The 72,089-nt window shown below is 42.5% G+C and overlaps 1 protein-coding gene across 3 annotated transcripts; it reads left to right on the top strand.

Annotated features, from left to right (window-relative positions):
* The first annotated feature begins 15,830 nt into the window (after positions 1-15,830).
* cops7a (COP9 constitutive photomorphogenic homolog subunit 7A) lies at positions 15,831-55,847 on the top strand. 3 transcript variants are annotated; one of them, XM_055227688.1, is made up of 9 exons: positions 15,831-15,908; positions 26,774-26,896; positions 30,912-30,987; positions 35,916-36,004; positions 39,507-39,709; positions 41,245-41,350; positions 41,460-41,629; positions 48,613-48,635; positions 54,659-55,847. In XM_055227688.1, the coding sequence occupies exons 2-8, from the start codon at positions 26,774-26,776 to the stop codon at positions 48,620-48,622; spliced, it is 777 nt and encodes a 258-aa protein (XP_055083663.1). In that variant the 5' UTR covers positions 15,831-15,908; the 3' UTR covers positions 48,623-48,635; positions 54,659-55,847. The 3 variants fall into 3 exon arrangements, with proteins under 3 accessions (XP_055083663.1, XP_033837498.1, XP_055083664.1); XM_033981607.2 differs by lacking the exon at positions 48,613-48,635 and having other exon boundaries at positions 54,659-55,824; XM_055227689.1 differs by lacking the exon at positions 48,613-48,635 and having other exon boundaries at positions 15,837-15,908; positions 41,460-41,652; positions 54,659-55,844.
* Positions 55,848-72,089: the final 16,242 nt, after the last annotated feature.

Genomic DNA, 72,089 nt, shown 5'->3' on the forward strand with positions numbered 1-72,089 from the left:
AACAACATAAGAGTTTATTTATTTATATATATTTATTTATTAAAAGACTCACACGTGTTTTGAGGCTCGAGTGACCGGACGTCACATCGACCCGGGACAGTCCCCGTCCTGAGCCCTGTGTCCCCCGTCCCAGAAGAGACAAACCAATGATGATCATCTCTCTCTCTCTCTGTCTCCCTCTTTCTCCCTCTTCTGCCCTCTCTCTCCCTCTATTTTCCTCTGTCTCCCTCTTCTTCCTCCCCCTCTGTCTCTCTCTCTCTCCCCCCCTCTCTCTCTCGCTCTTCTTCCCTCTCTCTCCCTCTTCTTCCTCCCCCTCTCTCTTTCTCTCCCTCTTCTTCCTCCCCCTCTGTCTCTCTCTCCCTCTTCTTCCCTCTCTCCCTCGTTTTCCTCCCCCTCTGTCTCTCTCTCTCTCTCCCTCTTCTTCCCTCTCTCTCCATCTTGTTCCTCCCCCTCTGTCTCTCTTTCTCTCGCTCTTCTTCCCCCCCGTCTCTCTCTCTCTTCTCCCCCCCTCTCTCTCTCTTGCTCTTCTTCCCTCTCTCTCCCTCTTCTTCCTCCCCCTCTGTCCCTCTCTCTCTTTTTCTCTCTGTTCTTCCCCCTCTCTCTGTCTCTCTCCCTCTTCTTCCCTTCTCGTCTGTTTTTCTCTCCCCACCCTCTGTCTCTCTCTCCCTCCCTCTCTCTCTTCCTCTCCCTCTTCTTCCCTTTAGTCGTGTAGTACTTTTGCGTTTTGAGGCTGTCTCACTGTATGATGTCATCCAGTGGTAAAGCGTGACGTCGCCCGCAGCGTTCGGCTCCAAATGAAGCTAATCGAGGCTAACGGTTATAGCGGCTAATTTGGAGCAGAGTTTAATGTTCGTAACTCCGACCGCGAGTATCATAGCAACCAAAGAGCCAATCAGGAGCGAGGCTGTTGAAGGTAACGCCCCTTCCCGCCCACGCCGCTGGTTTAGCAGGGAGCGGGCGCTTAGCAACACTGTCAATCAAACCTGTTGCTAACGCTAACAGGACTGACTTCGAGGAAAAGAAGTCGCCTGATTTGTCTGTTATTGTCAAGATCCTAGTCTGTCTGTCTTTTCTGTGCTGTTTTTCCCTCCTCCCTTCTGTGTCTGGAGGTGGGCGGAGACTCGGGCACCACCCACTACACACCTGCAGCCAATCAGCAACCAAACCTCCACCTCCGGACACCCGTCAGGTGGTCAGTGTGTCCTCTGTGGGACAGTCCCGCTCGCCTCAGTCTGTTTTTTGTGGTTATGGTTGTAGGACTCAGTTGGTGTTTCTCGTTTTTTCGCCAGGTCACGTTTCTTGGACCCACTTTGCACCGCCGCCTCCGACCCAACACCTACAACCGGTTCAGACACCTACGACCGGTTCAAACACCTACGACCGATTCAAACACCTACGACCGGTTCGAACACCTACGACCTGTTCAAACACAACGACCGGTTCGAGCACCTACGACCGGTTCGAGCACCTACGACCGGTTCAAGCACCTACGACCGGTTCAAGCACCTACGACCGGTTCAAGCACCTACGACCGGTTCTAGCACCTACGACCGGTTCGACCACCTACGACCGGTTCAAGCACCTACGACCGGTTCTAGCACCTACGACCGGTTCGACCACCTACGACCGGTTCGAGCACCTACGACCGGTTCGAGCACCTACGACCGGTTCGAACACCTACGACCGGTTCAAACACAACGACCGGTTCGAGCACCTACGACCGGTTCAAGCACCTACGACCGGTTCTAGCACCTACGACCGGTTCGACCACCTACGACCGGTTCAAGCACCTACGACCGGTTCGACCACCTACGACCGGTTCAAGCATCTACGACCGGTTTGAGCACCTTCGGCTCCGACCCAGCTTCCTACAACCCGCTCCTCCAACCGGAATTCACCTCCTCTTGTTTGTAATAAACTCTGTTAAACCTTTACTCCGAGTCTGTGTCTTTGATCCTCCAGACATTTACGATAATTATTAATGTTCATATCTTGATTTACAGACACAATAGTGAAACCTCAGGATCATGTAGAGGGTTAATACGAACATTTAAGACCAAAATGAGTCTGAAGCAGCAGAGACAGAGAGAGGACACAGTTAAAAAAAAAAAAAAAATTGAAAAAAACAAAAAAAAACAACTCTAAATAACTAAAAAAAATAATAATAATAAAATAAAATTTAAAAAAAAACTGAAAATAACAATAAAGAAAATAAATTAAAAAACTGAAAATAAAAAAAATTGAAATAATAATAAAAAAAAACAACCTCAAAATAACTCAAAAATAAATACAAATAAAAAAATAAACTCAAAATAATAATAAAAAATGGACATTTAAGACCAAAATGAGTCTGACAGCAGCAGGTACAGAGAGAGGACACAGTTTATCAATAGAAAGTGAATTGGAGCCAGAGTCGATGGAGCAGGAAGTGCGACATGATCACTTCCTGTTTGTAACGCGGCGGTGGCTAGCAGGTTAGCTACGTCCATTTACAGACACAGTTTACAGTATCGTCACAGCTTGCGGCTTTTGTTTTAGCCTCATTTAAACTGTTTTGTTCCTTTGATGGCAGATAAAATGTAATAAAGTCCAATAACATCATGTTTTTGGTTCAAATGTAATAAAAGTCTGTGATGTAATAAAAGTCTGTGATGTAATAACGCGAGCGAGGCAGTGATGTCATCTTTATTACATTATTTGACGGGTGTTATAAGATTAAACGGCCAAGCGAAAAATGTCATGATGTAACAACTGCAGCCAATAGTTTAATATTTCAAAGTGACGGTTAATTTTTGTGAGTAATATGAGGCTTTATGCAGCAGAATACACATATTACATGGATTGTGAAGTTGTTGAAAATAAGAACAAACTCTGGTAGATTAAAGGTTAGTATTATATATTTATTACAACAAGACGGGACTAAAGTTACATTTATTTAAACTGGATGTTACGGTGAAATTCTCAAAAAGAGGCAACGACAAGAGACAGTCAAATTATAATGAAAAATAATCAAGTTAAAAAACAAAATGTGGAAATAATTACAATAACTCCAATCAAACCCAGTCTCTAAACTTTGTCAAAACGACGAAGTGTCTCCAGTCGAGGTCATGTGACTCACTCAAGTTCACATAACTGTCTGTCATTATTTTAGTGGCAGTTCATTTTCAGGTGCTCCAGAGATTTTTATACGTCGGTATTTTCTGTAGATACAATAGTTTTTGTCCTGGTCATGAAGCATCACAAAAATATTTATCTTGGCCCAAAATGATTTTCCCTGAAACATCCAGTGTCTGATCCTCAGTGTAACAAACATCTGACCTATGACCTATGACCTGAGCAGGGATAAGACTGGACTGGGTCTGGACTGGGTCTGGACTGGGTCTGGACTGGGTCTGGACTGGGTCTGGACTGGGTCTAGACTGGGTCTGTTCTGGGTCTGGTCTTGGTCTTTTCTGGGTCTTGGTCTGGTCTGGGTCTGGTCTGGGTCTTTTCTGGGTCTGGGTCTGGTCTGGGTCTGTTCTGGGTCTGGTCTGGGTCTGGTCTTGGTCTGGTCTGGGTCTGGCTCTGGTCTTGGTCTGTTCTGGGTCTTGGTCTGGGTCTGGGTCTGGGTCTGGTCTGGGTCTGTTCTGGGTCTGGTCTGGGTCTGGTCTTGGTCTGGTCTGGGTCTGGCTCTGGTCTTGGTCTGTTCTGGGTCTTGGTCTTGGTCTGGGTCTGGTCTGGGTCTGTTCTGGGTCTGTTCTGGGTCTGGTCTTGGTCTGGGTCTGGGTCTGGGTCTGGTCTTGGTCTGTTCTGGGTCTGGTCTTGGTCTGGGTCTGGTCTGGGTCTGGTCTTGGTCTGTTCTGGATCTGGTCTTGGTCTGGGTCTGGGTCTGGGTCTGGTCTGGGTCTGTTCTGGGTCTGGTCTTGGTCTGGGTCTGGTCTGGGTCTTTTCTGGGTCTTGGTCTGGTCTGGGTCTGGGTCTTTTCTGGGTCTGGTCTTGGTCTGGTCTGGGTCTGGTCTGGGTCTGGTCTGGGTCTGGTCTGGGTCTGGTCTGGGTCTGGGTCCAGTCTGATCTGTGTGGATGCAGGTCTTTGGGGCCGGTGCCACAGATCGTCAGCCTCTCTTCAGTCCGTCTGTCCCGGGGCAGCTGGGGGAGGATGGACACAGATAAAAGTGCAGTCCACATCCTGATCATGAGTCTGTGTTTGTGAAACGCTCATTTGAAATTCATATTTGAAAAACTGGATGAAAACAAGTTCAAACCGGGACGAGTGCGGAGGCAGATTCAGAGAGATTAAGAGCAAAAAGCAGCGTCTCAGTTTGGAAAAAGTAAAAAAAAAAGTATCTGTTCTTTTTGTTTCCATCTTGTGCAGAGTCGAGTGGATTTTATCAGAGAAATGGATCATATTTAGATAAAAACACATTTGCCTTTTGAAAAACTCGTCTCTACAAAGAGCAAAGTCTCTGATGAGTCGACGCTGTTTTTGTAAATCAACTCCCGCGTCTGTTCCCGTGTCTAGACTTTGATGTGTAAACTCAGTGCAGCTCGTCTTTGTTCCTCTTTTATAAAGTGCGGCGGAGGAGGATGGAGCTTTGATTGGCTCAGATGCCCCGTCACCTCTGTGTGCTCTGGTTTATGAAGCGTCTGGGCTGAGGTGAGGCCGGACACGCCGTCTCCGTCTCTGCTCCTAATCTGAAGGCGCCGCTCTGGGGGATTCAAAGTGAGAGCTGCTGGTCCTGATCACGCACACGAGCTAACACGAGCTAACACGAGCTAACACGAGCTAACACACGCTAATCAGGCTCACAGGGACTCGCCGGGGCACGGGTTTACGGCTCCTTCACTTCTTCACGTCTGAGATAATAAGACTGTGAGGTTTGAGGCGTGTGGAAATATACTCGACTCTTTAAATCCATTTTTGAAATACTTATAGTGTTTATTTTGTACTTAGGAAATATCGTCTTTACTGTCCACCGGGGTCACACCGGGGTCACACTGGGGTCACACCGGGGTCACACCGGGGTCACACCGGGGTCACACCGGGGTCAGACCGGGGTCAGACCGGGGTCACACTGGGGTCACACCGGGGTCATGTTCAGTCTAGAGTTTCAGTAGATTTCAAACAAAAGTCGAGTGAGCGGACGTCACATCGACCCGGGACAGTCCCCGTCCTGAGCCCTGTGTCCCCCGTCCCAGAAGAGACAAACCAATGATGATCATCTCTCTCCCTCTGTTTTCCTCTGTCTCGCTCTCGTTCTTCTTCCCTCTCTCTCTCTGTCTCTCCCTCTCTCTCTCCCTCTTCTTCCTCCCCCTCTGTCTCTCTCTCTCTTTCTCTCTCTCTTCTTCCCCCTCTCTCTGTCTCTCTTTCTCTCGCTCTTCTTCCCTCTCTGTCTCTCTCCCTCTTCCCTTCTCATCTGTTTTTCTCTCCCCATCTTGTTCTACCTTTTTCCTCCTTGTTCCTCCTTGTTCCATCTTGTTCCACCTTGTTGCTCCTTGTTCTACCTTTTTCCTACTTGTTCCTCCTTGTTCCACCTTGTTCCACCTTGTGATGTCACGTAGTAAAACAGGAAGTGCTCTTTATCACCCTGGCTAACCCTGTTGTTTCCTTTGTTCGCTTTGGGTCTGGAGTTACAGATGTTGGATGGATCGAGTCTAAAGCCTCCAGTCCTGTTCAAGGATGTTTACAATTTCGTGCCTTATTCTCTCCATCTATCGTCTCTCTCTCTCTCTTTTCTTTCACTCCCCTCCCTTTCTCCTTCTCTCCACTCCCTTTTTCCCTGGTTCTAAGGTCTTATTTTTCACAACTGCCCTAAACGGTGCAGATTTCTGTCCAGTTTTAAAACAGCTGTGGTTAAAATCATCTATAATATTTTTGTATAATGTATGAAAAAAAAAAAAAATAGAAGTTACTTTCAGTTTCTATAGCACCGTATACATTATTTCTTTATTTCTTTATTTCTTTTTTGCGTCATTATATTTTCATTCATCTCTGTGGAGCCGGTTTTACGCTATTTTCTGATGTTCTAATGTCGTTTCCTCGTCACAAACAGATCCAGAGTTGTGTGTTTTTTTTGTTTCATTCTCTCATTTTTAACGCACAAACAAACCTGCATAAACTGAAAACGCTCTGTTCCACCTCGTGACGTCATCGCGTGGTAATACAGGAAGTGCTCCGCTGCGTTTTCAAACTCCACGCGCCTTCATTTGAATCAGAAACGGCCAATCTCTCCTGAACGTGCGGTAAAAAAACAGAGAAAACTACCACTTGATGACATCACAAGGTGGAACGGAGCGTTTTGAGCTTTGGAGATATCGACAAACTAATAATAAAGAGTTAGTTAAACATGTGTGAGTGAAACAAAACACAACTCCAGGTGTGTTTTTGGCGATTTTAACGCGACTTAACGCTCACGAGAGTCAGTTTTGCGTCATGTAGAACCTTCAATCGCCATGGTAACGCTGCCATTTTCTCAAATCCACATCCGTCACCTGTTCAGTCTCTTCTCTTCCTCTTCAACGTTCAACAAAAGCGCAACCGAACTGAATTATTCCGACTCCCATAAACGGCGACGTCGAAAAGAAACGACTCGGGAGGTTAAGTGGGTCTGGGAGAAAGAAAGAAAGAAAGAAAGAACGGAAGCGATTCGTCTTTGTAAATCTGCACAAAAACGGCGAGAATCTGTGCTCTCTTACCACGACCCCGAGAGCCTCCTGCGCGTCTGAGGGAGGCGCAGAACGCGGGTCATTCACGGGACGAGTTTAAGCTTCCGTCTAAATCACATCTCGGAAATTAACTGGAGATTTAAATTCGCTATTGTCGGTTTTAAAGTCGGTTTAAATCAGAGTTTTATCGACTCGAGTTTCCACTTCACAAAGATGCACTTCGTAAACAGTGTAAGTCTCGTTTATTACTTTGTTTGTAATTTAACCGCGGCGGCGACAGTAGCTCAGGTGGTAAAGCGTTTGTCCACTTATCTGGAGGTTAACGGTGCGATTCCAGCTCCCACAGATAAATGTTGTTGCTGTTGTTGTTGTGTCCTTGGGCAACACACTGAACCCACCTCAGTGTCGGATGTAAACAGCTTTGAGTGACCATTTTATCATTTGTGCTGCTCCCAGGCTTTGAAAAACAGAAGGGGCTGCTCAAGGAAGGGCATCTGGCTTTTAAATCGTCTCAGAATCATAAAGTTGGCAGTTCTATCCCTGTCCAGCCAATGCAAACTGTCAGTGTGTCCTTGGGCAAGACACTTCACCCCAGCGTGTCTCTGTATAAATGCATCGTGTGAGTGATTGGTGACTATTTCCTGTTAGCGTCACTACTTCCTGTTAGCATCACTACTTCCTGTTAGCATCACTAGTTCCTGTTAACGTCACTTCTTCCTGTTAGCATCACTACTTCCTGTTGGTATCACTACCTCCTGTTAGCATCACTACTTCCTGTTAGCATCACTACTTCCTGTTAGCATCACTACTTCTTGTTAGCATCACTTCTTCCTGTTAGCGTGATTTCTTCCTGTCCAGTTTTATCTCTATGACGTTTGCTGAGTCACACTAAAATGAATAAATATTTAAAGATGAGGCAGAGGACAGGGGGCTGCAAGTGGGTTAGGGGTCAGGGGTCAGAGGTCAGAGGATTAAGATGAGACAGTGGACAGGTGTTAAACATGTTAAACACGACACAAATAAAATGAAAACTTCACCAGACGATACAAAGAGACGTGTTTGTGTCTCAATGCTAATGCTAATGCTAACGCTAATGCTAAGTTTGAGGCATAATAAACATTAAAACAACAAACTGAAGTATTTTACATATAAAAACAATCAGGTCGTGTTTATTTGAATCTGAATTTTAATAGATCGTTTTGTTTTATATTTTAGGCTTTTAATAAAAATGAGACACAGTGAGCTAGCTAACATGCTACTGTGCACAGAGGAGGAGAAAAGGAGAGAGTTTTTGTGATAAAATGTAAATGAACGAGAGAAAAACACAGGAGCTTCTGAGTCATGGAAATGAGACTTTAAACGACGGAAAAGAAGAAAAATCAGACCAAGAATCAAAACGGTGATCTGCCCGAGACGTAGGACCAGACCTGGACCAGGCCAGATCAGACCAGACCAGACCAGACCAGACCTCGTCCAGACCTCAGGACTCTGTCAGAGCTGAGTTAAAACCCAGACTGGACTCACTGCATCAGCCCCACGACACGCACAGCATCATGGGAAAAAAACACACTGATGGATCCACTGCCCCCAGCTCAAAGACATCAATGAATCTACAAGAAGAGAAGGAGAGAGGGAAGAGGGAGAGGAGAGAAGGAGAGGAGAGAGAGAAGAGGAGAGAGGGAGAGAGGAGAGAGGGAAGAGGAGAGAGGGAGAGAGGAGAGGGGGAGAGGGAGGAAAGAGGAGAGGGAGGAAAGAGGGAGAGGAGAGAGGGAGAGAGGAGAGAGGGAGAGAGAGGAAAGAGGAGAGGGAGGAAAGAGGGAAGGAGGAAAGAGGGAAGAGGAGAGAGAGGGAGAGAGGAGAGAGGGAAGAGGAGAGAGGGAGAGAGGAGAGAGGGAGAGAGGATAGAGGTAGAGAGAGGAAAGAGGAGAGGGAGGAAAGAGGGAAGGAGGAAAGAGGGAAGAGGAGAGAGAGGGAGAGAGAGAGAGGGAAGGAGGAATAGGGAGGAAAGAGAGGGGTGAGAAGAAGAGGGAGGAAAGAGGAGGGAGAGGAAGAGAGGGGACAGGGAGGGAAAGAGGGAGGAAAGAGGTAGGGAGAGAGGGAGGGAAGGGGGAGTGATGGATGAGGGAGGGAAAGATGGAAAGGGAGAGAGGGGAGAGGGAGAGAGGAAGGGGGAGCGTAAGAGAGAGAGGGAGGGAGGGAGGCAGAGAGAGGGAAGGAGGGAGGGAGAGCGGGAAAGGAGGGAGGGAGGCAGAGACAGGAGAGAGGGAGGAGAGGGAGGGAGGGAGGAAAGGTGGGGGAGAGAGAGAAGAAGGAGTGTGATAGAAGTGTGAGATACAAAACGAAACGAGGAGAGACAGAAGAGAGAAAGAGAAGCAGTAAGAGGAAGGAGTGACAAAGAAAAGAGAGGGAAAAAAGAGAGAGAGCAAAGTCAGACTGGACGGGGCCATCACAGAGGGTTGAGGGTTCAATTCTCCAGGGGCTGAATCTGCTCTGATGAACTTCAGCCTCTACAGCTCGGAGAATATTACAGTTTATTCTACAACAGAGAGATGGAGAGATAAAAGAGAGAGAGAGCAAGGAGAGATAAAAGAGAGAGAGAGCAAGGAGAGATAAAAGAGAGAGAGAGAGAGCGAGCAAGGAGAGATAAAAGAGAGAGAGAGGGAGAGAGAGCAAGGAGAGATAAAAGAGAGAGAGCAAGGAGAGATAAAAGAGAGAGAGAGAGAGCAAGGAGAGATAGAGAGAGAGAGCAAGGAGAGATAAAAGAGAGCGAGAGAGAGCAAGGAGAGATAGAGAGAGAGCAAGGAGAGATAAAAGAGAGCGAGAGAGAGCAAGGAGAGATAGAGAGAGCAAGGAGAGAGAGAGAGAGCAAGGAGAGATAAAAGAGATAGAGAGAGCAAGGAGAGATAAAAGAGAGAGAGAGCAAGGAGAGATAAAAGAGAGAGAGAGAGCAAGGAGAGATAAAAGAGAGAGAGAGAGAGAGCAAGGAGAGATAGAGAGAGAGCAAGGAGAGATAAAAGAGAGAGAGCAAGGAGAGATAAAAGAGAAAGAGAGCAAGGAGAGATAAAAGAGGGAGAGAGCAAGGAGAGATAAAAGAGAGAGAGAGCAAGGAGAGATAAGAGAGAGAGAGAGAGAGAGAGAGCAAGGAGAGATAAAAGAGAGAGAGAGGGGAAGAACTCAGGGGAGAAGTGTGTGTGTAGCAGAGGGGTGAGAGTAAGGGGTTTAAAAAGAGGAGGATGTGGAGAGAGGAGAGATGAAATAGAGAAAAAAAGAGAGTGGAGGAGAGAGAGGAGAGAGAAGCAGCGAGTAAGAGATTTAAAAAGAGAGGGATGTGGAGAGAAGAGGAGAAAGAATGAAAGAGAGAAAAGAGGGAAGGAGAGAGAAGAGAGAGAGGAGAGACAGGAGAGATGGCATAGAAAAGAGAAGAGAGGGAAGGAGAGACAGAGAGGAGAGAGAGAGAGAGGGTGAGTAAGGGATTTAAAAAGAGGAGAATATGGAGAGGAGAAACAGGAGAGATAAAATAGAGAAGGGACAGAAGGAGAGAGACAGGAGAGAGAGACGGGTGAGTAAGGGAGTTAAAAAGAGAGGGATGTGCAGAGGAGGAGAGGAGAGTGTGACGTCGGCTCTTCATATTCTGGGTTTATAATTCCCTCATTAAAGGCAGGGGCAGGTGTCTTGCCAGATGGCACAGTGTTTTTACCTGAGAATAATCAGACTTTTATAGATGGAGTTCATGTCCTTGAAACTCGGGACGAAACAAGAGACGAGGAGACAAGGAGACAGGAGACGAGGAGACGAGGAGACGAGGAGACAAAGAGACAGGAGACAAGGAGACAGGAGACAAAGAGACAGGAGACAAGGAGACAGGAGACAAAGAGACGAGGAGACAGGAGACGAGGAGACAGGAGACGAGGAGACGAGGAGACAGGAGATGAGGAGACAGGAGACGAGGAGACAGGAGACAGGAGACAGGAGACGAGGAGACAGGAGACGAGGAGACGAGGAGACGAGGAGACGAGGAGACAGGAGACGAGGAGACAGGAGACGAGGAGACGAGGAGACGAGGAGACAGGAGACGAGGAGACAGGAGACAGGAGATGAGGAGACAGGAGACCAGGAGACCAGGAGACCAGGAGACAGGAGACGAGGAGACAGGAGACAAGGAGACAGGAGACGTGGAGACAGGAAATGAGGAGATGAGGAGACAGGAGACGAGGAGACAGGAGACGAGGAGACAAGGAAACAGGAGACGAAGAGACGAGGAGACAGGAGACAAGGAGACAGGAGACAAGGAGACGAGGAGATGAGGCGATTTATTTAAAATCAACATCAAAACATCATAAAACGTCACTTTCTTGGACTTGATGTTTTTGTTTTTTTGTTCTCGTGTTTCTTCGTCTCTTTCTGTGGACGAGGTCAAATATCTGAACTTTTTATAATGTGACAAAACCCGACGTGTTTCCACAGATTTAGTGAAGATCACACCGGTAAAAAGTCGTATTTTTATTTGAATTTAACTAATTTTGTGTCGTCTCTTTTATTCGTTTATGAAAATACAATGAACCGCCGTCGAGTTTTGTGACGTAGGACGGCAGCGGCTCAGTTTGTAGAGTGTTTGTCCGCTGATCTGAGGATTGTCGGTTTGAATCCCGCTCTCGACATAAACATCATTGGTCGAGCTTCAGATCCACTGATCCACAGGTTGTCGGTGCGATTCCACCTCCAACAGATGAAGACACTTAACCTTCCTCGCCCCCGTGTGTGAATGTGTGTGTGGTTCCCTGATGTAAAGAGCTTTGAGTGACTATTTTCTGGATGATAAATGTCACTTTTTGGAGGAGCTGGAGGACGTGTCTGGGGTGAGGGAAGTCTGGGAGTCCCCGCTTAGACTGCTGCCCCAGATAAGAGGAAGACGGATGGACGGGCTAGTGCGACTTTTACTCCAGAGCGACGGAAAATACCTACAATTTACCGTTTACGCCCATATCGTCCATGTTGTTTTTAGACTCTGGGGGGCGCCGTAATCTCCTGCATTTACGGGAAACACGGGGTTGACAAACAGAAAAGTCGTTCAAATCTACGTCAGTTTCTTATTTACGTGGATTAGACCAGATTCACGTTTTTACGGCGAGACTTTACCCATCGCACTTCGGTCGTTTTAAATCTTCTGTATAAATAAAACTTTAATTGAAACGAAGTGAGAAAGTGAGAAAACCAACAGAGAATCAGGATTTGATGAAGAGAAACAGAAAAACACAAAACACTAATTAAAAAAATGTCCGTTCCTTTTGTTATTATTCAAGTTTAATTAAGCACAATGCCAGTACCTGTTGATTAGTCGTTTTAATAACAGCTCAGAGCCACAAAACCCGTCACAACTTTGGACCTGCTGTTACTAAGCAACAAGGACCAACACTTCTGCAGATGGAAATATTCAGCTCTAACAAAGTATAAAGACGTTTGGCACAAAAAAACACGTTCACTGCGAAAGACTAGTCCCAAATTTCACCATTTTCCTGTCATAGTGGGTGGGTTTAGCGTAGCAAATACTATCAACTGTTTGAAAAAGTCGTCTATTTTCCCGTTTGTCAAATTGTAATTGAATATCGAAGGTTTTATATTACGCAAAATTGACTCTCGTGGGATTCAAACCGTGTTATAATGATGTTTCCCCGACAAAAACAGACCTGGAGTTGTGTTTTGTTTCATTCACACGTGTTTATTTATGTGCAGAAATATCACGTTTATAACCTTATTCAGAAGATTGTTTCATTTTATGTACGATTTTTACGTTGGTTTTGAGTTTTATTTGACTTTTAAAGGTTTTATATCACGCAAAAATTGATTCTTGTGAGCGTTATGTCATGTTCTAATGCTGTTTCCTCCTCAAAAAACAGAAAGGGAGTTGCATTTTTGTTTCATTCACACATGTTTATTATACGTCTGTCTACATCTCCAAACATTAAAACGCTCTGTTCCACCTTGTGATGTCATGAAGTGGTAGTTTTCAAGTTCACATCCACCATTTTACCTTTAGTTCAGTAGTAGATCGGCAATTCCGGCGCTGAAATGATCCAAATTGATTCTAGAAATGAAGGTGTGTGGAGTTTAAAAACGCAGCGGAGCACTTCCTGTATCGCCACATGATGACATCACAAGGTGGAACAGAGTGTTTTTTTTGTTTTTTTTCAGTTTGAGAGAAGAACTCAGCCTAAATCTGCAGGTTTGTTTGTGATGTCACGGGAAACAGCGGGAACTTTTGGCGTCGTCGTTCCGTTTAATCCGCTGCTTCACAAAAAGAACAAAATGCAATTAACACGTGTCACTATTTGTCGGTCCAGCCCATACTTTTTTTATTTTTTATTTATTTATTTAACCTTTATTTTACCAGGTAGGTCGGCTGAGAACCAATTCTCATTTTCAACGACGACCTGGACAAAAGGCAGAAATTTCAACATACGACAGAATAACATCCACACAGACAAAGACAAGACACAACAACAAAACAACAACAAAACAACAACAAAACAACAACAAAACAACAACACTAAGACAGCTCCTATTTTCCACTATTTACATATAAACACACGGGTGAGCAGAGTTTAAAAACAGAGTTAAAAACAAGTACATTGGTCACGTACTATAGATTTTATTGGGTTGATGAATGAAGCTATTGGTATCATAGTACTACGTTTTAGAGTTTTTTGTAGATTGTTCCGGTCGTTGGGTGCAGACCAAAGGACGTACGGACTCGTGGGGCGATCATGGTGATAATGTTACTGGAACGTAGGTCATGTGTGAAATACTGATGAGTGAGCGAAGATAATGAGGGGTTTTTACCGATTAATGTTTTATAGATGTCATGATCCGCACTGTCCGCTCCTGGTTTTCCTCTTGTCCTGCTCCTTCCCTCCCTCACCTGCCAGATCTGGGCTGGGCTCCTGGCTCCTCCTGCAGCTCCACCTGCAGCCCATCAGTGCAATCACCACCACCTGCTGCGCATAAGAGGAGCTGGGAGAAGAGACTCAGTGCGAGATCATTGTCGTGTCACTTGATTCCTGTGTTCCTGTGTTCCTGTGTCCCTGTGTTCCTGCCATGCCTGCGTTCCTGTCGGTTCCTGTGTTCCTGTGTTCCTGTGTTCCTGTGTTCCTGTGTTCCTGTGTTCCTGCTCACCTGCTCACCTCCGGATCACCTTCTGTTCGTACTTTGTCCCTTGTCTACAATAAATACTGTAATTCTGCCCCGAGTCCGCAGCCCTTGGTCCGCTACACACACCCGTTATGACAATAGATGAATTTGTACCAATTTATTAATCTGCGGGAACGAAGTGACGGCAGTGATGGGGAGTGAAAAAGGGGCAGCTGTGACAAAACGGATTGCTGAGTGATAAATGACATCAAGTTTACGGAGGAGAGTTTTTGATGCTGACGTGTAGATGATGTCACCGTAATCGCAGATAGGGAGTGTGTGTTTTGACAAATGGGTGAATGAGGATTTATTACGATATAGAAAGCTGATTCTTGATTTGACTTTGGTACTTACTACAGGAGAGATGATAATTAATGTCAACTTAAACACAAGTAAAATACACTGTCTGGCCACAAAAAAAAAAAAAAAAAAAAAAAAAGATCCCACACTCTAATATTTGGTTGTTCCGCCTTTAGCTTTGATTACGTCACACATTGTAAATAAAGCCAAAAAAAATTATAAAAGAATTGGGATTACAATAGATACTGACCTCTTCCCAAAACTGGATTTACAAAGACATGGAGCAGCGTTTCAATCCCTGAATTTATACCAGGAAGAAGAAACAAAAACACAGAAAAAGTGTCTGGAGGACCAAGACTGCACAGTAAACCAAACTGTGAGCAAAACTGTGATAAACATCCATCCATCTATCCATTTTTTTCCTCTTATCCGGGGCCGGGTCAGGGGGGGGCAGCACTCCCGGACTTCCCTCACCCCAGACACGTCCTCCACATCCTGTTTGTGACGATGAAACAACATTAGAACAGATGAGAAAACAGCGTCACATGTTCATTTTAACAGTTTGTATGTGTTGATAGAGAAATCGCACCACTGCACCAAACACAGCTCCAGCTCCAGCTCCAGCTCAGTGTTTATCGGTTTATCTGGCCCGTTTCTTTTTATAAAGCACCGTGGAAGCAGCCAGACCTCCGTGTGTTGAGTGTTTATGTCTCCAGGTCTTGTACTGATGGTAAATAAACTCAAACTCCTGCCAACTCTCGGGCGACTTACATTTTGAATCAGATGTGTGACTATATTTCCTTGTGACATACTTTGCATAAACACAACGTTGTATATTGTCAGCTTATCCGTGCCAGTAGGCCTCGTTTTCAGTGTCAGGTATATTTTATTACTGTGTTTTCATATTGTTTTGTGAGACCCTGTCATTGGAGAGTGGTTATTGCTCAGAAACTTCACAAATTTAAATGTTAATCATATTTTATATTTTGCGAATGATGTGGATAGAAATGTAACTGACACTGTGAATATTGTTTTCCTAGTGGATAAATACCATATTCACTGTTGTAAATGGAGAGACTCTACCCACCGCTTTCAACATTTTATGAATTAATTCTAACTATTCTACTCGTCCCAGAAATTGCTTAAATACGTCTGTGCCAAGAAAATGTTATATTCAACGTCTCAAGTCCTTTTGTTTTAATTTTAGTTTTATAATAAGTATAATGTGCTCCTTTTTTATGCCTTACAAAAGCTGTAATCTCCATATTAATTGTTTATATGTCATTACCTCTACAAGATTTTGTAATAATGTTTAATAAAATAAAATAAAATAAAGCCTAAGTCCACAATAATCAAATTAAATCTATCCACATATAACAAGATCATAAACACCACATATTCTTCTAGTTACAGTGATTATTTTCCACTTAATACAAATAATTATAACACAAAAGATCTGTTTTTCATATTATCTCAAAAAAGCCCACACTAGATGGCGCTGCACCACTTAATCCGCTTAACATCCGTCATATATTTTCCTCTATTCAACTGAAGCAAAACCAAAAAATAAAATAATAAAAACAAATTTAATACATTTAATTGTAGTATAAATCCTTTGAAACAAGAAAAACTAAAAAATTCTTACATAAAATAATAAAACAAAATCATTTTCATCACTTCCGGTAAACTGTCCAATCAGAAGACGCGTTGCTTTGTTGTCCTTCAGCAGCGGAACTGAGCAACACCGGCTGAAGCTAACGGCTAAATCCAGACAAAACAAGGTAATTACTTGAATATAACTCTTTATCTCAACATGTTTCGTGAGTTTGTTTAATTTTACTCCATTTCGAGTTTTGTTGCAACTTGAATTTTGTGATTTAGACGCAGTAAAATGAGAACAAGCAGCGAGGCCTGGAGCTAGTTATCAGTTATGCTAGCGGTTTGTTAGCACGGCTATGATAAAGCTTGTTATGACAGCTTTAGAAAACGAAACTATGGTCTAACAGGGAAACTTGAAATGCAAACAGCAAAGAGCCTGTTTAATTTGACTGTTTTTATGGAGGAAAGTCCGCCATTTTGTTACTTATTTTTGGAAATTATTGGATATTTTTTTAATCTTAGCTTGAAATCTCCTCATGTTTGGGACACTTGGCTTCACAGCGTTTTCTTATTTACTCACATTTGCTTTATCTGTTTGGTTTTGGTCCTGCTTCAACCAACATTAGAGAGAAAAGAGTGAAGTTGCCTGATTGTTTGACACATATATGTATAAAAAAGTGAGCATTTAACATGAATAGTGCACTTAAATATTAATTCTGTGTTACATTATCTAGTTGCTTAAGGAGGAAATCTCACAGAGCATGATGGGATGGTGCAATTGTTTTGAAACCTGAGCTGTAGTTAAGACTTTTAAATGACTTAATGATTAGTTGTGTGAACTTCCTCATTCTAATACCACTGAGCCAGTTTACATTTTAGATTTAGACAGTAGAGAACTTAAAAATCCTCTGCAAAAGAATCTGAAATGCCCATGTTTTGATCTGGTTTAATTATTAATCAATCTGTCAATCAATATAACTGTATCTACCCCCAAGACGCAATGCAGGAATAACATGCATGAATAATATCTTTCATTTATTTCAACTCATTTTTATTCCCATCACAGAGTCTCGTATCGTGATCAGTGATTGGAAGAACACGCAGTTACAGAACACTGAACGTCTGAATTAAAATGTATTCTGGACCAATCAGAGTACTGTGTTCTGAATACTTTTACATCGAGTTGCATTATATTCTAGTATAAAAAACATGAGATATAATGACAAACAGATTTGTTTTTGTTGCATTGTTTGTTACGCATTCATTTATGTCCAACGAGAGACAAAAAATCACACACAGACGCACTCCAACAGCTGTGTTTTCTTTATTCTCACTGATACTGTGCAGTTCAAAGCTAAAATTACATCAGAAAGTACCATCATGTATTCTTTTGATTTTAGAAAAGTAACTGTATTCTGAATTAGACCTCATTAGTCACAATAACACAAATTATTAGTAAAGTGAAGTAAATATAGACGATACACAACGATATTGAAACTATTTCCCCTAAGAAATGACTTTAAATGCAGAACATTGTTAAATATTGTTGAGCGTTAATAAATAAACAGCAGATTGCAACACTTAAGTTGTTAGTTTATGATTTTAGCTCATAATTCAAACTTCTTCAGCTCAAATCTGATCATATTGCAGAAAAAATAATCCAAAATTTCCCACAAGTGCAAAAAAAAAAAATTATGTTATGATTGTTCCATCTGTTATGTGTCATTGAATGAACTAGTATTTATTGTTATTTATTATTACAGAATAACGCTGAATGAAAACGTAACTATACTGGAATACAGTTACTCCAGATCAGTATTCAGACTGCGTATTTTCAGCACAGTTACATCCCAACACAGATCATAATGATATATTTCACATGGATGTAATTACTCTTAATTAATGAAGTGAAGTTGTGGAACTAGTCCAGCGATAATCAGGGTCAACGTTTATGAATTTTGGATATTTCTTTTGAACGTACGTCTTCTCCGCGATGTAAATAAATAATAATACTTTTTAATAATTCATTGTATTTACCAGTGCCTTTTTACGACACTCAAGGACACTTTACAAAAGATTAAAAGACATAATAAAGCGCTGACCTCCGCTAAGTCTCAAACACACCCGCTGTTTGTTTGATGAACTCCTCCTCCTCACGTCGCATGTCCCTGATTGTAATAAATGCCTCTCATGTCTCGTCCGTAGCTCGTCGCTGACATAAAGAGCCTAAAGGATGGATTGTGGGGTTTGTGGATTGATCGGCGGGTCTGCGGTTGACTTGAGAGTTCGTTTATCATTCCCAGTCATCTCTGAGGCCTGATGTACAGCAGCTGCTCACTTCTGTCACGTCCAATTACGCGGCTTTTTCTTCTTCTCGGGCCTTGTACCTTTTATTATTTATCGGAGTGATTTGGTTTACAATCTTTAAGTGCGTTTTTTTTTTTTTTTCAATCTGAAGCCGCGGAGGAGCCGGACGAGCGCATGTATCAGCCCGCGGCGAACAGAGAGCAACTTAGTGACACAGTATCGACAGATCCTCACACTCTGAAAACAAACAGTGAAACAGTCTCTGATGCTGCAGTGCTGTTTTAATCAGACTGACTCACATGGTTGTCTTTGTTTCATTAGTTCACATTTAATCTTTTATGAATGAATCTATTGCTGTTGTTTTCTTGGTCTCTTGGGATTTAAACTGATCTCTACTTTCCGTACAATATGAAAACGTGAAGTTATAAAGTAATATTTAGGAACTTAAAACACTAAATGAAATCGTACAACAAGAGAATCCAAAATTAAGGAAACACTGACTGGCCTGGCTGTATCATGTTTTGTACTGAACCTGCACTACGTAACTTTTCTGACGTCTGCTCGTCTCCACGGAGATGTTATTGCTTTAGCCCGGAATGTTCCTCAGCGGAGTATTAAAGTTGTTTATCGTTCATTTATTTTATTACATATGTTTTATTGCCGTCTCGCGAAACATGTTTTCAGTGAGCGTCCGCAGATCTAAGCTTTAACTTGGCCTGGTGAAGTTTAATGCCATACTTTGGAACATTTCATCTTTACAAGCAAACTGTGGACTGTGGACCACCAGAAAAGTGTAAATGTGACCAGGCCTGTCGCGATAACACATTTTGAAGTTGGAAGTAAATAAAGATGATAAATGATAATATTGAGGCTAATTTATGCCACTGACACAAAATCTAAGAGCAGATTTAAACCACTAAAACTATTATAAATCTACAATGTTATTAAAAAGTTTGAGCAGCAACAAATAAACAACAGAATGAGACACTTTAGTACTAATGTTGTAGCAATGAGTCATAGTTATTCAAAGTTATTTATTCAAACTTTTACGGCTTAAATCTTATTGTAAGTCTACAGTTTTCCAGCAGAGCAAAGAAAATATTGACCCTAAAAATAGATTGTTTTAGTTTTCATACATACAGGGTGTCCATTAAGTCTCTGTAATTACATTTTAAAATTGTAAAAAGTAAAGTGATAAGATATGTTCATTAGATTTGTTCTGTCACGTTGCATTTTTGTACTTCAGGCGTCCTGTTGATTAAAGAGGCAAACGTCTGAACGGAGCCTTAAGAAATGGCTCCTCCTCAAGAGAAGCACAGTGTGGATCAGGGTTTAATGAGACAAAATCAGATGCACAGAGTCAACGAAACGACAGAACAAAGTGTGAAACAGATTCACCGCCACCTCCGTCTGCTCGTACACGGCACGAGGAAGAAAGAAAGTGTTAGATAGAAAGAGAAGTGGGCACCAAGAACGTCTGGGGTGCTCATGTAGAGGTGCGTTAAGCGAGGGAAAAGTTTAGAAAATGCAGCGTGCAATAGAACAAGTCTGATTGATGTATCTGATCAACTGCCTTTGTAATAGAAACTTTATGGACACTCTGTAGAACGATAAGTTGATGTAGCGATTATCTTGAACTGAGCATCGAATCCCACTACGTCAGACTCTGCGTTTCTTTACTTCATGAAGCCCACATCTGAACAGAGTCGAGGTTTTTCGCCATCAGCCAGCGGTCTGACATTAAACAGGTGCGGGTTAATTGTTTGTCTGCACCAAATGCCGTCTCATCTGCTCGTGTGTAATTTGCGGAGCTCTTCGGGGAGTTCATATGGGATCGTGTTTGGGTGCGAGCCGCAGTAACGCTCATTTCTTCACTCTAAAATATTACAGAAACGATGAACCGCTCGACTTTTGGCAACTTTTATTACAATTTGGGAACGTCCTGAAGGGAAAGAAATGTAATCCAAAAGTGAAATTAAAATGAGATGTAAAGACCAAACTGTCCTTAAAGCTAAAAGAAATATTTATTTAGTTATATTAAAATGTAATTATGTGAAAGTGTAATACCACTTTTGGGCCAGTATATACATTCTTATGTTTTTATTTGATTGTGAATGCAAAATAAAACCGCCCAAACCTCTGCAGGACAAGACCAGCGTGGCCTTGTTTTTAAAGTATTTTAAAGCCCACACGCATTTTCATTTTCACATATTTATTTCAGCGGTTTCAGGGGTAATAAATCCAAACGCATCAATACAAAAACACAATCCTAACGGGCCCAAAGGAGCGTCTTAAACGAGTGGAGCTGATCTACCGTCTCTACAAGAAATATAAAAATGTTTCTTTTAATATATCGTCTTTACTTAGATTAAGAAAGCTGTCAGAAAGAAACAAAAGGGCTGATGGAAATATTAAGAGCAGAAACTTGAGCGCTTCATCGCCCAAACCGGGATCTGTGAAGGTCATGTTTGATTTATCCATATGCTCCGACGGAGGATTACAGGAAACACTTTATTTTTGATGTAATTACTGCTTTTGTTTCGTCTCTCTCCTCACAGCATGTTTTTTTTTTTTTTTTTTACAGCATATGTCAAGATACTGTTTATTTTAATTGTCGATCAGTTGCAGTTAATCAGTGAACTTGTTCCAGTCCATTCGCTCCAAGTCGTATTTCACCATCTTTGTCTTGGCACATTTTTGACGCACGGCTTGTTCTGACAGCTTCAGAAAACATGAAAACCTCAAAACTATTAGTCTTAGATGGAAACTGGAAATGCAAACTTAAAGCTTATGTGTTATTTTTACAGGGAAAAGTCTGCAGTTTGTTTTTTTGGGGGTAACGTTGGCGTCATGTTTTTATTTTATACGTTAATATACTCTTTATTTCAGTTGTTGATTAGTTTAAATTAATCCTTGAACTCATTTCAGTCTGTTCAAGTCCGTTCACTTTTCTTTAAACTGTATTTACACCTGTCACAATAACACATTTTGAACCTAAATATATCGCTACAGAGAAACATCACGATAAATGATGGTATTGAACCTACTTTATGCCACTAATTAAGATTTAAATAATGCAACATAGCCCCAGTGAACCATTTTTAAATCGACTGGTTCATTAAAAGACACGAGGTGGAACAAATAAACAGCAAAGTGTAACAATAATTAGCCACGAAAGAGACTTATTCGCCCGTCCACAGCTTAAATCTTAGCATAAAACAACAAAAATACACCAAATCTTTCCGTTTTTTTGCAAAGAAAATGTCCTCATGTTAAATATTGAGCCCAAAATATATAGTTCCAGCTTTCATACATTGAACAATAAGTGGATATATTGATGTATTTCACCATTTTATGATTATTGTTACTCTAAAACCATGTCCTGTCCTTCATTTTAATATTAATCATTTATAAATATATGTATTAAACTCAGCTCAGGTAAATACATTAATTAGAACAGCTCCATACATAATACACAGGCCCATCAGGAGTAAGACGTAAGTAAAGTAGTACTACGCTCCGAGTCCTGCGTCTGCTCCGGTTCAGCCACATTCAGGCAGATCCGTGTCACTTGGTTTGTAATTATTCCAGTGTTGCCCTGAGCAACAGTTTCCCTCCGCTGGTAATGAGCTGTTATGAATATACATGCCCCAATTCCAATTCATCAGACCTGTTGCACACATCAATACTCCCCCGGTGTCTCCGAACGAACTCCACGAGCCGTACACGTATTTACTGACTCTGACCCAGACCTGTGTATTTGAACAGTTTGGAAATTTACCCAAGTGTAACCTACATGCCACAGGGAATTTTAATGATTGTATTTTTATCATAAAAAAAATACGACTCTGTTAGTTCTGTGTAGCTTCTGCGGGGTTTGCTCACTGCGTAAACCTCACGGGCCGCGCGGAGTAAATTGAAAATGCTGGAAAATGTAACCGCGAGCAGTTTGGGTTTTCGGCAGTCTCAGAATTGAACAGATTAGCAACAAGTTTCTGTCTTATTCTGCGTAAAAAACTGTCAACGCTGTAGTTTAGACCCGGTCAAACTTGTTCTGAAACGTGATTTTTGTGTTAGTTTGTCGGTTCAGATTTTAGAGTTTTCGTCAATTCTCCAGGACGAGTTTAAAATGTGAACGAGACTCTGAAATTTGAACAGAAAGAATCCGATTATTATTCAAATAAATCATCATAAATATATAATAAATCATCAATCTAACCACAATCGCAGCGAGTTTGAGCGTTGTCAGCAATCCACAGATCTAAATTGTAACTTGGCTTGGTAATGTTCACGGAGATGGATACGTTTAAAGCCATACTTTGGGACATTTCGTGATTACAAGCAAGCAGCAAGCTCTCCTTCAGAAAAGTATAAACGTGACCAGGCTTATCGCGGTTACACATTTTGAAATTCCATATATCGCTGAAGGAAATACAGACAATAAATGACGATATTGAAACTAATTTATGCCACTGACGCAACAACCCCAGAGCAGATTTAAACGACAAACTATTATAAATGTACAGTATTGTTTAAAAAATCATGAGCTGCAAGAAATAAACAGCAGAATGAAACACTTTAGTACTGAGTTTGCATCTGTAATGAGTCAGACAAGTTATTAATTCAGCCTTTTACCACAGAGAGCAGCTCAGGGCCCCAGTCTGCTGTGCATCTCCAGCTCAAAAGACGCTAACCGCTCCTCTGAAGACAGCGAGGTTCAGATCTGAGCCAGAGAAAAGAAATGATTTGAGAGAGGAGTTAAAGAAGCTATTTTAGGAAAGACAATCCTTCCTTGAACAGAAATGGGGCTTCATCTATCCCCCGTCTATAACTCCATCCTCAGACCCAAAGCAAACTAAGGAAACAAACAGAACAATAGCGCTAACCAGGATGCTAATAGGTTTGTAGTTAGCTCCTCCCTTCAGACAGATATAAGGCAGTGTCCAGCAGTAATCTGACCAGAACTGAAGAGCTTAAATCTGATCCTACAGCCAAAAAATAACAAAAAATAAAGAGTTTTCCAGTAATGCAAAGAAAAAGTCGACATGATAAATATTGACCCAAAAAATAGGTTGTGTTGTATTAGTTTGTCAGTTCAGATTTGTTTTTTTTTGCCAGTTCTCCAGGATGAGTTTAAAATGTGAACGAAACTTTGAACTTTGAACGGAAAGAATCCTATTTTTATTATTAAAACATAAATCATGACTCTAGGCCTGTCACCATAATTACGAACAATATATCTGGGACTTAATATTTATCGTGGAGACTTTTTCTTTGCGAAAATGGGGAGATTTTTGTTATTTTGGATGTAATACGGTGAGATTTGAGCTGTTGAGGGTTGAATAAGTCACTTCTGTGGTTAATTATTGCTGTTTATTTGCTGCAGCTCAGGCCTTTTGATGATACCGTCTATTTAAAAATGTTTTTATTGGGATTGTCTCGCTGTATTTTAATCGCATCAGTGTGTTATCGCGACAGGCCCCACATCAGTCTAATCACAATCGCAGTGTTTGTCAGAAAAATCACAAGTCGATGTTTTTTTCACGTTCTATTCTGGGTTTGTGTATTTCATATTATTTCCGCACCGGCATCGTTTAACCTGACGTGAAAACACAGGTCAAAAAATACAAAATAATAAAAAAAAAACCTTGTATTTGATCTCACTCACACGACAATAAAAATGTCTTTCGATGTTAATTTCCCAAACACAAACCAGAGACTTTTAATCAGCAACTATTTAACACAAAAAAAAAGACCAGTTTCTTCCTCCAGAGTCTGAAAAGAAAAGTCTGCTCCAGTCCACACACTTTTACTGACAGAGGACTGGACCTGTCTGTAGAAAACTCAAAGCTGACATCGATCGCAGTGGATGGAGCCGATGGAGGATGTTCAGAGGATGTTCAGACGTGGGGAGGGGGCCGTGGTGAAGCGCTCGGAGAGGTTTGGGTTATACAGTTGAAACCAAAAGTCTGAATACGCTATATAAAAAGACACATGCGCTTTTTTTTTCACTCACTGTCTAACATGAAATCAGGCTAAACTTTCCCTGTTTTAGGTCAATTAGGATTAACAAAATTATTTCTATTTGCTAAATGTCAGAATAAGAGATGGATTTTTTTTTTTTTAGACTATTTTCCATTACTTTTCTTCAAAGTCAGACGTTTGCATACAGTAAGATTAGACTATGACTTTAAACAATTTGTGAAAACCCAGACCATGATCATGACACAAGAAATCAGCCAAGAATCGTCCAAGAGAAATGTGGACAAGTCTGGTTCATCCTTGGTGCAGTTTCCAGACGCCTGAAGGTGCCACGTTCATCTGTTCAAGTATAAAGACCATGAGAATGTCCAAAATCACACCGCTCAGGAAGGAGACGGGTTCTGTGTCCCAGAGATGAACGAGCTTTGGTCCAAAATGTGCAGATCAACCCAAGAACAAAAGCAAAAGACATCGTGAAGACGCCGCTGAAGCTGTAAGAGTCTGTCATTATCCACAGTGAAACGAGGACTGTACCGACATGGGCTGAAAGGACACGCTGCAGGAAGAAGACATTACTCCAAAAGAAACTGAAAAAAGTCAGATTACAGTTTGCAAATGCACAGGGACAAAGACTTTCATGTTTGGAGACATGTCCTGTGTCTGATGAACCTAAAATTAAACTGTTTGACCATAATGAGCATCTTTACATTTGGAGGAAAAAGGGGGAAGCTCGCAAACTTGAGAACACCATCCCAACTGTGAAATACGGGGGTGGCTGCATCATGTCGTGGGGTTGTTTTGCTGCAGGAGGGACTGGTGCACTTCACAAAATGGATGGCATCATGAGGGAAGAACATTATGTGGAAATACTGATGCAACATCTCAAGACAGCCAGGAAGTTAAAACTTGGGCACAAATGTGTCTTCCAAATGGACAATGATCCGACGTATCCGGCCAAACTGGTGACAAAGTGGCTTAAGGATAACAAAGTCAATGTTTTGAAGCGTCCAACACAAAGCTCTGATCTCAGTTGTGCTTAAAATGTATGGACAGACCTGAAAAGGCCTGTGCGAGCAAGACGGACACAAACTTGGCTCAGTTACACCAGTTCTGTCGGGAGGAATGGGCTAAGATTCCTGTCAACTTTTGTGAGTACCTTGTGAGAGGAATATCCAAAAGATTTGACCCGAGTCAGACAGTTTAAAGGCAGTTGTACCAAATACAAATGAAATGTATGTAAACTTCTAAGTTGGAAGAAAGTCATGAAAAACTGTCTAAAAAAATTCTGGTATTTAGCAAATAGAAATAATGTTAATCCTAATTGACCTGAAAGAGGAAAAGTTTAATCTGATTTCATGTCAGACATGTGTGTTTTATATAGTGTATGTAGACGTCTGGTTTCAGCTGTACATGTCTATCATAGTTTTAGTCTTTTTAGTCCTAGATGTTTTTGTATTTTATTTTGTTGTGCTATTTTTGTTTTGTTAATCTGTTGAATCACAAAAATAAATCAATATTTAAAGGCTTGCACAGTTTCTGGAGGTGGCAGATCTGCATGACTCCATGGAAACAGAAAGTTTAAAACCGAACATTGTCCATGGAGATGGGACAGTAAACATAATATAGTTTATTGTGATAAAGAGGATTGACCAGAATGTGCAGAAAAAAGCTCCTTCACCCTGATGATCTCTTCTAAATCACTGCTGTTTTCACTTATAACAAAGAACAACACTATAACAAGTGTTTATATATGGAAATATTCATAATATTAAAATGATAATTATTCAGAACAAAAACATTTTAAACTGTCAGCAACTTTAAGAATTGATATAATCATTAATCACAATTATTTTGGACATGATAATTGAGACACCAAATTTCAATATTGTCCCATGGAAACTCAGAGATAGATGTGTTTTATGCCACACTGTGGAATATTGTAGCCCAAGGAACGTTTCCATGGAAACAAGCTGGAGAAGTCCATCCTCCAGGTCAAATAAAACTCAGATTTGTAGTGGGTAAATACACACATTTATAATGTTCATGCCAATATTAACAAAACTATTTGAGTCTATTTTTTGGTATTTTGGCAAATCAATAACATCTGCAGCTTTTTACCATCTAAAAAACATCGCAAAAATCAAAGTTACACTGACAAAACCAGACTTGGCGAGAGGTATCCATCTATTTGTGTCCAGTAGATTAGACGACTGTAATGTCCTGCTCACTGGACTCTCCAAACGAGCCTCAGAACAGAACATCCAGAACATCCAGAACATCCAGAACACTGCTGCTCGGGTCAGGACTAGAACCAGGAAGTACGAGCACATGTCACCAGGACGAAAGCAGGACGAAACCGTGACGAAACCGTGACGAAACCAGGACGAAACATGGGGAATCATTGTTTCAGTTTTGTGCAGTTTAAACCTGGAACATTCTTCCTGAAGATGTGAGACAGGCCTCTACTTTGACAATGTTTAAATCCAGGCTCAAATGGTTCTGTTCTGTCTGTGCATGTGACTGAAAGGGGTTTATTCTGCGCTTTTCTCTTTAATGTTAACTTTATGATGATTATTTATGATCATTTATGTCTTGATTTGTTTGACTTTCTTATTACGTTAAGCACTTTTAATTAGTTTGTGTACGAGTTGTGTTATACAAAAAAACTTGCCTGGCCATTAAATTACATAAAACAACAAGCTGATCATTGGCGAGCGTGTTTGTTTGATCTAACCCTGTGTGCGTCTGTGTGTCTCAGATGGAGGTGGACCAGCTCCTGTCTCTGTCCGGCTCGGCTCTGGCTCAGGCCGTCAGCTCTCTGCTCGAGACGCCCGGACTGTACGTCTTCTCTGACATCCTGGAGCTGCCCAACGTCAGAGAGGTGGGAACGCCCGGGACTGCGCCGGGTGGAAACACTTAATACACTGCTCTTTTTAAGGCTACGTGAAAAATGTGCTGCGCTAAAAACCAACTGCAATTCTTCTGACAAGTATTAACGATTTAGATTTGCAATATATGTTTAAAAAGTAGGTTTCTGTTCCGAGCGCTCATTATAAACGGCTCCAGAACATTTGAGAACAGACTGAAATACTAATACAAGAATCCTAGGCGTTTCAGAGCATGTTTGCAGAGGACTAAACCACCAGGTACAACAAGAGGCAGGATATTTCGTTCTTTGTTCTATTATCTAAATAAAACCTCTTTTGCAATTCCGTAACTGCGCCGTCTCAAATTGAGATTTCGATTGGCCGTGTTTTGTTCTGTCCTTCAGTCCATTTCGTGTTCTCGTGAGGCTTTCACAGCACAAAATAATAGCACAATAATAACGTTATGTTCCTCCACGTGAGATTTACAGACGAAAACAAAAATGTCCCGTCACTTCAAATGTTAGAAAGCAAGATTTTAGTTGTTATTTTCTATTTCAGAGTGATGGAAAATTAGCACTGTTGCCATAGCGATGAACAAAAACAAACTATTATATATTTTCAGCGCTCCAGACTCCTCAAAATGTTTCCTTTTAAGATAGTAATTGAAACTTGTGAATGATTGTTCAGGTTCTTGGCGTAAACTATATTTTTACAATTTTCTTTGAGTCAAAATCTATTCAACTATTATCTCTACTTTTATTATAAATCCTTTTTGTTGTCATAGTTTAGCCTTCATTTCAGTATGCTAAATGTTTAGGGTTGTTCCGATACCGTTACTGGTATCAGCAAAACATCAGACACCGCACATTTTTCAGGTATCTGTATCGGTGAGTACTCAGACTGAATCACCGATCTGATAACACTCTGTACTGTTCAGAATGAGGCCCTGCAGATATCAGTACTGCCGCTGTTGTCGTCTGTGGTTAATGCGCAGCGCTAAGGTTTAACGCTGCCCCGAGCAGGTTAAATACAGACTGTGGAGGCTCTGCAGACACATAAAACGCGCTAATAATGACTGAAAAGACATTTGCGTTACCTCTTTGATACCTTCATTTAACTTTGGAGTGAACTTGGTAAAATAACTACGGAGAGCAGCCCATCAGAAGTGCAAACAGGACACCAGCGCAAATGCGACTGCAGCGCAAACGCGACTGCAGCGTAAACACGACAGCACCGCAAAGACGACAACACTGAGAACACGACAGTAGCGCAAACAGGACACCAGCGCTAACACGGCAACGTCGTTAACAGGACAGCGTTGCTAACACCACCGCAGCGGCACAAACCTGACTGCTCTGACGCAAACACGACAAAAAGAGGTGCAAACACTACAACAGCGCAAACACGACAGCGGCGCCAACACGATGCAAACACGACAGCGGCGCTAACATAACAGCAGTTTACCAGCGACTTTGTTTACTCTGCATAATTAGCCATGTGCTCCGAGGATGAGCGTCTTTTTCCAGGCCTCATTGTGTTTTTTTCTCCTCGCTCTGTGGAACAAAGTAGAAAAATTAAAGCACTTAAATCAGCTCAACTCATCATCAGGACCATTTTACATCTGACTCTGACACTTAAATCCTCAAAATCTCATTTATTCTTGTAATTTTTCTTTAGAGAGAGACTTTCACTGCTTATTTTTTGCTCTTGTACTGTAACAAAATTGAGTAGCCAAGTGCATTTTTATTTTTATTTTTTTAAAGGTATCAGAACAACACTATAAATGTTTGCCACTGCTCCTCTTTCCCCTCATCACGTCCGTTAATCAGAATAATTACCTCCGGCTAATTGTCGTCTTATCTCCCTCGCTCATAACCTTTCCAACCATCGTCTCAGATAAGTCATTTGAACCGTTGTGTTGCTCCGTGTTGTTTTTCCAATTCACTGACAGCGTTTTGCCCAAAAGGGGAAAAAAAATCCATGTTTTAAATGATGACTTTTTTCCCAATCAACACCTTTTATTAATAGACGTTATGGGAGTGATGCTTGTGTCACGTCGAGACCAGCGTGTTTTTTTTCCACTCGTTTTCGCTCCGTGCCGTCGTGTTAAAGTCACTACGGGGGGGTGGGGAGGAGGCTGCGAGGAGAAAATAAAGTTTGTCAAAGTCGTTTTCACAAAATTAAAAGCAAACTGTATTGATTCCAGAGGGAAATCGCGTCCACACAGTCGCTTGATACAAAAAACAAACTTAAAACTGCAAGTAAAATGTCATTTGAAATCGCGGCGACGCATAAAGAGAATCGTCTATGTGTTTATCTGAAAACATCCGTGATTCCCAAAACTCCAGCTCGCTTACAGTGCAATCTTTACAAACTTCTGTCCACATAAAGAGACGTTTATGTGATTCGTCATGCGTCACCACGGGTACAGCTAAACATTTTATCGTAGACATGCATGTAGGAGACTTGACGTCGCCGCAAAGTTTCAAATAAGTGCGGCTATAGCTGGGTTTCAGATGACATTGCAACGTTTTATTGGCCATTCATATTTAATACCAACGGGGCCTGCATTTTTATTTTTTATTTTTTCCATTTTTGTTGTAGTACAGTGAGTTTTGGGGTTTATTCACTGATAGAAGTGATCAGGTTCCACATTGGTGACTTTGTTTGTGTGTCCCTCAGTCGTCCAGGTCTGATCCAGAGTAAAAGCTTAAAGTTAAATCTGTCAACTGGGTAAAAAGTTGTGGGATCACCTGTCCCCCCATATATAACTCCACCCTCAGACCCAAAGCAAACAAAGGAGACAAAGAGAACAATATAGGTAGCTAGTAGGCCCATTAACCCTGTAGCGTCGGATCCTTTCGGTAATGTCGCAACCAACTGTGCTCTCGTATAAATTTAAACGCCGTCTCAAAGCAGAGGCACGAGGCTCTTTAAATATGTCGACCTCAAAGACGTGACCAATCAGAGCGCAGGCGCCGCCGGGATTCTCACGCTCAGTTATTTGACGTGTTCAAGGAAAAATAAGGATGGATAGAGGTGTAAAGTAGAGGTAGTTGTGTGAAAAAAGGCAAAAGTACACACTGATACCCCCTTTAACGTGTTTTTTGTGGCTAAAAAAAAAGAGCTGTTTTCAGTGTCAGTGTCGTTAGTGCCTCCTTCAGGCAGATTTAAGGCAGTGTCCAGCAGTAATCTGACCAGAACTGAAGAACGAGCAGCTAAACGTCTTCACACCTACAACTTTTTGTCCAGTTGATAGATTTTACTTTAGCTTTTACGACTGGTGAATGTACGTTTTTGGATAGTTCATCTCAAAGTGCAGTTTTATCAATATGTGTCTCAATATCTGTCTCTTGCCCCGCCCCCATCTGTGAGTATGACATCATGACAGTTTAGAATCTGAAAACCACCAATAGTGCAAGTATAGCGTGCAAATACTCCTAATGTAAACGCAGACGCTATTGTGAGGTACTATTCTTTGACGATTATACTGTGACCTGAATAATTACCATCATTAATCAATTAAATAATGTTCACATCCCTTTATATAATCACTAATATAATCTCTATCATCCGGCATGTCTCAATAATCACTATATCAGCTTATCATCCTGTATATGAAAGCTGGAACTGTATTTTTTTGCGGTTAATATTTCTCGTGTTCTTTTTCTTTCCACAACTGGGAAATTTTTGCGTTTTTTTGTGGCTGTTTGATCAAATTAAAGCTGTAAAAGTGTGAATTAATAACTTCTAAAACTCACTACCGATGCAAAACTAACGACTAAACTGTTCGATTTTGTTATTTATTTCTCGCAGCTCGTGATCTTTTAACAATACTGTACATTTATAATAGTTTTTTGCGGTTTTAAATATGCTCCGGGTTGTTGCGTCAGTGGCATAAATGAGTTTCAGTATTATCGCTTATCTTCAGCGATGTAAATCAAACTGTAAAATACGATATTGCGATGGGTCTATCTATCGTTTGATGTTTGTTTAATCCTTTGCCCTTTTCTCTGTCTCTCTGTGCAGCTGGAGAACGGGCCCCACGCTCCGGTGTACCAGCTCCTGCACCTCTTCGCCTATGGAACCTACTGCGACTATAAAGGTAGTCCGCTCTTCACCGCCCCATCGCGCACTCTAAATAAGTAATAGGGCAGCGCTCCGAAGCTTTTCTCCCTCCCCCTTCCACCTCCGCGAGGCTCAGACGCTCGCAGAGTCCGTGGCAGCTCGTATTCAGGTACAAGCGCGGAGGAGGGGAGCGGCTCGTTAGACGCTCGTTTCGAGAAAGAGACGGCGACGCAAAGAGGAGCAGACAGTTCTTCCCGCGCCGCGTGTCTGAACTTTGGCCGCGCAACATGTCTCAGGAAACTCCAGACAGAAATGGAGGGCTAATTGAGTGTAATTTAAAGGTGCGCCGTGTAGCTTCGCCGCTCGTCTCCATGGAGATGTTACCGCTTTGACTGGAATGTTGCATAGTAGGGTTTTAAAAGGGTAGTGTTACGCTGTTTTCTGATGTTCTAACGTTGTTTTCTCGTCACAAACAGACCTGGAGTTGTGTTTTTTTTTTGTTTCATTCACACACAAACCCTGCGTGTTTAGGCAGAGTTTTTCTCGCGAACTGAAAACACTCTGTTCCACCTCGTGATGTCATCATGTGGCGATACAGGAAGTGCTCCGCTGTGTTTTTAAACTCCACACACCTTCATTTCTAGAATCATGTATTGATAATTTCAGCCCTGGAGTTGGACATTTCTACTGAACTAAAAGTAAAAGGAGCTGTTAACTTGAAAACTACCACTTCATGACATCACAAGGTGGACGTTTTGAGGTTTGGAGATGTAACCCAGGACTAGTCAAACATGTGTGAATGAATCAAAACACAACTCCAGGTCTGTTTTTGAGGAGATAACAGCATTAGAACATGGCTTAAAGCTCATGAGAGTAAGTTTTCGTAATATAGGACCTTTTTTTTAAGCAATGCAACAAAAATAATCGAATAAACGCAAGGCGGATATGTTAAATGCCGTACAGTGGAACATTTCAGGCAAAGCGTGTCCAACCAGAAGGCATATACTCCAACTGAAAAGTCACAAAGTGCACCTTTTAATGCCAACTATCTTCCAATTAGTCTGGAAAGTGTGCGTAACCGAGAGTTGAGAGATCTATCGGCAATAACACTGGTTCTCAAACTGTGGTGCAGTAGTGAAAAGAAGTACAGCGTGGGCCAAGACTATAGACTGTAAATCTAAATGCACATGGCTAACCTGCTAACTGCTTCTCCATTGACTCCAGTTCAGTTTCTATTGAAAAACGGTCACACCTCTCTGTACGTGCTGCTGTCGGACTCGTCATTCTGGTCTTAAATGTTCGTATTAACCCTCTACATGATCCTGGGGTTTTTATTTCACTATTGTGTCTGTAAATCAAGATATGAACATCAATATCCTTCTTTCCCCGAGGCTAGCGTTAGCAACAGGTTTGATTGACAGTGTTGCTAAGCGCCCGCTCCCTGCTAAACCTGCGATTTGGACGGGAAGGCTCGGCTCTGGATGATACTCGCCGTTCAGAATTCCAAATATGAACCTTGTCTCCAGATTAGCCGCTTTAGCTGCTAGCCTCGATGAGCTTCATTCGACCGAAGCCGAACGCCCTGGATGATGTCATTGTCACTTATTCCACTTTTTCATACAGTCTGCGGTCATGTCAAACTGTTCCTCTGCTTATGTGCGGTAAATGTCAGCACAATAGCTTAAATCTGACCTAATGCGCGTTACTGCCCAGTTTAAAAACTTGGGTTGGCCGCGTGACATTTATGGGACTATTTGCCTTTTGCTAACAGCACATAGAGGGCTACTTCATCCCGTATAGACGCCGTTTGCTGTTATGCCGCTGCTTCGGTCCTACGAATCGCAGGTTTCGATGCATCACAACACGTCGCTCCCGTTCAGAAATACAGTGGAGTAGAAAGTACAGATACGTGCTCAAAGATGTAGTGAAGTAAAAGTAAAAAGTGTCCACTGACAAATTTTATGTACCTGTATTTTGCTTAAAAATAGGTCTTTATTGTAGTACTTTACTTTTACGTTGTTACTTTCCACCACTGGTATCATAATACAACACTTTTCTGTCTTTCCTTGCAGCCTTAGTTACTACGCAGAGTTAAATTTAAACCTATTTTCTTATATCGATCTTGATTTCTTAATTTCTGAGTGAGTTGCAACACTAGAATTTCCCTGTTGTGGCACAAATAAAGGTTCTCTTGTCTTGTCTTACGATATTTTTGCGCTTTGGTGTTAAGTTTACGCTCCCTTACTACAGAGCGAACCCTCCAAAACACTGAAATATTCATTCTGCCAGCATCACGGCGCGCTGTTTCTGAACTGGCACACGTCTTTGGGTCGTTTTTTTTCTTTTTTTTTTAGCCAAAAGTAGAATGCTAATTTAACTGAGGCTAATTTTATGCCAAATATCTGCCACAATAGCCTGGAAAAATAGCGTAGCCTACTTTATTTTTCCTCCTTCCCTTCCCGAGCCGAGCCACCGGGGAACATTATTTCACTTTCACGGCCCATCGAGGGGCTGTCAGAGTGCTGTCACCACGGAAACGCGGCCCCGTCTCCGTAAAGTGTCTGCTTAAACATTTACACGCGCACCTCTGCTCCCGCTCGGTAACGATACCTCTGAAAGTGTGAAGTGGAACGCAGCTCTGTGTCTGCGACCTCGAGTTACAGACAGAGCCGGGCCGTGTACCGTCTGAAGCCCGTTACTCATTTTACAGCAAGATCAAGCGAAGGAAATATTCAGATTTCTCCCGCAGACTGTGTAAGGACGAGGACCGAGCGAGCGTGACGTCACCCGCAGCGTTCGGCCGCAGTTTCATGTTTGGTATTCCGCTGGTTTAGCGGGGAGCGAGCGTTTAGCAGCGCTGTCAATCAAACCTGTTGCTAACGCTAGAGGGAGCGACCTCGGGGGGGAAGAAGGCGCCTGATTCGTCTGTTATTAATGTTCATATCTTGATTTACAGACACAATACTGAAATATAAAACCCCGGGATCACGTAGAGCGGGTTAATACGAACATTTAAGACCAAAACGACGAGTCTGGCAGCAGCAGGCACAGAGAGAGGACACAGTTTTTCAGTGTAAAGTGAATCAATGGAGCCAGAAGCGAACATGATCATTTTGTATTTGGAACGTAGCAGCTAGCAGGTTAGCTTTGTCCATTTATATAAACAGTCTAAGGAATCACCAGATCTGACATTGAAGGAGTGACCAAAGAGACGACCAGTATGTGAATAAAAATGACTCTGTACAATGTGAAATCTACTCGTTTATGTGAGTTTCAGAAGGAAACTCGTGCCTATGACAGGTTAAGTTTTCATGTTATCAAACTCTAAGCCGTGTTAAAATGTTGTTTCCTCCTCAAAAACAGACCTGGAGTTGTGTTTTGTTTCATTCACAGTTTGTGTTTGTGTCACAGTTCTGCCTGTTTGCATGTTTTTCTCCTCAGTCCGTCTCCGTTTTCCTGCCTGTTCCGGTCCGTCTTTTGTTCCCTCCCTGTTTTCCCTCTCGTTTCAGCTCAGGGTCGTCTATATAAACTGCTTCTGTTCTGTCAGTTCTTGCTCGATTGTTGACCAGTTCAGCGCAGCACTCACGCTCATCTGAAATACGCCGTTGTTTGCGTTTCTGCAATTCTGAACTTGCATTTGTATCTGTTTGAGTTACCTGTTCCTGAGTTTATTTCCCCAGCCTCTTTCCCTTATTGAATCCCCAGTGTGGAAGAGATTTTTGTTGACATTAAAAAAGACGTTGTTCCTCAGTTGTTTAGTCCCTGATTTGCCATATTCAGAGTTACCTGTTTAAATGACACTTTCTGTTGTAGTTTCTAAACGTTTGACTGCTCGCTGTGTGTTGCATATAAGTCCAGTTCACCTGCCTGATTTTATTCTTTCCACACTTTATTATTAGTCTGTCTAGTTTTCATATTAGTTCAGTAGAAATTGGCAATTACAGAAGCTAAAATGATCCAAATGATTCTAGAAATGAAGGTGTGTGGAGTTTAAAAACACAGCGGAGCACTTCCTGTATCGTCACATGACAGTTTTTTGTGCGTTTTTTGGGGTTTTTTGTGCGTTAAACGTGTGTGAATGAAACAAAACACAACTTCCAGGTCTGTTTTTGAGGAGAAAACGACATAACAGATCGGATAACAGTTAAAGGACCACAAAATAGGTTTCTTAAGGTTTAATACACACACACGTACGCACAACTCTGGGAAAGGACAGTTTTCATACACTGCTGGTTGACAACAGGTGTACGGCTTTACGTCAAAAACAAAATGATCAAAACAAGGTCAGGCATCAACTGGAGAACAAGTGCGTTTAACCTTTTAGCTTCACCAACGGCGAATGGCTCATCGGACTTTATAATCTCCGTCTTTGACTTCGTTTTAGGACAAACACGTTCTTCTAAACCTCACATGAAGCTCGTGTGTCCTTCAAGCGACACAAAAAAAAAAACATAGCATCAGTCGGCGAAAGGAGTAGCACCTTTTTTAAAACACGGTCTGATGGAAATAAAAACTCTCTTTTATCAACGTTCAAACTAAACAAAGACACAAACACATTTCAGGACATTGGTCTTGGACATAACGGCTGTTCACGCCTCAGTGAGCAGCACACAAGAGACAGCAGGTGCTTAGAGACGAGGGAAACGACGCTCGCTCTTTTTGAATTATTGCATACGACGCTTCGGTAGACTGGCCTTCATCAAGTGTCTTCAGTATAATCTAAAAAAACATGTACTGATGTTTTGGCCAATCATAACTCAGAAATTGTCGGGTTAAATGAACAGACAGTTACATAAGTTCATAAACCTTTTTTTTTAACAGTAGGACCAATGTGTTTAACTGCGTTTCAGTTTTGAGCAGCTACACAAAAACTCCAGAGTGAGGTCTTTGTCTGGCTGCTCTGTCTGATCTGTTTCTGTATTTGTGTTTCCTCATGTGCTTTTTGTCCCTTCTGTTTCTCCGTAGAGAAAGCGGCTTCACTCCCGGAGCTGACCCCAGCACAGAGGAACAAGCTCAGGCACCTGTCCATCATCAGCCTGGCCTCCAACCTCAAGGTGTCTGCTCCTCTCTCTGCTCCTCTGTCTGCTCCTCTGTCTGCTCCTCTCCCTGCTCCTCTCTCTGCTCCTCTCTGCTCCTCTCTCTGCTACTCTCTCTGCTCCTGTCTCTACTCCTCTGTCTGCTCCTCTGTCTGCTCCTCTCTCTACTCCTCTGTCTGCTCCTCTCTCTGCTCCTCTCTCTGCTCCTCTCTCTGTTCCTCTCTCTGCTCCTGTCTCTGCTCCTCTGTCTGCTCCTCTCCTGCTCCTCTGTCTGCTCCTCTGTCTGTTCCTCTCTCTGTTCCTCTCTCTGTTCCTCTCTCTGCTCCTCTCTCTGCTCCTCTCTGCTCCTCTCTCTGCTCCCTCTGTTCCTCTCCCTGCTCCTCTCTCTGTTCCTCTCTCTGTTCCTCTCTCTGTTCCTGTCTCTGCTCCTCTCTGCTCCTCTCTCTGTTCCTCTCTCTGCTCCTCTCTCTGCTCCTCTCTCTGCTCCTCTCTGCTCCTCTCTCTTGTTCCTCTCTCTGCTCCTCTCTGCTCCTCTCTCTTTTCCTCTCTCTTCTCCTGTCTTCCCTCTCGTCTCTCCTCTCTCACTTTTCACCTATAACAAAATTCAGTTCTGCCACTGGACATAAGTCTGCGAGTGAAGACGTTTCTCTGCTCGTCCGAGTCTCTTCTTCGGTTGTGGTCAGACTCGTGCTGGACACTGCCTTATATCTGTCACACAGGAGCGACGCTGAAGCCAACCCACCTGTTTGTTTACACTTTCTGTCCGTTGGCTCCGTCTTTTGAGCTGCACAAGTGTGAACTGTGCCTGGGCCATATTTTTGCATAACCATTCAGGCCCCTAATGGGTGCTCTCACTCTATTAGCATATTGGCTAGCGCTATTGTTTTCAGGGTTTTCGAGACAAGGAAACAAACCGAGCGGCGAGGATCATCTCCGCCTTTTGTTTTGAATAACCAGAATAACCAGCCCATATTTCCTGACACTTATTTGCTTTTACTGCTGAATTATACGCAACAGACGGAGGGTTTGCGATGAGTAAAAGACGTATCATTTAACATAAGGGGGGAGCCAGTTTACATTTTTATCGTTTATGTGGAGTAAAATGTCTTTGTACAAAACCCCGGAGCACGTTCAAATCTGCCAAATGTCATTACAGTTAGTCATTCAGATATTTATCAACGAAACACAGCTCTAGACTTTAAAGCTGCACTGTGTAAGTTCATTCGTGGAGGGGTCTGCCACCTTCTCATCTACATTTCAGATCTGTGGAGAGGCGACGCCCTGTAAGAGAACGAAATGCATGTTTTTCAAGGTAGCGAAAACGCCTGCTATTGGGAAACGCGAGGTAGTTTAAAGTCATATCGTGAAACTTATCTCGACAGGGCAATATTGTTTCCACGGGCAGGAGAAAGCAGCAGACCCCCCACCAGAAAACGGACATAACGCACCGTCACAACTCCATATAATTGTATTTGGAAAATGTCAGATCTCGTGCTTAAATCTCAGTCTCCGTCGTGCGCTGGTGCCGCTCCTTCCTCTGGTCCCTTAATCATAAAGTTTTCAGTTCCTTTTAAATCTCCTCTCTCTCATTTACACTTGGTCTGCGTCGCTCCTCTCCCGGTGCCCTTTCCGCTCCCTGTTCCAGATAAATAATTGATTCATTATTCTCCGCGGCTCTGTCTGCGTTTTTTTAAACATTAATCTGACTTTCGGCCGCCATTAGTCCCCGCGCTCCCTCGTCTCCGGTATCGCTCCACCTGCGCGTGCGAGACCGGCGCCCTAATGATCCCGTCCACAATCGGCCAGTTATGTTTTTCCTCCCGGTGACATTTGGCCGAAGGGACGTTTTTTGTGCTTTTTCATAGAACCGTCAAAGTGTTTTTTTCAAATAGTCTGTTTAGTTAAGGTCAGTATGAAATCGGATTGTTAAGGGAGACGAGCTCCAGAGACTGAAACAAGAAAGGACGTAAAGTTGCACTGTGTAACTTTTCTGGTGGAAAGAGTAGCGCCGGTTTGTCCTGCAGCGTTTCACAGTGCGGCGTTAAACATTTCTAACTCCACGGGGACGAGGAGATGGAGCAACTAAGCTAAGGAGAGATGATTCCACTTTTGAATGAAAAAAAAAACACATAATTCAAGAAGTTCTAAATGAATATATATTTAAAGTTTTGCTGCGGAACATCTGATACAAAACATTAAGCTCTCCATGGAGACGAGCAGGTAGCGTTTTGGGCTGCACATTATAAATTACTTGGTATATTGTCCATTTCCAAAGAACAAAATAGCCTTTTTTTATGTGTTATACCTCTACAAAATGCACTGGATTCTCGTCTGTCAGTTCATATTTCAATTCAGTTCAATTTATTTTTGTAAAACCCAAAACCACAACAGCTGTCGCGTCTTAAGGCTGAACGTGAGAATCGATTTAACGCAAGGAAGTTTAGAAAATCAACAACGAAACAGACACTGGTCAATAACAGACAAGCAGATTAACCAACAGAAACAAGCGAAGTGTCCCAGAACAGCGCCCCCTGTGTTTAGACCCTCCTCCTGCAGGAACCACTGTCCCAGAGCGCCCCCTGTCCTCAGACTTTCCTTCTCGGAAAAACTACAGACGCCTCAATCCCATTTTTTCCCCCGATCCGATTTGTTAAATATGTGCAATTCCCGATATCGATCTGATACCGAACCCAATACAGATCTTCTCATATTTTAAAGGTTTTATTCATTATTTAGCCTGTGCCTGTATAAATAATTAAGTATTACATGGTGAATTTTGCTCCAGTTGAATACAGTTATTACCTGATATAAAAAGTCTTAAAAAAAGTCTAATAGCAAGTTGTTATAATATCGTAAACTTAAACTTCTCCACACGCAGCAGCTTCAGACACAGCGACAGAGACATGAGGTAACGTTTAATCTCACGGTTTCTAATGGCAGTGTGTTTTTTCACGTTATTATTCACGTTTTGAGGCCTGTAAAAAGACAAAAGCCCGAAGCACATGGCTATTTAGCACATGTAAACAAGTCGGCTCTGCACTTCTGATTGTCCAGAGTTTGGTTTTCACTCTTAAGGCTCCGTGAAAACATCGCAGAGGAAAACAAATGCCATCTCTGTCGTTAATAATGTTTGGAGTGGCTTTAGAACCTCTTCAGTCTGTGTTTAAGCTGCTCTGGGCATTAGCCGTAGCGTTAGCCGCGACGTCTGCGTGCCGAGGACTCTATTCGCCGTATTGCTCGCGCTATTCACTAAATCCAGTCCACGCCGGGACAACTCTATTTCTTCTCTCAAATGTTAATGCCCCTAGAGTGCTGGAGTTACAATGTGCTCCCTGAACAGAATCCTACTTTTCAAACATAAATCACAAATATAATCTCAGTATTTCTTTCTTTCCTTTCTGCAGCGATTACCATAACCCTCTCCCAGAAAAGTTACGCACCAAACTCAGCCTGTTCCATGCTTTATAAAATCTGAGTGCAGCTGTTTGACCTCGCTCTGTCCGGCTCTTTCCCCCCTCAGTGCCTGCCCTACTCCCTCCTCCTGCAGCAGTTGGAGCTGAAGAACGTGCGCGAGCTGGAGGACCTGCTGATCGAGGCCGTGTACTGCGACATCATCCAGGGAAAACTGGACCAGAGGAACCAGCAGGTGGAGGTGGACTGCAGCGTGGGCCGAGACCTGGGCCCCAACGAGCTGCCCAACATCATCAGCACACTGCACGAGTGGTCAGTCGTATATCTGAGGCGTGGGACGATGCTGAAATATTGTGTTTTGTGATTATCATGGCCAAAATAACAATTATATCATCATAATTATTCAAGTTGCTGACTGTTTTAAAATGTTATAGATAATTCTATATTTTTAAGAAACTTCTATATAATTGGACTTTTATCAGTGAAAATAATGACAATCCGGTGGAGAACATTCTGGATGAGCAGGGCCGTCGACACATATTTGGGGGTCCGGGGCAAAAAGCCTCGCACGGGCCCCCCTCTACTGTAAACTTCAGACTATTAAAAGCACCTGAATATAAGCAGCACCAGCAAAATTTTAAAAGAAAATACATTTTGTTCGCCCTGAATATAGGCCACATGTTACAAATTTGCTGTAACATGAGATATTTACACAAAGTTTTTTGAGTTTTAGTTTAAGACGCTCTTTTTTTTCAAACTGTGCCTGAAAATCAACACAGGATGAACACACCTGCATGTTTAGAAAATGTAACAGCACCAACACAGACAATCTGCTTTTATTTCCTCTGAAAGCCTCCAACGTCGCACCATCAGTTTATTAATCCCAAACTTACGTGCAGTGGATCTATTTCCTTCTTTGATGGTCAGGTCCATTGTCTTTATCTTAAAAGCTGTGTCTTCGTGTGTTTTCCATGATGAGGAAAATGACAGTTCAAAATTAAGCCTGGTATATTCTTTAGCGCATAATCTTTCCCCACATCTGTCTCACTTTTGCGTTTACTGCTACAGAGCGCCCCTTGGTGGCCGTTAAATAGCCAGTAAAAATCTTTAAATTAGCCGCACCGTTGTATAGGCCACAGGGTTCAAAGTGTGGGGGGAAAAGTAGCGGCTTATAGTCCAAAATTTATGGTAATACAAATTAATAGGAGAAGGGTCCAATTCTGGGCCCCCTGGGACCTGGGACAACAGACCTGTTTGTCCGCCCCTGTTGACTCCTCTGTGGATAAGTAGCTTTTTTCTGCACATTCTGCTGATATAACGGCGATTATCTTTGTTGGGGATTATCACGATTATATATAATGTCTCATGAATAATTATTGCCAACCCTTTTTATCACGATAAACAATAGCATTGGTCATCGTCCCATCCCTACATCAATCATCAATTTGTTCACTTTTTCCTGCTGTGTGCTTAAATTGCCCTTGGGGGGTAAATAAATTAGCTAAAAGTACTCAAAATGTCACCATTAAAAGTAAACTGAAAGGCCCCTTTTCCAAACCGCCTCCTTCTTCTGTTTTCTAGCCGTGGTAACTCTCGTTTTGTTCGTTCTGCCTAAGGACGACTTTTGACCATTTGAAATTAATCGCTACGGCAACAGTGCTCATTTTTCATCGCTAGGGACAAAACTAATCGTTGCACTTAACAAATGTAAAGAATATTAATTAATGACAAACAGAACCCTAAAACAAAAACTGAAAAACAAAACAAAAGTCAATATTAATTCATCAGTTTTGTTCTTCCAGCCACTGTAATATTCTGGATCTGAAGTTTATCTCTCTGTGCCGCAGGTGTACGGGATGCGAGGCCGTGCTGTGTGGCATCGAGGAGCAGGTCTCACGGGCGAACCAGTACAGAGAGAGCCAGCTCAAGGTCAAAGTTCAAGTTGAAACCGAGGTCAGTGCTCAGAGCGCCCCCCGCAGTCAGTACTGTAAATGTGACTCTTTAGGACCCTGAGCGACTCGTGGTATTTGAACACTTCTCCTTTTTATTCGTCCCCCCTCAGGTCTCAAACTTACAGAAGACGCTAAAGGCCAGCGCCGCCTCCCCGTCGTCAGGCCCCGCCCCCGCCGGAGCAGCGTCCAATCAGGATGCAGACCAGCCCGCCGAGCCCCGAGACCCCGCCTCGTCCCAGGAACCACGGCTGCCGGGCAAAAAGAGCTCCAAAGTGAAAGGGTGAGGATGCTCTCTGAATACAAGTGGGTTAAACTTCATATTTACGCTGCCAAAAATGAATCTAAATGTATGTATGGGTTTGATGTGGGGAAAGAAAAACAGAACGGTCTTTGAAATGGTGTTTGTGACAGAGAAAGAGTCATGTAACTAAGAAAATATACTGAGGAATTCTGATTTTATTAAAGGAACTGTGTCGTACAGGTTTAAAACAAGTATTACAAACACAAATTAACCTTCCAGAGCCTAAATCTGCAGGTAGAGCACACACACACGTTTATTCTCTCAGGACTGATTAATGATATTATGCTTTGTGCTTTTATTATTGTCTTGCTGAAGAAAATATACACGATAAACGATAATATTGAAGCAAACCGATTATTTCCAACTATTCTAAATGTTTAATATCTTAAAAAACACGACCTGCAATAGGTAAATATCAGAAAGAAAAATGTTTGAAGTGAGTTTTGTGTCTTTAACGAGCCATAAAAGTCATTTATTCAACGCTCTGCAGCTCAAACCTTACAGAAAAATAAAAACGAAAACATCCCCTCCATAGATGTCTGTGTGATCCCTCCGTGGTCCAGGTCTGATCCAGGTTTGTCCAGTTGGCAGATTTAACTTATGGCTTGTACTTTCCTGCCATAGAAGAAAGAAAAAGTCTCTACGATAAATATAACCTCCAAAAACGATTGTTACATCTGTTATGTATTAAACCAGTGGTCCCCAACTGGTCTGTTACGCATTTGCTACCGGGCCGCACAAAAACAGTAAATAATTTATCAACGGCCGCATCTTCTCCGACGTAACTTTCGCCCGTCCCTCATGACGCGATAATAAACTTGTCCGTGGATGTATAATGAAAATCCTGATAAAAAATCGTCACCGAAATAATTTGAGATAACGGCGAATTTATTATATCTGTGCTAGATCTGCTCTTGTCTCCACGACGACGTATCACGTAAAACACATCAGACACGACGCACAAAAGTAGAGCCACGAGTGAGTGAAAATGAGCCAAAAACAAAAGACTTTGGAGAGTTTTTTTGCAAAGGGGAAAGAGCCAGAAGAGGAGCCCATGACCTCCAAGAAAAAGAAAGTGAAATTTAACAGACACCAGGAGTCCTACGTAAAAAAAAATACTGGAACCTTCAAAACTGCCTCGGCACTTGGAGACTAAGCGCCCGGCAGTAAAAGATAAGACTTTAAAGTTTTTTTGAAAGAAACAAACCTGAACAAGAAGGAAAGAGAAACAAGCACTTAATTTATTTATGACGTATCTATCTGCCACACGTAGAAGGCCAGTCCGTGAAAATAAAACTTAAATTATTCCGATCCGTGGTGTAAAAAAAGGTTGGGGACTCCTGTTTTAAACGATAAGTCGATATAGTGATTATAGTGACAAAGCCGTTAGACAGAGAGCCCTTTTAGGTTTAAACCGACTGGATTTCAGCTTTGGAACTGGTAACCCAAATGAGAAAGTCATGTGACGCTCATTCTGCTTTCTCATTGGATAATTGTCTGCTAAACCAAAAGACACAGAGACTTTGTAATTGGGAATAAATCAGTAAAAGTTGTGTTTGATTTGATGTTTACGTCGCACCCGGGGACACAGATATTTCAAGTTTACGACATTTTAAATAAAAATCTTTCGTACAGTTCCTTTAAACTCTCACTCCATTGGCAGATTTTTTTATTTTTTTTAATTTTTTTTAGCTGAAACAGGTGGAATATTCTGGGTCCACTTCATTCGGACGAGTCAAACGTCGTCACATCAGGGCCGCACATTCCAAACTGGCTTTGTTTAAACTCCTGTAGATACTCATTGTGTGCAGTGTACACTCTGAAACGCTACGACTTTGCATAGAAATGACTTTCCACTTTCCCGTAGCATCGCACGCGGCGGCAGCAAATACGTTTGGCCATGTGGAATCATTTTCACTAGTTTATTCCAAATTGTCAGCGCAGACTTAAATCACAACAGTTTTTTGTTTTTTTTTCTCGAAGAAGCTGTTTATTTCTTCAAGTCACACACGAGCGACAGAGCGGCTGCATACAGAACACTTAAACTATTAACTTTCTTTTAGCGCCGTACCTTTTGTTTAGCGGAGCACTTTGTGACACTGTTTTGAAGGAGTTTCATAATTGCAGAAGTAAAGACTAGACTCAAAATTGTAAGATATTAAGGCCAAGGTTTTGCGGAGCTCACGGTCTTTACGTTTCAGTACAATGTGAGATCGATATTTCACATAAGAAACTCAGAGATGTAACTGTTTGTAAAGAGACTGCTCTGTCTGAAGCTCTTAAACTTAAACAAAGCATTTAATTTATGTCCTAATGAAAGATGGGGTGGGATTTAATGAGTTTTCTTCTTCCCACTCAACAAATTTTGTGAAATGTGCTTCGAAATAAATAAATAAAATTAAACAAAGCTCTCTCTTAATAAATATGCACCAAAACATTTCATAATATTAAACTTTTTTTTTTTTTTTAATTAATTAATTAATTTTTTTTTTTAATTTTGAAGTTACGAAACACATTTTGGCAATTTTTTTCCACCTTTTTTCTGTTTGCGTTTAAAGGAAATACTATATTTTCAGTCTATGCCCCGGTATCGGTTGATATCGGCAGATTCGTAAAGCTAAAGTATCGTCATTGGTATCGATGCGTCACTTTTACTATAGACTTTAATCTGAGCTTTATTTAAGCACAATCCAACCTGAAAAAACTGATATACTGTATTTTCCGGACATCGCTCTGGAGTATAAGTCGCATCAGCCAAAAAATGTATAATAATGAAGAAAAAAACATATATAAGTCGCATTTTTTTGGGAATTTATTTGACAAAATCCAAGACCAAGAACAGACATTTTATCTTTAAAGTCAAGTTCTAATAATAATAAAATGGAGAGCTAGCATGCTAACGTAACACATTTATATTTATTCAGCGCCATGAAGCACAGACAGAACTGAACACGTGTCTGGTTTGTTAACGTAAGATATTAACAGTTAATTAGACAAATAAAACAGAAAAAACAAGCAATAAGTTTAGTCTGGATCTCACTCCAAATCAATAAATCCACTGAATTCTTCATCCTCGGTGTCACTTCTGAACAAATCCACCAACTCCAGAGGAAGATGTAGGGGGCGCTATTGTTCAGTGTTTCTCAGATGTGTTTTAAATCACCGTAATGTTGAAATTTTAAATGTTCAGTGGTTCAGGAGGAGGAGACGCTGGTACAAGTCTAGAGCGCCCTCGTGTGGTGAAGATGTGACATTATATATTTGAATAATTTCACATATAAGTCGTGTCTGAGTATAAGTCGCCCCCCCGGACAAACTATGAAAAAAGTGACACTTATAGTCCGGAAAATATGGTAGTTGGAATTAGAACACGTGAGCTGATTTTTGCTGTTAAACTAGTCCCTTTTACGTAACATTACAGGTACAAGTTAGCTAGCATTAGCCAACAGTTACTCTCAGTCACTCTCACCTTGTCTTTTGAAAATCAAACTCTTAAACTGGACCACGAGCGCTCGTATCGACCGCAAGCTCCTGAAATTGGTTGTTTAAATCAATGTTGTATTTTTTTTTTCTTGAGTTTTCAGACAAACTAAAAAATAATCTCCGGCTGTCTGTGCGTGTTGTCGCCATGGTAACGCCCGAACATTCCCCCATAGACATACATACTGTTCCCCCCGAGTGCGACGTCACTGCAAAGTATCAATACATAAGTTAATTAAAACGGGCTTAAACAGAGCAGCTACATTCTAAATGCTGCTGTCTAAAAAACGTCAGCATTCATTTCTCTATATTCATGTCGCCTCATTAAAATGAATGAGACGGAGCGTTTAGCGCAGGACCAGGCTGTGTGCACAACATGGCACCGCAGCGAGGGTCTGTATTTGAAGTAAAAGATAGAGATATTTTGACACTCATAGTTATGACTGAACAATTTGGGAAAGAATTATCTTACTGCGGTGTTTCTGATGAGCACTGGTTCGACTTGTAATTTGTTTTGGTTAAAAGATGAGGGTTTAAGTTCATACATTAAACGTGTCTCAGAGAATTGACAACAAGACTGAAATATGAACAAACATGGATTTATACAATAATCACGTTTCAGAACATGGATTAATACAAAAAAATCACATTTCAGAACATGGATTAATACAAAAATCACATTTGAGAACATGGATTAATACAAAAATCACATTTGAGAACATGGATTAATACAAAAATCACATTTCAAAACATGGATTAATACAAAAATCATATTTCAGAACATGGATTAATACAAAAATCACATTTCAGAACATGGATTAATACAAAAATCACATTTTAGACATGGATTAATACAAAAATCACATTTCAGAACATGGATTAATACAAAAATCACATTTCAGAACATGGATTTATACAAAAATCACATTTTAGACATGGATTAATACAAAAATCACATTTCAGAACATGGATTTATACAAAAATCACATTTCAGAACATGAATTTATACAAAAATCACATTTCAGAACATGAATTTATACAAAAATCACATTTCAGAACATGGATCAATACAAAAATCACATATTTTCCGGGCTATAAGAGACACTTTTTTTCAAAGTTTGTCCGGGGTTGCGACTTATATGTGAAATTATTAAAATATATAACTTCACATCTTCGTTATTGTCAGACTGACTTCGCGAGGACAGAAGAGTAAACTTGTTGCTTGTTTTTATTCTTTATTTATCTGATTAACTGTTAATATCTTACATTAACAAACCAGACACGTGTTCAGTTCTGTCTGTGCTTATATGTTGTTTTTCTTTATTCTTATGTGTTTTTTGGCTGGTGCGACTTATACTCCAGAACGATTTATAGTCCAGAAAATACAGTATTAAATATCTCTATAATCTGACCATGTATCTGACACAAACTGCACTCACACGACAACACGAGTTCATGCAAAATCAACTGTTTCTACAGACAGTTACCAGCAAAAAGGGCGATTAAACAGAGCTCACTCCCAAAGCTGCACTTACTCCGCTCTCTACCTTCTCCTGCAAATGATCATTTTATTATAGAAGCAAATCTTGTCTCCCACCGAGTTACAGGAGAGAAACGACTCGAGCGACTTTTCTTTCTGTGCTGGATTACGGAGATAAAACACACGCAGGCTTCAGCTTCTGCTCTGAAACCTTAAGATCCACTCGTTCACCAAGAGCCTCGTTTCATAACAGATGATGAGTTTAAACCGTCACTGTTCAGTCTGAGGAAAAGTACTGACCATCATCTGTCACAAGAACAGCACTGTGTGGATGTGTTTATCAAATTAATTCATAAAATGTGTTTATAAATGTGCATTTAAAAGGATTATGACCACAGGCACAATCTCACCTGTTTGTTCAAGTTTGACACAGGACGTTTTAATACAAGGTCTCATGATGGTCTATGGATAAAAACTGAACCAAAGAGAAGAGGAGGAGAGAGGGAGGACAAGGAGAAAGAGGACAGTAGGAGAGAGAAAGAGGACAGTAAGAGAGAGAAAGAGGACAGTAAGAGAGTGAGGGAGGAAGGAGGAGAGAGAAGGAGGACAGTAGGAGAGAGAAAGTAGATGAGGAGAGAGAAAGAAGATGAGAAGAGAGAAAGAGGACAGTAGGAGAGTGAGGGAGGAAGGAGGAGAGAGAAAGAGGACAGTAGGAGAGTGAGGGAGGAAGGAGGAGAGAGAAAGGGGACAGTAGGAGAGTGAGGGAGGAAGGCGGGGAGAGAAAAAGGAGATGAGGAGAGAGAAAGAGGACAGTAGGAGAGAGAAAGTAGATGAGGAGAGAGAAAGAAGATGAGAAGAGAGAAAGAGGACAGTAGGAGAGTGAGGGAGGAAGGAGGAGAGAGAAAGGGGACAGTAAGATAGAGAAAGAGGTCAGTAGGAGAGAGAAAGGGGAGAGAATAAGAGGGAGAAAGAAGAGATGAGGAGAAAGAGGACAGTAGGAGAGAGAAAGGAGATGAGGAGAGAGAAAGAGGACAGTAGGAGAGAGAAAGGATATGAGGAGAGAGAAAAAGGAGAGGAGAGAGAAAGAGTAGATTAAGAGAGAGGGAGGAAGGAGGAGAGAGAAAGAGGACAGTAAGAGAGAGAAAGAGGACAGTAAGAGAGAGAAAGAGGACAGTAAGAGAGAGAAAGAGGACAGTAAGAGAGAGAAAGAGGACAGTAAGAGAGAGAAAGAGGACAGTAAGAGAGAGAAAGAGGACAGTAAGAGAGAGAAAGAGGACAGTAAGAGAGAGAAAGAGGACAGTAAGAGAGAGAAAGAGGACAGTAGGAGAGGGAGGAAGGCGGGGAGAGAAAAAGGAGATGAGGAGAGAGAAAGAGGACAAGAGGAGAGAAAAATAGGGAGAAAGAACAGATGAGGAGAGAGAAAAAGGAGAGGAGAGAGAAAGAGTAGATTAAGAGAGAGGGAGGAAGAATTGGAGAAGAACTTTTAATCCCAGATCTCATGATGATCTTTGTCTAAAATCTGTTTGCTCTTGAACTGATATGAGAAAAAAAATCTTTTGGTTATTTAACTTCCTAAAAAAAAACACATTTGAAGGACGTGTGAAACTGGACAGACTCAAGTCACTGCAGCTTTTTAATAATGTGGAGACAAACATTTACAACACACTGCTCCTGTTTTTAATGTTTTAAATGAACCTGTGGAGTTGTGTTCGGTTTGTTTGAGTTTGTATTTTTATGTATTTGAACAGGACGCTCGTGGGAAAGAGTCTGTCGCTCTCGGACTCTCCCTGTAGAAATAAAGATTAACGAGATGTAAATCCTAATAATAAATGTTAATAAAATAATTGGCACAATCAACCTATTAATCGGCGAATCTGGTAAACGACGACAGCTCTGCAAACAGCGATGATTTAAATGATGATTTCGATTCAGTTTTGATTCATTTGAGAGTTGTGTCTTGGTGTAGTGCTGTAATTTGAACCGTTTATCTCCGTTTTTTCAGTAAACACTAAAGCAGCTGCCTCCGTGTAAGTGCCTGGTGTGTGTGTGCGTTTGTGTGCGTTTGTGCGTGTGAATCTGCATGACGTCGCTCTTTATCGGGCTAGCTAACCCCGCTATCAGCCCGTCCCCTCTCCTCCATCCGCTGCCATTACCACGGGCTAATTTCACATCTGTCCCGCGCTGCAAAATGTCACCGGGACTCACAAACGCCGCACGCCCTCCCCCTAAGAACGACCCGCCCCTCCAGCGATCGGAGTTGAGGCCGCGCGGATGTCGGCTGCCCGGAGAACACCCACACTGACTTAAAATCTGGATATTTTTTGAGTTGTTTTGACGGAGTTAGATTGAACGTTCAAAAGAAAGAAAGAATATACCGTAAATGGTCTTTGTTTTGTATTTTTCCTCCTTAAATCAGAGCTATTCTGCAAAATCGACTTTTTAAACACGGAGCTTTTAAACATGTTGTAGTTGTTTCTTTTTCATTTATTCTCGGAGTTGTTTTTGGAGCGATTCATATGAGACTTTTTATTTCTTACAGAATAAAAATACACAGAATGGAGCCACTTTGGAACGAATAAACAGACTATTAAAAAATACAACTTTGCTACAAAAACGGGGAGATTTTTGATATTTTTGTCGATAAATTTGAGCCGTAGAGGGGCGAATAAGTCACTTCTTTGGCTTTGTTTGGTGCAACTCGGGCTTTTTAATGAGACAGTATTTAAAAATGTAAAAATAACGCAAGATACTACGAGTAAACCAGAGTCAGTTGGCTAAAATAGTTTAATATTATCGTTTATCGCATTAACTCTAAAATGTGTGATCCGCATTTGTCGATAAGAGTTTCCTCCAGCCTCAAGTCGTTTTAAATCAATATTTCGATTTAAAATGTCCGAAAATATAACATCCCCAGTGTCTTAGCTCATAACAACATCGTAAAAGCACAATATGTCTTCTTTAACGGTTTAAATTTTGGCTAAAACCATAAAATATTTGAGTTGTTATCAGCGAACGTGAACATTCTACTTCACATCAGGTTTTGTAATGACTAAAAACACCAGTAGGGGGCGCTCAAGACAGAACACATTGGGAATCACTGAGCTAGATGATTAAACCGGTCGCGCGACACGTTCGAGATAATTAAGCTCGAACAAAAAAAAGAAAAGAAAAGAACTCCCGACAGTTTGGGTGAGTGCAATTTTCCGGGGTAATAGCCGTAACGTGCGCCCCTACTGGTTTAATAACGGCATTACAATCACACTCCACCCGGAATCCCATTAGCCGTAAGATACTGCGCGTCGCGGAGGCACGTTTTAGGATTATTGCAAACAGGTTTTAGTCGTAGGATCCGGCGGCCCGAGGTGAGCCGCGCGTTCTCCTCTCGCTCGAGTTAATTGGCAAAAGAAAATCAAAACCCGAGACGCTCAAATTAACCGTTTTATGTCGCGCGGTGAACGGTCCAGCGCCACGCCAGATGCACGTGCGTTAAATGTTTAAACGTGCGCTGCTTTTCCGGTGGCGCTCGTCTCCATGGAGATGTTGTGGCTTTGGAATATCCCCTAATATGGCATTACGCTGTTCCGTCTCGCATTTATTCAGTCAGTTGCAGGTGTTTTTACCCCGTTTGTCTCCATGGAGATGAGTTTAATGCCGTACTGTGGAACATTTCGAGCAGAGCAGTAATGTTTCCATGGAGACTCAGATTGCAGTTCGATTTTGTTACATAAATTTTAAACTTTAAAGCCACAATATGTAACTTTTAAGCTTTTTTTTTGTTTGATTTTTTTTGTTTTGGTTGTTTATTTAACTGAAAAACACAGAAATCAGTAACAATTTACAGAGTCTAACCCTCCAAATCCAAAAGTCCTCAAGTAAAGCCATAGTGTGTAACTTTTAAACCACATTTAGAATAAAATAGAAGCATCTTTTTTTGTTTTTTGCTGTTTTTTGTTGTTTTGGTTGTGTTTATTTGACTGAAAAACACAAAAATCAGTAACAAACACTTCGTACTCTAACCCTCTTAACCCTTAACTCCTTAAATAAAGCCATAGTGTGTAACTTTTAAGCCACATTTAGAATAAAATAGAAGCATCTTTTTTGTTTTTCTTTTGTTTTTTTGTTTTTTGTTTTGGTTGTGTTTATTTGACTGAAAAACACAGTAATCAGTAACAACTTACAGACTCTAATCCTCTTGACCCTAAACTCCTTAAATAAAGCCGTAGTGTGTAACTTTTTTGCCAAAGAGTAGACTACCATAAAAGTATGTATCATTACTGTGAGTGGGCTCGCATCTCCGCAAACCTGACTCGCATCTGGCCTTGAGGAGCTGCTTGTTTCTTTGGCTTTAATATTGAAATAACACGATCCACATGGAGAATGTCCCAGAGTTTGGTTTTAACTTTGTTTCCGTGGAGTCAAGCAGCAGACGTGCCACCTCCGGAAAGTTACAGACTGTAGCTTTAAATAAGGAGCGATGCTTTTTTTTTGTTTTGTTTTTTAAACTTGTCTTAAAATGTTAAACGGGTCGGATAATTTGGGCCAAACGTGTAAATAATGAATCAAAACTCCTCAAAAGTTTCCAAATTTGCCTTAATCTTGTGAGTTTGAAGTCGAGTTTAACACTTTAACGTCGCTCAGCCGTGTGTGTGTGTCACTGTGTGTGTGTGTCGGGGTGTGTGTGTCTGTGTGTGTGTCTCCGTGTGTGTGTCTGTCTGTGTGTGTGTGTCTCCGTGTGTGTGTCTGTCTGTGTGTGTGTGTCGGGGTGTGTGTGTCTGTGTGTGTGTGTCTCCGTGTGTGTCTCTGTGTGTGTGTCTCCGTGTGTCTCCGTGTGTGTGTGCGTCTCCGTGTGTGCGTCTCCGTGTGTCTCCGTGTGTGTGTGCGTCTCCGTGTGTCTCCCCGTGTGTCTCCGTGTGTGTGTCTCTGTGTGTCTCCGTGTGTGTCTCCGTGTGTCTCCGTGTGTGTGTGTGTCTCCGTGTGTCTCCATGTGTCTCCGTGTGTGCGTCTCCGTGTGTCCCTGTGTGTCTCCGTGTGTCTCCGTGTGTCTCCGTGTGTGTGTGTGTCTCCGTGTGTCTCCGTGTGTCTCCATGTGTCTCCGTGTGTGCGTCTCCGTGTGTCCCTGTGTGTCTCCGTGTGTCTCCGTGTGTCTCTGTGTGTCTCTGTGTGTCTCCGTGTGTCCCTGTGTGTCTCCGTGTCTCCGTGTGTGTCTCCGTGTGTGTGTGTGTCTCCGTGTGTCTCCATGTGTCTCCGTGTGTGCGTCTCCGTGTGTCTCCGTGTGTCTCCGTGTGTCTCCGTGTGTGTCTCCGTGCGTCTCCGTGCGTCTCCGTGTGTCTCCGTGTGTCTCCATGTGTCTCCGTCTCCGTGTGTCTCCGTGTGTGTGTGTCTCCATGTGTCTCCGTGTGTGCGTCTCCGTGTGTCTCTGTGTGTCTCTGTGTGTCTCCGTGTGTCTCCGTGTGTCTCCGTGTGTCTCCGTGTGTCTCCGTCGCCGTCGCTTCTTCACACTCTGATTGTTTGTCTGAATCTCGCCGCTGTCTCTCACTCTGCGCCGCTCTTTGTTCAGACACTTAAACATGTTTCATCGATCGTTTAACCCCGATCTCCAAACACAATGATCCCGTCCCCGTCTGCGCCGCCATTTTGGGGACACGCCGCGACAATGGGCTTTTTTTTTTTTTTTTTGCTCCGCGCGTCTTTATTATATATTTTTAAGCACAGATCTTTCATGTTTGCGTTTCATGTTTTAATTAGCCGAGGGGCCGCCGGGAGCCGCCGCGGCGCTGATACGACACATTTAAAAACTCAGACTTTCACCCGAGTTGCGTCATAATTTGCTTTTGTTAAATCGGCCGCGGAAATGTGCACGATGTCGATTTTAAATAAAGGAGCCGCAGAAATCAGAAGTTTACATGCGCTGTATAAAAAGACACGCCCGCTTTTTTTTTTTTTTTCTGTGCGTCTGACGTGAAATCAGACTAAACTTTTCCTGTTTTAGGTCAATTAGGATTAACACAATTATTTCTATTTGCGAAATGACAGAATAATGAGAGAAAAAGATTTATTTTTGACAATTTTTATTACATTTTTAAAAGTCAGAAGTTGGAAATTGCACCAAGGATGAACCGGACTTGTCCACAGTTCTCTTCCTGATTCTTGGTAGATTTTTTTTGTGACTTTCTCATGAGGATCAGTGCGTTTCAGGTGTGACTTTAAATACATAAAGTGTCTCTAATTAACTCAATGAACCAATCAGAAGCTTCCAAAGACATGACATCATCATCTGGGTTTTCACAAATTGTTTAAAGTCGTAGTAAATTAATATTAAACTTCTGACTTGGAAGCAACCATTGGAAAAATTGTCCAAAAAAGTCCATCTTTTTCTCATTAATCTGGCGTTTATTGTGATTTAAAATAATTTGTTGCGTGGTCGTGTAAACCTGCCGCCATTTTCTTAGACTCTCTCCATTTTTACCCATAAGTCTGTTCAAAAAAACAAACGGAGTTAAACCCGAGCTGAGCCAAAGCACAGACTGTTTATGTAAATGGACACATCTAACCTGCCGCCGCTGTGTTAAAAACAGGAAGTGATCATGTCGCACTTCCTGCTCCGTCGACTCTGGCTCCAGTTCAGTTTCTATTGATAAACTGTGTCCTCTCTCTGTCTCTGCTGCTTCAGACTCATTTTGGTCTTAAATGTTCAGATTAAACCTCGACATGATCCTGAGGTTTATATTTCACTATTGTGTCTGTGAAGAGAGAGACAGACAGAGAGAGAGACAGACGGAGAGAGAGACAGGGAGAGAGACAGGGAGAGAGACAGAGAGAGAGACAGACAGAGAGAGACAGACAGAGAGCGATACAGACGGAGAGAGAGAGAGAGAGAGAGACAGAGAGAGAGAGACAGACAGAGAGAGACAGACAGAGAGCGATACAGACAGAGAGAGACAGAGAGAGAGAGACAGACAGAGAGCGATACAGAGAGAGAGACAGATAGAGAGAGAGACAGACAGAGAGACAGAGACAGAGAGAGAGAGACAGAGAGAGAGAGACAGAGAGAGAGACAGACAGAGAGAGAGACAGACAGAGAGAGAGACAGACAGAGAGAGACAGACAGAGAGAGAGACAGACAGAGAGAGAGACAGACAGAGAGAGACAGACAGAGAGAGAGACAGACAGAGAGAGAGACAGACAGAGAGAGACAGACAGAGAGAGAGAGAGACAGACAGAGAGAGAGAGACACAGAGAGAGAGAGACAGACAGAAAGAGAGACAGAGACACAGAGAGAAAGACAGAGAGAGAGAGACCGACAGACAGAGAGACAAAGAGAGAGAGAGACAGAGAGAGAGACAGAGAAACTATTGTGTCTGTAAATCAAGATATAAACATTAATAACAGACAGATCAGGTCCTTCTTTCCTCGAGGTCGCTCCTGTTAGCGTTAGCATTAGCGTTAGCAACAGGTTTGATTGACAGCGTTGCTAAGCGTCCGCTCCCTGATAAACCAGTGATGCAGTTTGGCCATGGAACGGGCTTTACTTTCAACAGCTTTGCTCTGGATTGGCTCTTTGGTTGCTATGATACTCACAGTCAGATCTCTGCTCCGGCCTCGACGAGCTTCATTTGGAGCTAAACTCTGTGGTGACGTCAGACTCAGTCACGTCTTCACACAGTTTATGGTTGGAGCAGAAATAACATTGGTGCTAAATATCGGCTAAATTTAGCAACTCCTCCGATTATCACCAAGATATTGAAACTCACACGTGCACGTACACACCAACTTCAGCCATTTTGAAGACGAAGACGTTATTTTAACTTATGTTGGGAGGAAAAAACTGTCCAAACTAAGAATTTTGCAGAAACTATCCCAGAAAATGTGATTCAGTGTGAGCTCATGTGTCCACAGGCTCTGAGCTCTGAAAAATGCCTCTTTTTACAGCCAGAACTTACAAGAAATGATCTGCTATGAGTGATTTTTGGCTGATTTGTACTAACTTTAATCAAACAAATGCACAATTTCCTGAAGTTAACTGTTCCGTTTGTGTTTGTCGTCCGTAGGTTACGAGGGAGCGGGAAAATTTGGTCAAAATCAAACTGAAGCTCGGCTCTGACGGACAGTGGCATTTATGGACACAGACACTTGGACTTTTAACACCGAGCACCAAGAGGCCACTGCCCCCACCGCGCACACTTTTGGGACTTTTCTTTCACATGATTTAGAATAAAACACGATGCAAAGCTTTTCTCCAGCAGGGGGCGTCAGCGGTGAACTTTATTTTATCTGCACATTGTGTCTACGCTGCGAAAAAATGAGCTGAAGTAACTTGGATTTCTCAGATGTTTAGTTTGTTCGATTTGGACTAGTTTAAAGGAGCATTGTGTAACTTTTTGGGAGGAGTTCTTCACCTGCTTGTGTTGTAATTTTGCCTGGAATTTTCCGCAGTACGGCATTAAACTTGCCCGTCTTGCATAGGTTCAATTATTGTCATTTTATTGCTCAAAAATACCTTGAAAAACGTGCATTCTTGACATGATCGGAGCGTTTTTTTTCCACAGATGTGACTCGTAACTTGGCCTGGTGGCTTTTCTCGATTGTCTCCATGGTAATAGATGTTTAAAGCCATGCTGCGGAACATTCCAGAAGTGTCCGTTTTAAGTTACAAGGGTTATTTTTCAACAGATTTTAAGATTTTACGTGTTAATTTGATGGTTTTTTGCATTTTCAAACCAAACTTTCCGCTATTTGCATTAGATTTTTGACTTTTTTTGTTGTGTTCTAGCCACGGCAGATGGTTTCGCCAGAAATAAAATACTAAATATATCGAAATATATCAGAACTACCATGAAAATCTCAACGTAAACCCACTTCAGAAGTCAAAACTACCCAAAAAAAGAGATTACTGTTGTGACTTTAACGTCTTTAAACCGACGTAAGCATCAGTCGAGAGCGCAACCAGCTCATGTGACGTCTCTTTCCTTCTTTCCGACGCCTTTTCTGGGTTTAACTCTGGAGCCCTCCGTGTTTGTCCTTTTTGTATTTCCTTCTGTTGACACGTGTTTGAAAGCGTAACATAAATCCAGTTCCCACAGCCTCATTAATGTCACTGTCATTTCTTTTATTAACTGCACTTCAGAGCGTTGCCTCCGGGGGGTGCAACGCTAAATGTTAACTCACAGAAGGGGGCGATCCGAGAGCAGGTCGAGCCATTAATTAGACCGAGTCCCCAAAGACACTAATATATGTGGAGTTTGACTTTTGCCGCTCGCCGCACACATCCGCACAGTCGCTCATTCAGATTTCATGGGACTGTGTTTGCTCAAAGCTTCAGTGTCACCGCCAGAATTTCCTGTGTAATTTAAACCGCCGCTCTCCACAAAGATTGCGTAACCTCCTCCCGACACAGAGACGACAAATCCACACTGAAATTACAGATAAAACGAGTTTAATTCAGAATAATATTAAAGGGGCCGAATGACGCTTTTCTCTGAGTTGTGTTTTAATCTTTCCTCTTCACAAACAGACCTGGAGTTGTGTTTTGTTTCATTTGCACATGTTTAACGAACAAACCCCGCAGACTTCAAAGGGAAAACGCTCTGTTCCACCTTGTGATGTCATCATGTGGTGATACAGGAAGTGCTCCGCTGTGTTTTTAAACTCCACACACCTTCATTTCTAGAATCGTCTGGATAATGTCAGACCTGGAATTGTCAATCTGCACTGAAGTAAAGGTAAAAGAAGCTGTTAACTTGAAAACTATCAGGACTAAAGCAGGACTAAACATGGACTAAACATGGACTAAACATGGACTAAATATGGACTAAACATGGACTAAATATGGACTAAACATGGACTAAATATGGACTAAACATGGACTAAATATGGACTAAACATGGACTAAACATGGACTAAACATGGACTAAAACATGGACTAAACATGGACTAAAACATGGACTAAACATGGACTAAATATGGACTAAACATGGACTAAATATGGACTAAACATGGACTAAATATGGACTAAACATGGACTAAATATGGACTAAACATGGACTAAACATGGACTAAACATGGACTAAAACATGGACTAAACATGGACTAAAACATGGACTAAACATGGACTAAACATGGACTAAACATGGACTAAACATGGACTAAACATGGACTAAAGCAGCACTAAACATGGACTAAACATGGACTAAACATGGACTAAACATGGACTAAAACATGGACTAAACATGGACTAAACATGGACTAAACATGGACTAAACATGGACTAAATATGGACTAAACATGGACTAAAACATGGACTAAACATGGACTAAACATGGACTAAAACATGGACTAAACATGGACTAAACATGGACTAAACATGGACTGAACATGGACTAAACATGGACTAAAGCAGGACTAAATCGGGACTAAATCGGGACTAAATCGGGACTGATCCAGGATGAGATCCTCCGTTCTCACTTTCATCTTGCCGTTCACTAGTTTAAATGTTTTTTCCTTCATAGATAAAGATTTTGAAACAGTATTTTTCCAAAAACGCTGAACAACTTTCCAATGTTTTCTTGGCTCAAACCTGTGGCTGGACGATGATGATCATGACTTCTTTTTTTTTTTTCAGTTTTTCTCATTACAAATTAATAAAATGTACTTTCTGTTTAAATTCCCTAAACATAAACAGCACAGCGCCAATAAAACGTCGGACAAAACTCTAGAAGGACTGTGCCAAATGTGCTCCAGACTCAGACCACACGGTTCCACTGAGTCCTCAGACCTCGCCCCGAGCTGATCCTCCACACTTTAGAGACGTTTGGATGTGAATTTGATTAAAATGGAAGAAACTGCACAGACCAAACCGCACAGACCAAACTGCACAACACGTCAAACCTCTAAAGAACTTTACCCTGAGAATCATGGGACATGTCCACGTGTCAGACGCCTCTGAGACACAGGAAATAGATCTGTGACTGGACAAAACGATGAAAGAGGGAAGACGTTTGACTGTTAATCCAACCGGGACTGAGCAGGACTAAACTAGGATTAAAACGGGACGAAACGGGACTAAAACGGGACTAAAACGGGACTAAAACGGGACTTAAACGGGACTAAAACGGGACTAAAACGGGACTAAAACGGGACTTAAACGGGACTTAAACGGGACTAAAACGGGACTAAAACGGGACTAAAACGGGACTTAAACGGGACTTAAACGGGACTTAAACGGGACTAAAACGGGACTAAAACGGGACTTAAACGGGACGAAAACGGGACTAAAACGGGACTAAAATGGGACTAAAACAGGACTGAACCAGGATGAGATGTCCTCCCTGTGTGTTGTTGACTTTGACAATCCTGATTTGGACCTGGCTTAGTCCTGGTTTTGACCTGAGTTAGTCCTGGTTTAACCCTGGTTTAGTCCTGGTCTAGTCCTGGTTTAGTCCCGGTCTAGTCCCGGTCACTTTATACATTCAGAATATCCAAATGATTCACAGTGATGAGTTTCTAAGCTCTGCTCACCTCCTCCAGAGTTCGGGCCAACCGGCATGCTAGTGCGCACTTCCTGATTATCGAACGAGATAATCAGACGTTACACAGCGAATATATTTGACTTCAACAGCTGCGTATGCCACACATCAGACAGAGGAGAAGACAGAGGGGAGGACAGGGACAAAAAGGAGGACAGAGGAGCAGACACCGGGACAAAGGGAGGACAGAGGAGCAGACACGGGGACAAAGGGGAGGACAGAGGAGCAGACACGGGAACATAGGGGGGGACAAAGGGGAGGGCAGAGGAGCAGCTCCTCTTATCAGTCTGTTCTTTTTCGTCTCTATAAATAGTCTTAATTTCACGTCCCGTGTTTCAGCGTCAGGAGTTTGCAGGGGTTTTTTTTTCTCCAGATGAAGCTGCGAAAACCAACAGCTGTTTGGACGAGACTCAGTGACTCATGAGAGTTTAAAGAGACAAGAAACAGGTCTACAGACTCTAAAGGTACTCATGTTAGACCTGGTTTAGTCCTGGTTTAGTCCTGGTTTAGTCCTGCTTTAGTCCTGCTTTAGTCCTGGTTTAGTCCCTGGTTTAGTCCTGCTTTAGTCCCTGGTTTAGTCCTGCTTTAGTCCTGCTTTAGTCCTGCTTTAGTCCTGGTTTAGTCCCTTGGTTAGACCTGGTTTAGTCCTGGGTTAGTCCTGCTTTAGTCCTGCTTTAGTCCTGGTTTAGTCCCTGGTTTAGTCCTGCTTTAGTCCCTGGTTTAGTCCTGCTTTAGTCCCTGGTTTAGTCCTGCTTTAGTCCTGCTTTAGTCCTGGTTTAGTCCTGGTTTAGTCCCTTGGTTAGACCTGGTTTAGTCCTGGGTTAGTCCTGCTTTAGTCCTGCTTTAGTCCTGCTTTAGTCCTGGTTTAGTCCCTGGTTTAGTCCTGCTTTAGTCCCTGGTTTAGTCCTGCTTTAGTCCTGCTTTAGTCCTGGTTTAGTCCTGCTTTAGTCCTGGTTTAGTCCTGGTTTAGTCCTGCTTTAGTCTGGATGTAGAGCTTTAGTTGTTTGATACTTGACTCTGTGACTTCAGGCTGTGTCCAGTTTAATTTGGCGTCTGAGGTTTTTTTCATAATAAAACCAGTAAATCCTGAGAGAGCACAGAGGGGTCAGGGGTCAGGCAGTGGACAGGGAGCTGCAGGGGGGGTCAGGGGTCAGAGCTAACGTCTATTCAAATATTAAATGTAACATATCAACAAAATTTGTTGTGAGAACGACCCAGTTATTTGTAGGTGTAGATAATTTCAGTCTGTGATGTTATTTAAATATTTATCAGGCTCTGACATTAGCGTTAGCGTTAGCATTAGCATTAGCATTAGCCCCGACACAGAAAGACAAACCTCTGAACAGAAGTGTCGCCCCATGATGGTTTCCTCACATTTGTAAAGTGTTTAATATGTGAGTGACATCAGCCCACAGCTCCCTGTCCACTGCATGACCCCTGACCCCTGACCCACCTGCTGCTCCCTGTTCACCGCCTGATCTGTCAGGAATTAAATAGTTTCACACACGATAGAATCTTTCATCAGAGTAAATGGCCATGTGTCATGGACCACGACACATGGACCACGACACATGGACCACGTCACATGGACCACGTCACATGGCCATTTACTCTGATGAAAGAGTCTAACGTGTGAAACTATTCAAAGTTCTCAGATTCTCTATTGAAACAGTGAGATGTGCGAGTGTCTCTGGGGGAGGAGGTTAAGTGTCTTGCCCAACGACACAGTGACATTCATCTGTGATGGAGCTGACTCCAGACACAGAGTTAAAGAAGTGTTTATGTGACCAGAGTGAAGGTCCAGAAGCAGCACACACACACACCCCACCCACACACACACACACACACACACACACACACACCGTCACTCACACACACACACACACACCCCGTCACACATACACACACCCACGCGCGCACACACACACACACACTCATGTGATCAGACTGAAGGTCCACACAGCAGAACCTGCAGCAGATGTTTCTCTGGAGCTTTGCCTGACACACAGTCACACACTTTGCTCGTGTCTGAACAGGACGTCGTGTCTTTTTTGTCTTTGGAGCTGAACTGAACGAGCTGCAGTGAAAACATCTTAAAATAAGTGAGTGTGACATTTTTATTTGAGAAACACGTTTATCTCGACGCAACGCACGAGATTTAACACGAGGTTTAAGAGCCAAGAGACTCTTTTATAACACACACGCAACATCATGTAACACAACACCACACACAGGTAACACAACACCACACACAGGTAACACAACACCACACACAGGTAACACAACACAACACACAGGTAACACAACACCACACACAGGTAACACAACACCACACACAGGTAACACAACACACGGGTAACACGACACCACACACGGGTAACACGACACCACACACGGGTAACACGACACACGGGTAACACCACACACGGGTAACACCACACACGGGTAACACAACACCACACACAGGTAACACCACACCACACACAGGTAACACAACACCACACACAGGTAACACAACACCACACACAGGTAACACAACACACGGGTAACACGACACCACACACAGGTAACACGACACCACACACGGGTAACACCACACCACACACAGGTAACACCACACACGGGTAACACGACACCACACACAGGTAACACCACATACGGGTAACACGACACCACACACGGGTAACACGACACCACACACGGGTAACACGACACCACACACGGGTAACACGACACCACACACGGGTAACACCACACCACACACAGGTAACACAACACCACACACGGGTAACACCACACACGGGTAACACGACACCACACACAGGTAACACGACACCACACACGGGTAACACAACACCACACACAGGTAACACCACACACGGGTAACACGACACCACACACAGGTAACACGACACCACACACGGGTAACACAACACCACACACGGGTAACACAACACCACACACGGGTAACACAACACCACACCTCCATGGAGACCAGCAGGCGTCAGACCCTCCAGAAAAGTGCCACAGTGCACTTTAACTTGTGCTGTTTGTTTGCAGACTGCAGCAGCGCCTGGCGGGGACGTGTCTCATATACGCTCATTAAAAGTTCCAGTTGGACGTCGGCCCAATCAATTAGTTTGATTGATCAGTAAAAATTGCCCACAGGAGATGAAAACACGAGCGAAGCAGAAGACGGGCCGAGTCTGCCAGAGCCGCGCCGCAAACCGGAGTGGCATTTCTCCGCTCTTGATTTTTATTGGCATTTGTTTGAAAAAAAAAAAATGTACGCAGAGGAGAGAATTCTTGCTCAGCTCGTCGCTAATCTCACAGAAGCGACAGGAATCCATATGAGCCGCGCAGATAAGGAAAAAAACTCCACAGACCGGCTTTATGTTTGGAACCCTTTAGCTGCTGCTCCTGTTGTAACACGATTGGCACAAAGACTGAGATTTAAAGCCAAACGTGTGGTTCAAAAAAACGCAGAGCAGGACTAAACCGGGATCAAACCGGTGTGAACACGATAATCCGCCTGGTTTTGTAACGGGACCTGGAACTAAACCTGGACTAGACCGGGATTAAACTGGGACTAACACGACCAAAGCAGGACAAGAGGGAATTACACTGAGGTTTAATCTCTCTGTGTCGTTCTGCTCTTGGTTTAGTCTTAATTATGTAACATTTTTATGAAACTGGGACTAGACCAGGACTAAAGTAGGACTAAAGTAGGACCAAAGCAGGACTACATCAGAACTGAACCAGGATCAAACCAAAGACTAGTGAGAATTACGCTTATGTTTACTCTCACTGATGTAGTCCTGGTCTTGGTTTAGTCTTGTTGTAATGTTAAAGGAGCATTATGTAATCTTTTTAGAAAACTGGGCCTAAACTAGAACTAAACCTGGACTAAACCTGGACTAAAACAGGACCAAACAAGTCTACATCAGAACTGAATTGGGATCAAACCAAGAATTAGTGAGAATGACACTTATGTTTACTCTTCTTGGTGTAGTCCTGATCTTGGTTTAGTCTTAGTGTCATTTTAAAACCATATTATGTAACCTTTTTTTATAAAATTGGGACTAAACTGGGATTAAACCTGGACTAGATCAGGAACAAAGCAAGTTTTATAGCAGGACTGAACCGGGATTAAATCAAACCAAAACAGGACTAGTGTGTGTTATCCTGATGTTTAATCTTCTTGGTTTAGTCTTAGTGTTGTTTTAAAAGCCGTATTACGTAACCTTTTTATGAAACTGAGACTAGACCAGGACTAAACTAGGACTAGAGAAGGACCAAAGCAGGACTACATCAGAACTGAACCAGGATCAACCCAAAACCAACACAGGACTAGTGTGTGTTACTCTGATGTTTTCTCTTCTTGGTGTAGTTCTGATCTTTGTTTAACCTTGGTGTCGTTTTAAAGGCATATTACGTAACTTTTTTTAATAAAATTGGGATTAAACCTGGACTAGAGAAGGACCAAAACAAGACTACGTCAGAACTAAACTGGGTCAAACCAAAACCAACGCAGCACGAGTGTGTGTCACCCTGATGTTCTGGTCCTGGTCTTGGTTTAGTCTTGGTCTTGTTCAAATTGGGACTAAACCAGGACTAGACCAGGACCAAAACAAGTCTACAACAGAACTGAACCAGGATCAAACCAAGACCTAGCGTGTGTTCCCCTGATGTTTACTCTTCTTGGCGCGGTCCTGGTCTTCTTGTCGTCTTAAAGTCGTATTACGTAACCTCTTTAAAACCAATTATGCGCTTCAAAAATCAACGCTAAGACGTAGTTTCGCTTTACAATTCAGCGATAGAACGCGTAGGAAACACGACGTCTATTCAAACGCACGGTGTAGGCTTCATCCTACCCATAATGCTCTGCTCTGGACGTCACGTAGCTCTATGTCAGGACAAAAAACACACAAACAAACGCACAAAAAACACACAAACACGGGGCTAAAACGCTGTAGCCTTTATTGGAGGTTCATGGCACAGGAAAAAACCACAGATCTACACATCACGAGACTGGATGACCGTACGACGTCTGTGGAGAGGAGCACGTTTTCAAAGCAGTTTAGAAAAGACACACAGTCGGGAGATAGTAGAGATACTGTTAGAGCGTTAGCCTGGTTAGCCGCGCGTACTCTCGGCGTGTTCTGCAGAGAAGTTTAGTCTGGCACTTTGCGTTTTTAGGCGGGACTTGTTCGTAGTTCAGGTTAAAATCGACTCAAACTCTGCATTTGACCCGTCTCTTGAGGTTTTACCGATGCAAAGTAGTTTAAATTCGCTTTATAAATGAACTCGAGTTGAATTAAACGTTCCGAAACTCGCCCAGACGCAGGTAGAACGCGCAAAATAGCCCTGGAGTTGAACCTAGAACCTTCTTACTGTGAGGCGTGTGCTCTTAAATTACAATCTGTGACACTCGCGGATCGTTTTGTCGTAATTTACGCATTTTAAATCAACAAAATTGATCTAAAACGACGCGGTAAAACAAACAAATCCGCTGAGTTCTGCGCTAGAAAAGTGCGGTGTCCAGTTGGAGCTGACGTCGCCCCCTATGGACAGCTGCACGTCACACTCGCGGAGCAGCGGATTTGGTAAAAATTTGTACGAAAATGACGACGCGACGCTGCCGAATTCTACGAGTGTCACAGTGGGCGTGGACAGGTGGAGGCGGAAACGGGGAAAATGTCAAAAAAGCGGCGAAAAAAGCGGCGAAAAGTCCATTTTGCAGAACTTATCTAAGAGTTTACGATGACTTAGGACGCGAATCGATGTTCCTCGTTACGTCTTTGTTCAGGTTCATTACGTCTAATTACGGCAGAGTTAATAAACCGGCAAGTCCCGCAGATTTTGATTTGAAAATACGGACGTCGCTCTTAATTGTCCCATAAAAACGACCAGGAGAAACTCAAACCTCCGAGGAGCAGAGCCAGACTTTGTTCCTCTCTACGGAAAACGGCGAGGCGTTCCGTCGCGGCTCGCCAGGCTTTCGAGACATTACTCACGGATTGATCAAACAGTTAAATTATCGATATAAAGATGTGCGTCGTTACATGCAGAAGTGCTACCGGACGCTCCCTTTGGCACAAACACAGCTCGGGTGCAGAGAGAGTCCGCGGCGACGTTAGCTCGGGGCGACGACTTCTGGGCTAAAAGGCTTCGGCGTTCTACAAGTTCTGATCGTTTTCGCGTCTACGGTGACATTTTTCCCCCTTAAGCAAAATAACACGAAGCTTTTGGGTAAGGCATAGGCATTTACATCGCTCTTTTCTTTCAGTTTAAAGCTACACTGTGTCGCTTTTCCGGTTCCGGCTTGGAATGTTCCGTAGCGTAGCGTTAGCATAGTCTAAACAAACATGCGGTTTTGATTTTTAGCAACAAAAACTGGAAAATTAATGCAAAATAGACACATTTTATGGCGTACGGCGGAACATTCGAGGCACAGCAATGACATCTCCATGGAAACAAGGAGGTAGCAGACATCCCCCCCACCAGAAAAGTTACATAGTCCAGCTTTAATCAAACACTGAAATGGGAAACGGCTGTGCACGATGGTCCGTCTGTTTCAGCTTTTGCACAACTTCCCGTCCATTTTTCCCGTAGATTTTCTGAAAACAATTTAAATTAAAAGTTTGAAAGCTCGGGGCTAATCAGCTGTATGCTAGCTAACGACAACACGGTTTATAACTTTATTTAAAATCTGTTTCCGAAACGTTATAAACAGCTACGTTTTTTCCGTCAAATGTCGCTTTTGAAATGTGCTTTTTTTTGCGTTTTTTCCACGTTCAAGACACTGTAAAAGTGCTGCACCTCAAGGAAACGCAAGGGTCGAAGTGCGCGAAGAAGTGTCTTGCCCAAGAACACAACGGCGGGATTTATTTGTAGGAGCCGGAATCGCATCGCCAACCTGTGGGTCGGCGAATCTGAACCGCTTTACGAACCGCCAAACGAACAAACGCTCTTAAAAGTCTATGGGGAAAAATGGACTTCCAAAACCAGAACGGACCTCGAAATGTGCGTGACCTTTGAACTTGACATCACCGTTGTATTTCCTCTCGTAATTTAAACCTTTGGCGACCATCACGGCTGCGATTTCCCCCTCCAGTGTCACGTTCCAGTCCCGGTTTTGCAGGGTCCGGTCTGAAGCGCGGCGGCGGAGAACATGGGCCAGATAATTAACAGAACAAATCATGAGGAAAAGGAAAACAAAACAGATCTGGAGCAGGCGGCGGCGGAGCGTTTGCACTGGAGGCGCCCAAAGCAGAGAATAAACAGCGATTTCTGGAGCGTGACGTGTTAAACTCATCGGCTCTTGGCTACGGCTGAATCGGCCCCGCTCCGAAATGCTAAGAACCGCTCCAAACCAGACGTAATCCACATGAGTCAAACGTATGCGGCATTTGCATTTTCCAACGCTGCGTTTAGCCCAGTTTAGTCACAACGTAGACCAGTGTTAGTCTGATTATGACAGACCAGGACGGGGACTAGACCTGGACTAGACCGGGACTAGACCAGGGCTAAACCAGGGCTAAATCTGGGCTAAACCAGGAGTAAACCAAGGCTAAACCAAGGCTAGACCAGGACTAGACCAGGACTAGACCAGGGCTAAACCAGGGCTAAATCTGGGCTAAACCAGGAGTAAACCAAGGCTAAAACAGGACTAAACCGGGGCTAAAACAGGGCTAAAACAGGGCTAAACCAGGACTAGACCGGGACTAAACCGGGACTAGACCAGGGCTAAACCAGGGCTAGACCAGGGCTAAACCAGGGCTAAATCTGGGCTAAACCAGGGCTAAACCTGGACAAAACCAGGAATAAACCAGGGCTAAAACAGGACTAAACCGGGGCTAAAACAGGGCTAAACCAGGACTAAACCAGGACTAAACCAGGACTAAACCAAGACTAGAACAGGACTAAACTGGGCTCAAATCAGGTCCAAACCAGAAGAGTGAAAGGATCTTCGTCATCGTGTCTGGTTTAGTTCTTGGTTTAGTTCTTGGTTTAGTTCTTGGTTTAGTTCTTGGTTTAGTTCTTGGTTTAGCTTTAGACCTGGTTTTACTCTTGGTTTAGTCTCGGGCTTTTACAGTTTACACACCACACGACAAAAGTGAAACTAAACCCAGAAAAAAAACTTGGACTAGGCCAGGACTAAAGTAGGACTAGAACAGGGCCAAACCAAGTCTACATCAAGACTAAACTGGGATCAAACCAGGACCAAACCAGGACAAGTGTGAATGGAATTACCTTTGGACCTGTTTAAGACCTGGTCTAGTCCTGGTCTAGTCCTGGTTTAAGTTTTGGTTTAGCCTGGTTTAGTCAGAGCTTAGACCAGTTTTAGGGTCTGTTTACAACACACCAGGACTGGGACTAAACCAGGACTAAACTCAGGACTAAACCAGGACTAGAGCAGGACTAAACCAGGACTAGAGCAGGACTAAACCAGGACTAGAGCAGGACTAAACCAGACCAAAACCAAGACAAGTATGAATGAACCTTTAAGTTTCTCCTCTCTGGTCCAGGTTTGGGACGTGTTTAAGTCCTGGTGTAGTCTAGTCCTGGTTTAGACCTGGTTTAGTCTCAGTTTAGTCTTGGGCTCCTTTGACACTTGGACAAACACCACAGGACAGTGTAAAATTGGGACTAAACTGTGGACTAGACCTGGACCAAACCAGGACAAGTTTGACTGAACCCTTAAATTTAATCTTGGAATTATCTTGGGACCTGATTAAGACCTGGTTTAGTTTTGGTCTAGTCCTGGTCTAGTCCTGGTCTATGTCTTTGTCTTTGTTTTGGTTTTGTTTTAATAAAGAATCGTCCTCGTTCAGAAAAGAGCTGCTTCAAACCAGAACATAATCCACATGACTCAACTGTGCGCCGCATTTGCATTATCGAGCGCTGGATTTAGACCGGTTTAGTCACAGCTTAGACCGGATTTAGTCCTGGTTTGAGGGTCTGTTTATACACCAGAACTGGGACTAGACCAGGACTAGACCAGGACTACACTTGGAACTAAACCAGGATGAAACCAGGACTAAACTCGGGGAAAAAACAGGACTAAACCAGGACTAGACCAGGACCAAATCAGGACTAAACCAGGACTAAACCAGGATTACACTTGGAACTAAACCAGGACTAAACTCGTGAAAAAACAGGACTAAACCAGGACGAGACCAGGACCAAATCAGGACTAAACCAGGACTAAACAAGGACTAAACCAGGACTAAACCAGGACTAAACCAGGACTAAACCAGGACTAAACCAGGACTATGTCAGGACTAAACCTTGTGTTTTTTTGTTCTCTATTATTGCACTAAACTCCTGGATCCAAACAGGTGACACCACGACACCAAGTTCCAGCTCAGATCAGGTCAGTTCTTTGATTCACACCTGCTCTGAAAACGACATAATCCTCGTTTTTTTTTTTAACAGACATGAAAATGGACGACTCAGACAAACTAAGAAGCAGATTTAACCAGAGAAAATCCACAAGTCGAATGTTTTTACATCATCCAACAGGTTTGAAATGAAACCAGAGAAGGAGGGAGAGGAGGGAGAGGAAGGGTGGGGGGGGGGTGCTGTGGGGGGTGGAGGGTGGGGGGGGGGGGTGCTGTGGGGGGTGGAGGGTGGGGGGGGGTGGAGGGGGGGGTGGGGGGTGGAGGGTGGGGGGGGGGGTGCTGTGGATGGCTGCACTGGCAAAGCTCCGAGCCATAAAAACAAAGGAAACAAACAACCAAGTGGCTCAAAGTGACAACGAGCTGCAGACGCACAAACACCAGACTCAGACTAAGACCAGACTCTGGATTAGACCAGGATTAAAACAGAAAAAGACCAAACTGAGACTAAACTCGGATTAAACCGAGTGTGGACTCGGCACAAGAGTCAGACGGACTTTAATTATCCAGAAATGAAACTAAAAGAAAAATGTCAATCTAGAGGTCGAGTTATCAGGTTAATTCTGGTTGGAGCTGGTTTAGATCTTTGTTTAGTCCTGGTTTAGTCCTTTCATAGACCTGGTTTAGTCCTTCCTTAGATCTTTCTAATCCTGGTTTAGACCTGGTTTAGTCCTGGTTTAGTCAATTTTATCCCAGTTTAGACCTGGTTTAGTCCAATTTTTCCCATTTTAATCTTGGTTTGGTCCAGGTTTAGTCCACTCTGTCCCAGTTTAGACCTGGTTTAGTCCTGTTTTAGACCTTGTTTAGTCCACTCTGTCCCAGTTTAGACTTAGTTTAGTCCACTTTTCCTAGTTTAGACCTGTTTTAGTCCTGGTTTAGTCCTGTTTTAGTCCTGTTTTAGTCCACTCTGTCCCAGTTTAGTGTTGCTTTGTGCTGGTATGACATAAGACGAGCAGCAGATGAGTCGTTGGAGCACGGGTGGAGCGCGGGTGGAGCGCGGGTGGGGACTCGGGACGCCCTCAGGACGCCTCAGACTTGGTGACGGCTGTAACCCGGGGTCCCTGATTTCGTTTCACAGTTTCAGAGAGAGTAAAACGCCGCTACAGGCGCGCCCTCCAGTCCGAGCTGAAGTTTTCCTCTGCTCCTCGGGCGTCGCTCAAACTCTTTAAAACTGCACGGAAAAACAAAGCCGTCTCAGAGGTTCACAACAGGGATCCTATCAAAGAGAAAGAGGGAAAAAGAGGGAAAAAGAGGAAGAGACGGAGAGACGGAGTTAGAAAACACACAAAAAATACAACACTTTGGAATGTTTTGAGTTCAGGGTTTAGTTTAGTTTAGTTTGGAGGAAGTTAAAGGTGCGTTCTGTAACTTTCCAGGCGGAGGATCTGTCATTTTCTCGTCTCCATGGAGATGATATCGTGCTGAAGAGAAGCAGGTGACGCCACTAGGCCAAATTACAGCTCAGATCCGCGGAGAAGCGACCGCACGCACAGTAAGAATACACGTTTTTTTGTTGTTTTTTTCTTATCTTTGAGCACGAAAACTCACTCAAATCAATAAACGCCTGATGTAAACGCCTAATGCCGTACTGTGGATCCTTCCGGGCTGCGCAAATAAATCTCCACGGAGACAATCGAGTGGCAGGAAAGTTGCATAATGCTCATTTAATAATCATAACAATGCGTTTGATTTATCCAACGCTCAGAGACGTTTTACAGCACATTATTCATGGAGTTTCCCCGCAGACCTGAACACGGAGATAAGACGAGAGGATGAGCGGCTGCGTTTAGACACTTTTCACTTTGTGTATATATATTTTTATTTATTTGTTGATGCCTGGTTTGATGAATACTGTACATACTTTGATTTATTGGTATAGTAGTTGTGACGTGAGTCTGTGTTTGTGATTAAACTCTTTTATTTTTAAGGTTAATGTTTTCTGTGCAGCGGTGGAACGGAACAAAGTACAACTAGTAAAGTACAGTATGTAAGTAGAATCTTTAGGTATCTGTGCTTTACTTAAGTACATTTTACTTTTACTTCAGTACATTTCAGAGCAGTGTCTGTACTTTCTACTCCACTACGTTTTTGAACAGGACTGAAAAGTAAGAAGTATTTTTCATATGATTTGAGGGTTGTTGTTTTTTTTACCATGTTCGTGGAAACATCCTGACATCATCTGCTCCACTATCAGACCCAAAGCAAACAAAGGAAACAAAGAGAACAATGTAGCAGAACAGAAAATTCATAAGAAAAAAATAATAAATGGATTTGTGTTGTTACTGTTGAACAAAATGTCGGATTTTAATCATTATCTTCACATTTAAAAGTATTTCACACAAGTGTTCATTCATTTTTACTTTTTACTCTTAAAGTACTTTTTTAATCAGGTACTTAAAAACTTTTACTTGAGTAGATATTTTCATGTGATCCTTTTACTTGAGTCACTCACATCACAGTGGACACGGGGGGAAGTGTGTTGCCAAAGGACACAATGACGGTTTATGTAACAATTATCATCATTTTTTGTTTTTCTGTTTTTACTTTAGTTTTGGCCATAGACTGTGTTTATAAATGGACGTAGCTAACCTGTTAGCCGCCGCATTACAAATAGGAAGTGACCGTGTGCACTTCCTGCTCCATCGACTTCACCACTGGTTTAGCACAGAGCGGGCGCTTAGCAACGCTGTCAATCAAACCTGTTGCTAACGTTAGCAGGAGCGACCTCGGGGAAAGAAGACGCCTGATTTGTCTGTTATGTTTTTATTTTGATTTACGGACACAATAGTTTCTCTCTCTCTCTGTCTGTCTCTTTCTCTTTGTCTGTCTCTCTCTGTCTCTCTCTCTTTGTCGCTGTCTTGCTCTCTTTGTTTCTGTCTCTCTCGCTTTCTCTCTCTCTCTGTCTCTGTCTCTCTCTTTGTCTCTGTCTCTCTCTCTTTGTTTCTCTCTTTGTCTCTCTCTTTGTCTGTCTTGCTCTCTTTGTTTATGTCTCTCTCTCTCTGTGTCTCTTTGTCTCTCTCTGTCTCTCTCTCTGTCTCTCTTTGTCTCTGTCTCTCTCTTTGTCTCTCTCTCTGTCTCTCTCTTTGTCTGTCTTGCTCTCTTTGTTTCTGTCTCTCTCTCTCTTTGTCTCTCTCTCTCTTTGTCTCTCTCTGTCTCTCTCTCTCTTTGTCTCTCTCTCTTTGACTGTCTCTGTCTCTCTTTGTCTCTCTCTCTTTGTCTCTGTCTCTCTCTCTCTTTGTCTCTCTCTTTTTTTCTCTCTCTCTCTTTGTCTCTGTCTCTCTTTCTCTCTCTCTCTCTTTGTCTCTCTCTCTCTCTGTCTCTCTCTTTGTCTCTCTCTCTCTCTGTCTCTCTCTCTCTTTGTCTCTGTCTCTCTTTCTCTCTCTCTCCCTTTGTCACTGTCTCTCTCTCTCTCTCTCTCTCTCTCTCTCTCTCTCTCTCTCTCTCTGTCTTCAATATAAAGTGAACTGGAGCCAAAGTCAGTGGAACAGGAAGTGCCCCCGTGATCACTTCCTGTTTGTAGCGCTGCGGCACGTTAGCTCTGTCCATTTATATAAACAGTAGTAACATAATAATCCATAATATTCCTCGTTTATCTGCATTAATATTAAATTTCAGTGATTTTAACAGAAATCTCATTGGTTTTGACATTAGGTCACAAATACGTCGCAACACTTTCCGTTTTATTGCTCAAAAATCACATTTATATGAAAAATAAATAAATAAAATGAGCCCCGTTTCCCCCGTGTCGTCCTGATTCTGTGTGTAAATATTCAGATACAATGATTGAAGTAGAAATAAGTAGAGCAGGGCACTTAAACCTCGTTGTAAAGAGAATGTGAGAGTCTGTCGATGGGAGAAAGAGGAGGCAGCGGGAGCGGAGCGTTCGGGGGGGGGGGCTATAATTATCCCGATTGAGATTAACTTTAAATACCCTGAAATAAAGGCGTCGTTTTGAGCACGAGGCCGATTCACGGGGCTGGGATGACTCATGTGCGCTGGGACTTTAGAAGCGGCGTTATTTCTTACAGCGGTGAAAACACTGGGGGCTGTGAACGAGCTCCTCTGGGGAAAACTGGAGTGTCCAATTATACCTTCGTACAGCGAACGCAACACGGAACGAATGAAGCGCCGCAACAAGGAATAAAAGGCTTGTTAAGTGTGTTCAAAATGGCTGCAATTAGGATGAAAGATGTTGTTTATTAGGCTATTTCGTGATGATCATAATAATTTAGAGCCAAAAAGCTGAATTTGAATGGGCTCGGGCGCATTTAAAGGGCCGGTACGCCATTTATTTTGTTTTGTTTTGTTTGTTTTGAGGGGTTTTTTTATTTTTTATTGAGCAAAACGTGTCCTGCAACAGCACCAGAAATAAACCCGCTGCGTACTGTCTGCGTCTAATTACAAACCGTTTATTGTCCGATGATCAAGAAGTGCACGGTTAGCATGCTACTTGTTGTTGCTAGCTTTACCGTCGTCGCGAAAAGAGCTTATAAACTCAGTACGGAGTAACTTTGGGCCACTGTAAACTGTTTAAAATGAACCAGTTTTGTTTT

Source organism: Periophthalmus magnuspinnatus, chromosome 16, assembly GCF_009829125.3.
Source record: "Periophthalmus magnuspinnatus isolate fPerMag1 chromosome 16, fPerMag1.2.pri, whole genome shotgun sequence".
Lineage (NCBI taxonomy): Eukaryota > Metazoa > Chordata > Actinopteri > Gobiiformes > Gobiidae > Periophthalmus > Periophthalmus magnuspinnatus.

Bases quoted from the DNA above. Each gene is read 5' to 3' on its own strand.
- cops7a (XM_033981607.2), top strand. From the start codon at position 26,774: ATGGAGGTGGACCAGCTCCTGTCTCTGTCCGGCTCGGCTCTGGCTCAG. The intron at 36,005-39,506 runs GTGTCTGCTCCT...TTCCCCCCTCAG, and splicing joins GCCTGGCCTCCAACCTCAAG to TGCCTGCCCTACTCCCTCCT. The intron at 41,630-54,658 runs GTGAGGATGCTC...TGTCGTCCGTAG, and splicing joins AAGAGCTCCAAAGTGAAAGG to GTTACGAGGGAGCGGGAAAA.